Source organism: Phyllobates terribilis, unplaced genomic scaffold, assembly GCF_046119375.1.
Source record: "Phyllobates terribilis strain yellow unplaced genomic scaffold, ASM4611937v1 Scaffold_185__1_contigs__length_3729836, whole genome shotgun sequence".
Taxonomy (NCBI): Eukaryota; Metazoa; Chordata; class Amphibia; order Anura; family Dendrobatidae; genus Phyllobates; species Phyllobates terribilis.
Window position 1 is genome coordinate 1322627 of NW_027362945.1, and position 72089 is coordinate 1394715.

The window sequence follows — 72089 nt, forward strand, 5'->3', positions numbered from 1 at the left end:
TTAAAATAAACAAATCACCAGGACCTGATGGCATACACCCACGGGTACTAAGGGAACTAAGTAATGTGATAGACAGACCGTTATATCTTATATTTAAGGACTCTGTTGAGACTGGGTCTGTGCCACTTGATTGGCGACAGGCGAATGTAGTGCCAATATTCAAAAAGGGAGCGAAAAGTGACGCCGGAAACTATCGGCCGGTGAGTCTGACGTCCGTTGTGGGCAAAATTTTTGAAAGCTTCATTAAAGAGGCAATTATGGAGCATCTTGATGCTAATAATCTTTTAATCCCGAACCAACATGGATTCATGAGGAATCGCTCCTGCCAAACAAACCTGATTGACTTCTACGAGGAGGTTAGCTCTCGAGTAGATCAGGGGGAACCAGTGGATGTCGTGTATCTCGACTTCTCAAAAGCTTTCGATAGCGTGCCACATAATAGGTTGGTATACAAAATGAGAATGATGGGGCTGGGGGAAAATGTCTGCAAGTGGGTAGCTAACTGGCTAAGGGATAGAAGGCAGAGGGTGGTTATAAATGGAATATACTCAGATTGGGTAAGCGTCACTAGTGGGGTACCACAGGGGTCTGTACTAGGCCCAATGCTATTTAATATCTTTATTAACGACATAGTCAACGGGATAAATAGTAAAATATCAATATTTGCAGATGACACAAAGTTATGTAAAACAATTAATACAAAAGAGGACAGTGCAAACCTACAGAGGGATTTGGATAAGCTGGGTAGGTGGAGCATTAAATGGCAAATGAGGTTTAACGAGGAGAAATGTAAGGTCATACATATGGGAAGGAAAAATGGAAGTCACCAGTACTCACTGAATGGGAAATCATTGGGGAATTCAGAGATGGAGAAGGACTTGGGCATCTTGATTGATGGCAAACTAAATTGGAGTGCCCAAAGTCAGGCCGCTGCTGTAAGGGCAAACAGGGTAATGGGATGTATCAGAAGAGGTATAGCTGCAAAGGAGGAGAACATTGTTCTTCCACTGTACAAAGCACTGGTCAGACCACACTTGGAATACTGTGCTCAGTTATGGGCCCCAATATATAGAAAGGATATAAATGAGCTTGAAAAGGTACAAAGGAGGGCAACAAAATTAATAAAGGGAATGGAGGGACTGCAATACCCAGAGAGGTTGGCAAAACTAGGACTATTCAGCCTGGAAAAGAGAAGGTTGAGGGGGGACATAATAAATGTGTACAAATATGTTAGGGGACAGTATAGAGACCTTGCCAGGGATTTGTTCAAAAGGAGGGATATTACGGTAACAAGAGGGCATTCACTAAGACTGGAAGAGAAAAGGTTTCAGCACCAGCATAGGAAGGGGTTCTTTACGGTAAGAGCAGTGAGAATATGGAATTCACTGAGTGAGGAGACGGTAATGTCGGATTCACTACACCAGTTCAAGCGGGGACTGGATGCATTTCTAGATACCAGGCAGATTTCAGCATATACTTAAAAATAAAATAAAATAGTAAGTTGATACAGGGATTTATTCTGACTGCTGGTTTCAGAGTCAGGAGGGAATTTTTCCTCAGGTGAAGATTGGCCAAATTATTTGGGGTTTTTGCCCTCCTCTGGATCAACTTTAGCAATTACAGAACTAACAGGTCGAACTTGATGGACGCAAGTCTTTATTCGGCTTTACTAACTATGTTTACAAACTATGTTACTATGTTTTGGAAGAATGTTCTCTGGTCAGATGAGACAAAAGTCGAGCTTTTTGGGAAAAACCATCAACATAGAGTGTACAGGAAAAAAAAAGAGGCATTCAAAGAAAAGAACATGGTCCCTACAGTCAAACATGGCGGAGGTTCCCTGATGTTTTGGGGTTGCTTTGCTGCCTCTGGCACTGGACTGCTTGACCGTGTGCATGGCATTATGAAGTCTGAAGACTACCAACAAATTTTGCAGCATAATGTAGGGCCCAGTGTGAGAAAGCTGGGTCGCCCTTAGAGGTCATGGGTCTTCCAGCAGGACAATGACCCAAAACACACTTCCAAAAGCACTATAAAATGGTTTTAGAGAAAGCACTGGAGACTTCTAAGGTGGCCAGCAATGAGTCCAGACCTGAATCCCATAGAACACCTGTGGAGAGATCACAAAATGGCAGTTTGGAGAAGGCACCCTTCAAATATCAGGGACCTGGAGCAGTTTGCCAAAGAAGAATGGTCTACGATTCCAGCAGAGCATTGTAAGAAACTCATTGATGGTTACCGGAAGCGGTTGTTCGCAGTTATTTTGGCTAAAGGTTGTGCAACCAAGTATTAGGCTGAGGGTGCCAATACTTTTGTCTGGCCCATTTTTGGAGTTTTGTGTGAAATGATCAAGGTTTTGATTTTTGCTTCATTCTCTTTTGTATTTTTTCCCTGCAAGCAAATTAAATGAAGATAATAATACCAAAGAATTTGTGATTGCAATCATTTTCAGGAAGAAACTGAGTATTATCTGTCAGAATTGCAGGGGTGCCAATACTTTTGGCCACCACTGTAATAAGTGAGCTGTCATTTATTCATAAGACGTTCTATTCTTCAGAGCTGAGACTGTAAAATAAAAAGTGAACAATAAAATATCTGATGACTGTTCTTTCACTGTGAGTAAGAAACAGATAATAAAATTAAAGGAAAAAATAACTGAGGGGAGAACCCTGCAGGTTTATTGTCCTTCTATAGCTGTATGGTGGCAGGATGGTGACACTGCTGGAGTCCTGGTGAGGATCTGCATGATATTCATTTCTGTTGACTTTTTATTGCCAACATATTCTGCAGTGATGTACATATAGTCCCTGCCCACAATGCGGTACACATGAGGGACAATTTCATATTAAGCCAAGTAACCTGTGATGTCAAGGTCTCATATTTACAAGGTGCTTATTGGCAATCTGAGCCGGCGAATGGCTCTGTGTCCGTATATTCGCTATATACTGCCCGCAATATCTTGTAGAAAGCTCACAGTGACTAAAATGTATAAATAGTTCTCTTTGGAGAATTTAATTAGATCCATTCATACCTTACCTTATAATGAGGACTTAAAGGGCTTTTATAACTAGGTAAAACAAGCTTAACGGGACTGTCCAGGACTTATATATTAATGACCGATTTTAGGATAAGTCATCAACAGGGTGGGACTGGGCTGGCGGGGTACCCTTCTGCAGAGGAGAGGGGGAGAAGAGAATGAAAAAATAAAAAAACCTGCGGTTTTAAGGGGCACGGGCCCTTTAAAAGCGCAGGCACAGTGTATGCAGGGACGCGCGCACGCGGCGTTCATTACCTGAACCGCCGCGACACACGTCCCAGTGAAGCAGCTGAAGCTGCGCGTCTCCCTTCCCCGGCCGGCGTACGACGTCATCGTCATGCGCCTGCAGTGAAGGAGGCGCGCAACTCAGCCGCGGAGAAGGAGGACACCGCACGGGAGAGCAGGAAGGTAAGAGGTGTCTGTGTGTGTGTCTGTGTGTATATGAGTGGATGCAGAATGGGGTGGGCCCCTGGCTGGACACACAAGGGGGGGCCCGGCTAGACACACAAGGGGGGACCCTGGCTGGACACACAAGGGGGGGACCGGATGGACACACAAGGGGGGCCTTGCTGGACACACAAGGGGGAGCCCTGGCTGGACACACAAGGGGGAACCCTGGCTGGACACACAAGGGGGAGCCCTGGCTGTACACACAAGGAGAAGCCCTGGCTGGACACACAAGGGGGAGCCCTGACTGGACACACAAGTGGGAGCCCTGGCTGGACACACAAGGGGGGAGCTGGATGGACACACAAGGGGGAACCCTGGCTGGACCCACAAGGGGAAGCCCTGACTGGACACACAAGAGGGAACCCTGGCTGGACACACAAGGGGGAACCCTGGCTGGACACACAAGGGGGAACACTGGCTGGACACACAAGGGTGAGAGCCTGGCTGGACACACAAGGGGGAACCCTGGCTGGACACACAAGGGGGGGAGCCTGGCTGGACACATAAGGGGGAGCCTGGCTGGACACATGGGAAAGGGTGGGCAGGATGGCTATATGGTGGGGCAGGCTGGACACATGGAGGCCAGGATGGATATGTGAGGGGGATGGATATATGGGGGGCCGGATATATGGGGGGCGGGGCAGGCTGGACACATGATGGCCAGGATGGATATGTGGGGGGCAGGCTGGACACATGGGGGGCTAGGATAGGTATGTGGGGGGGCAGGCTCGATACACGTGGGCTAGGATAAATATATGGAGGGGCCACGCTGGACATATGGGGGCCAGTATGGATATATGGGGGGGTGTCAGGATGGATATATGCAGGGGGGAAGGGCAGGATGGATATATGAGGGGGCAGGCTGGACACATGGAGGCCAGGATGGATATATGGGGGGCAGGCTGGAAACATGGAGGCCAGGATGGATATATTGGGGGGGCAGGCTGGACACATGGAGGCCAGGATGGATATGTAGGGGGGGCATGCTGGACACATGGAGGCCAGGATGGATATATGGGGGGGCAGGCTTGACACATGGGGCTTTAGGACAGATATATGGGAGGGGGCAGGCTGGACACATGGAGGCCAGGACAGATATATGGGGGGGCAGGCTGGAAACATGGAGGCCAGGATGGATATGTGGGGGGGCAGGATGGACACATGGAGGCCAGGATGAATATATGGGGGGAACAGGAGGGCCACATGGGGGACTAGGATGGGTATATGGGAGGGGGCAGGCTCGATACACGTGGGCTAGGATAAATATATGGAGGGGTCACACTGGACATATGGGGGCCAGAAGGGATATATGGGGGGTGTCAGGATGGATATATGCAGGGAAGGGGGGGCCAGGATGGATATATGGGGGTGCCAGGCTGAACAAGGGACTTAATTACTGTTTGGTGCCAGATTGAGGAACATACTTTATTAGTTTATGGTGGCCAGTGAGGAACATTATTATTTTAGAGTCCAATTAGAGACATTATTGCTTCTGTAATATAACTTACTTTTTAGGAAATTGTTTTCCATGGGATAGGACAAAAGCGGGCTCCTGTTACTGTGCAGGGCGGCACTATATTGCTTTTTTTCTTCAACTGGTGTAGTGTAGAAGTCGGGGGGTGGAGTGGGAATATTCCCTAGAAGAGATCAGTTATTGATAACTGTGTGTTATTTTCTGCAGAGATGATTCCTGGCTGGAAGAAGTGATGGCCGTCTGTGCCAGATGAAGAAGAAAAGCGAAGATGAAGGACTTCACCTAGAGACGTCACTGGTGAGTCAGTGTATTACATGTGACTCGCCCCCTGGGCCGTGGGGCACTCGGATCCGTGCAATAGGGAGACGATGGGGGTAGTAGTGGCGACCCGGTTCTGTGGCTCAGGGTGGTCAGGCCAATGGTAGTCTGCTATGTTCTGCTGATAATGTCCGACTACGCCACCCGTGGATTGCGGTTATTAGGAACCGCCGCTGCATGCAGACCGCTGGGGCTGATGAGGTGTGCAGCTAGGGTAGTGTAACTCTCCACGGGAAGAGTGCGGCCCCAGGGCAGTATAATGGATGTTGGGAGTGATGGTAGTGGGAGTCCCAGTGCTGATTGTGCTGGAGGAGCAAGGAGCACACAGACAACAGGTTGCAGTCCAGGGTCTTTACTAAACAGGTAAACTGACCCACAAACAGTCCCGGCTAGGAGGGGACCTGGATGTCTGAGAGCAACGGGGAAATTGGCCCTGGTCAGGGTGAGGGTGTAGGCCTACCGTGCTTTCTGCACTCCTTCTGGCTATCTCCTCCTGATAGGGTAACAGCCCACGTTTCTGAGCTTTCCGTGTTTTCTCGCCTGTATGGCCTGCGACGTGGGTTCCTTTCTGCTCCCAGCCTTGTATGGCTTTACTGGTCCCTTCTGTTGTGGCAGGGCCTCCAGGCTTCTTAGGCCAAGGAATATACAGTCCCTTGCGGACTGGTTCTCTGCTGGGGGATGTGGAATCCTTCCAGCCTCAGACACCAAAGTCTGGTAGATTAAGTCTGTTATCTGCCAAGACAGGCTTGCTTCGCCTCTTGTCTCTGGCTTGTGGCTCTCCTCCTGCCACACTTCCTCTTAGGTGCAGTGCAACTGTCTGTCCCTGCTCTGCTGAGACACGTCTCAGTCCTGAGACAGGTCATCTGGGTTCTCTCTAACCCTGCCCCCAGCACCAGCTTTTATAGGGGCAGCCTGCTCCCCCTACTGGCCTGAGACAGGAGGCATTGCATGCTAATGTTCCCCTGACTAGAGAACCTCCCCCCTGCTCTCAGACACAGCTTTAATTACACTTGTGGCATCCAGGCCAGGGTGACACATTCCCCCCTAGTGAAATTTAGTACTCCGGGACTAAACAGTAAACAAAGACAATATGCATAACAATAAAACATTAATAGACAGACGACGCACAAATTGAGTTCTTAAGGTCACAGTGTGGCCTGTGACCGGGTGTCCATATCACCAGCACAACGGGGAGCCTTAACCAGGTGGTGGTCTGTCCTACCCCAAGTCCTTCACAGTCTTAGTTCATTCCTGGGTTAGGCTCTGAACGCAGTCCATACAAGGTCCCGGTTATAAAAAGTCCATAACCTGTGAGTCCTTACGGTAGCTGCAAGAAACTGAAACAGAGTATTACCAAACATGCATGTAACTTTGCAAACAATTCAACATTTGGCAACAGGGTTATTTACAATTTTAGTACACTCTATATTCTCCAGCGAGCGGGTATCTGTCCCTTTGTGCTCCTGGTTGACCTACGTAGCCCACTGTCTGGTGGTGGACTGACTTGGCTTTCCCCACTAGCGTTAGGGGTGCAGCTACCAGCTGGGTGTACAGGTAGGGCAGGCAGCTGTCTGCGGGTCCTTTGGCTTACCGCAGGCATGGCAGGCTCACTGTCAGCAGATTGTTGACTCTCCTGGGCTGCTGGTACAGGCTCTTCTGCCTCTGGAACTGCTTGCTCCTCTTCACCTTCCGGCTCTGGTGTTGGTTGTTGCTGTGCCGGTTGCAGGAAATGCAGGACAGGTACCACTATGGCATCATTTATGCGAGTCCAGGACTGAGGGAACTCTCCGAGAACGGTGCTGATCATTTCTTCTTTGTCCTCTGCGGGTTCAAGGTCACTCTGATCCTCTTCTGCACTACGGAGTTGCTCAGGGCACCTTTTGAGATGGTCTCTGGAGACGACACTAGTGGTTTCTCCTCCGTCCTTGGTGATTACGCACACCTTTGGGTTGTCGTGGTCAGACTGCAGTACGGTGTAGGGTTCCCTTTCCCACTGGTCGTCCAACTTATGTAGCCTTCTTTTTCGCTTTAGGACTTGCTCACCAGGTTCTAGGGGACTAGCCGGGGCGTGTTGATTGAAGAGTCTTTCTTGCTTCTCTCTCACCTGGGCCAGGCTCTTCTCCACACTCTCCTGTACCTTTTTGTACTGCAGTTGCCTTTCCGTATCCCAGTCCGCATCCGGGGAGGTGTCCTCAGGTATTAGGACTCCCATCTCCAGGTCTACGGGCAGCTTTCCTGGTCTAGATCGCATCAGGTAAGCCGGGGTGCAGTTTGTAGCATTCACCGGGATATTGTTGTATAGGTCTATCAGGTCCGGCAGTTTTTCTGGCCACAGGCTGCGTTCCTCCAGGGGCAACGTCTTCAGGAGATCAATGACTATATTGTTCATCTTCTCACACATCCCGTTGGTTTGGGGGTGGTAAGGCGTTGTACGAATCTTCTTACAGCCATAGAGGTTGCAGAACTCCTGTAAGATTTCAGCCTCGAAAGCTGGACGCTGGTCTGTCAGGACCTGTTCCGGATACCCGTGTGGACGGCAGAAATATTGCTGGAAGGCTCTGGCCGCTGTTTGGGCTGTCAAGTCCTTTACCGGGACCACCACTAGAAAACGGGAATAGTGGTCCACGATTGTCAGGGCATAGATGTATCCTGACCGGCTGGGAGCCAATTTGACATGGTCCAGAGCTACCAGCTCAAGAGGCTGCGTGGTGACGATGGGCCTCAAGGGTGTCTTCTGGCTGGCACGGTCCTTCCTCCTTAGGTGACAAGGGCCACAGTCTCTGCACCATTTTTCTACAGCTCCTCTCATGCCGACCCAAAAGAATCTTCCTCTTAGTAGGAACTCCAGTTTCTTCCAACCGAAGTGTCCCGCTCTGTCATGGTAAGCCCCCAGGACCATAGCTGCATCCCTCCTTGGGACCACGACTTGCCAGGTCAGCTCGTGCGTCCGGTGGTTGACAATCCTTCTGCACAACTTGCCTTCGTAGAGGAACAGCTTGCTCTTCTCCTTCCATAGCTGCTTGGCTTCCTCTGGGGCATCTGGATCTAAGCGGGCGTCTTCCCGGGTCAGCAGATCTTTCACCAGGCGGACTGCAGGGTCACTATCTTGGGTCTCGGCCCAGCTGTGGTGAGGTAGGGGATTCATCATCACAGTTGTTAGATCCTCCTCCTTCACGCGGTGAGAGTGTTGAGCTCTTCTGGGTCTTCGTCACCTTCAGGTAAGTGAGGCATCCTTGATAGGGCGTCCGCGTTGGAGTTGGTTTTGCCTGCCCGGTACTTGATCACGAAGTCATAGTTGGAGAGACGGGCCATCCACCGCTGTTCCAGGGCACCCAGTCTTGCATTGTCCAGGTGTGTCAACGGGTTGTTGTCCGTGTACACGGTGAACTTTGCGGAGGCCAGGTAATGCTTGAAGCGTTCCGTCACGGCCCACACCACCGCCAAGAATTCTAGCTTGAAGGAGCTGTAATTCTCCGGGTTCCTTTCGGTGGGCCTCAGCTTCCGGCTGGCGTATGCGATCACCTGTTATCTGCCCTGTTGGTTTTGGGACAATACGGCTCCCAGTCCCACATTGCTGGCATCTGTGTGGAGAATGAAAGGCTGGCCATAATCAGGGTAGGCCAGGATCTCATCCCCTGTGAGGGCCATCTTTAGCTGGTGGAAGGACTCCTCTTCCGGTTTATCCCACTTGAAGGGCGGCTTTTGGCTCCTGGACTTAGACTGTCCGATCAGGAGGTCCTGCATAGGAGCTGCCATCTTGGTGAACCCGGGGATGAATCTTCGGTAGTAGCCTACCAACCCGAGAAACTGTCTCACCTCTTTGATGTTCGAGGGGCTTGGCCAGCTCTTGATTGCCGTGACCTTGTCAGGGTCGGGGGCCACTCCTTCCGCGCTTACCACGTGCCCTAGGTACTGGACCTTTGGTTTCAGCAGGTGACACTTCGATGGTTTCACCTTCAGGCCATAGCCTGCCAGGGCTTCGAACACCTCGGCCAGGTGCTTCAGATGGTCCTCGTAGGTCTTCGAATAGACGATCACGTCGTCCAGGTAAAGGAGGACCGTCTCGAAGTTTCGGTGCCCTAGACAGCATTCCATCAGCCGCTGGAAGGTCCTTGGTGCGTTGCAGAGCCCGAAAGGCATGCAGTTGAATTCGCTCAGTCCCATCGGGGTGGTGAAGGCGGTCTTCTCCTTGTCAGCCTCTGCCACAGGAACGTAAGGTCCAAAGTAGAAAAGAAGTTAGCTGATTTTAGTGCGGCTAAAGACTCCTCTATTCTAGGCAGCGGATATGCGTCTTTGTGAGTGATACGGTTGATTTGTCTATAGTCGACGCACATTCTCATGGTGCCGTCTTTCTTTTTGACCAGAACCAAGGGGGCTGCCCAGGGGCTACAGCTGTCTCTAATAACCCCAGCTTCTTTCATCTCTCTTAGCATGCCCCTTGCGCTCTGATAATGTGCAGGGGGTACAGGTCTGTGCCTTTCTTTTATCGGTGGGTGGCTCCCTGTGGGGATGTGGTGTTCTATCCCCTTTACTCTGCCGAAGTCTAGCGGGTGCTTACTAAAGACTCTCTCGTACTCCTGTACCACCCGGTAGACTCCTTGTTTTTGGTGCAGGGGAGTGGAGTCAGCACCCACGTGGAGTTTCTGGCACCAGTCCTCCTTTTGTTTCTGGGAGCCATTACTCTCCGCCTGTGGAGAGGGAGGCAAAGGTTCCACGGCCCTGATAGCTTTGTGTTCGACCACAAACAGCTTGGCAAGTGTAGCGTACCTGGGTAAGTGTACCTCCCTCTCCCCAATGTTGAGGATGCGGACGGGCACCCTCCCATGACGGACATCAACCACCCCCCGGGCTGTCAAAATGGTGGGCCTGCTGTCTGAGTACACGGGTTCTACCATGTCTTGGTAGTCTCTACCTCTCAACACGATTGCAGTCCGACAACAGATCATCATTTCACTTTTGGGAGGCATGGAAATGGGGAATGGGTCACTCAGTCTTACGCTACCGATCTCACCACCAGACAGTTCTACCTGCTGCCGTCTCATCAGGGCCTTTATCTCCTTGTTGAGGATTCTCTGTTGGCTGGAACTAGCATTCACCGCCACCTGTTGTAAGATTACAATTACCTCTGAAAGACAATTTTCAATTACGTTAGTACCCACAGTTATTTTAGGGTGACTTTCATGACGGTCAATGTCCACAATAATCACTCCCTGTGCCGGTAGTTCAACTTTACCAATCTTAATGGTCATCTCCTTGAACCCCATCTGCGGCACGGGTAAGCCATTACTGGCGATGATGCTCAAGTTACCGTCTGGATACCGTGTGATATCAGCATCAGTCCAATACTGCTTAAAAAGTACATAAGGGATAGTGGTTACTTGTGACCCAGTATCCAGCAAGGCGCTCATGGGGATACCGTCCAGCACCACGGGTAAAACCGGGCGCCCCCCAACGTACTTATTACGCCAATTGTAATGGCCTGGTGATCTTATGCCTGGGGGTTGGCCCTCTGCCCCAGGTTGGACCCGTTTAAATTACAGTACCTGGAAATGTGTCCGGGCTGGTTGCATCGACGGCAAATGGGCTGTCCATCCTCTGCGTAGCGGTCTGTGGGCCTCCCTCGGAACGACGGGATCCTCCTCTGTCGACGCCATGGGACATTCTCCGGACTTGAAGCCAGCTCGATGGGTCTTGACGGGTCCACTTGCAACGCCTGGACGGTCCTGGTCAACGCCGCAACGCTCCTGGTCAGCTCCTGGAGTTGGTGGTGCAGATCTTTCGACGGGGCTTGGTTCAGGGCCTGTGCATCAGCCTCCACGGAGTCCATAGAGGAGGGCGCCGCCTCCTGGTGGTAAGTGATAGCAGGGCGCCGGGGATTTATAGCGCTACTGGTTGCAGATTCACGGAGCACCCTTATGGCCCTGTCCTTAAATTGGGCAAAGGTCAGGTCGGGGTTCTGAAAGAACATGAGGCGCAGTTGGGCCCTGTGGGCGCTAGACAGCAGACCTTCTATGAATTGTTCTGTTAGCAGCTTATCCGTTTCCTGCACACTGCCAGGGTCAGTTTGTTGAATAGCCCTCAAGGCTTCCTGCAGATTTAGGGCATAGTCTCTGATGCTGTCCTGTGCCCGCTGCTTACATCCATAGAACCTCATTTTAATCTCAGCGGAGGTACGTGTGTCAAAGGTACCCCGCAGCCAGGCCAGAATACCCTTCACAGTCCTTTTCTCCTCAGTGGGCCATGATTTTACCTCCCGCTGGGCTGCGCCAGTTAACTGCCCTGTTAATATGCTGACCTTCTGTTCCTCTGTCAGGGGGTAAGCGTGGAACAAACTGTATAGCCTTTCCTTGAAGTCAGTTAGGGCATGGGGCTCCCCTGAGTATTTGGGCAGCCAGGCCGCTCCAGGGATGTAGGGCAAGGAAAAGGGCATCACCGCTGCTGCAGCTGCGTTGGTGGTAGTGGGCGCCTCTGTGTCCGTCATCTTCCTCCCCCCCTAGTTACGCGTGGCCTACCTTCCGACGATCCTCTTCTGTAGTCCGCGGCTCCGCTGCTGCTGCTATGGACGAGGACCTGGCGTCGCGTCCTGATGACGTCAGCGTCGCTCTCTCTCCCTTCCAGGACCTTGCGCAGCGTCGGTGCGTGGGGCGGAGCTTCGGATCTCGCTCGGTTTTGACGTCCACGCCCATCTTCTTCCCGCGCGGCGTCCTGAAGATGGCGTCCGATGGCGGGAAGCAGCTGCGGATGTTGGGAAGGCGGCAGAAGACGGCGGGAAACGGTCCAAGATGGCGTCCGATGGCGGGAATCGGCTCCGGATGGCGGGAAACGACTCCGGACGGCGGGAAACTTTGCCACAGGTAAGTTACAAAAGTCTTTTTCAGGCACGCAGTACCTGGTGGTTGCGGGCACGAAATCCTGCCGACTACGCCAAAGCTGACTCGCCCCCTGGGCCGTGCGGCACTCGGATCCGGGCAATAGGGAGACGATGGGGGTAGTAGTGGCGACCCGGTTCCGTGGCTCAGGGTGGTCAGGCCAATGGTAGTCTGCTATGTTCTGCTGATAATGTCCGACTACGCCACCCGTGGATTGCGGTTATTAGGAACCGCCACTGCATGCAGACCGCTGGGGCTGATGAGGTGTGCAGCTAGGGTAGTGTGACTCTCCACGGGAAGAGTGCGGCCCCAGGGCAGTATAATGGATGTTGGGAGTGATGGTAGTGGGAGTCCCAGTGCTGATAGTGCTGGAGGAGCAAGGAGCACACAGACAACAGGTTGCAGTCCAGGGTCTTTACTAAACAGGTAAACTGACCCACAAACAGTCCCGGCTAGGAGGGGACCTGGATGTCTGAGAGCAACGGGGAAATTGGCCCTGGTCAGGGTGAGGGTGTAGGCCTACCGTGCTTTCTGCGCTCCTTCTGGCTATCTCCTCCTGATAGGGTAACAGCCCACGTTTCCGAGCTTTCCGTGTTTTCTCGCCTGTATGGCCTGCGACGTGGGTTCCTTTCTGCTCCCAGCCTTGTATGGCTTTACTGGTCCCTTCTGTTGTTGCAGAGCCTCCAGGCTTCTTAGGCCAAGGAATATACAGTCCCTTGCGGACTGGTTCTCTGCTGGGGGATGTGGAATCCTTCCAGCCTCAGACACCAAAGTCTGGTAGATTAAGTCTGTTATCTGCCAAGACAGGCTCTCTTCGCCTCTTGTCTCTGGCTTGTGGCTCTCCTCCTGCCACACTTCCTCTTAGGTGCAGTGCAACTGTCTGTCCCTACTCTGCTGAGACACGTCTCAGTCCTGAGACAGGTCATCTGGGTTCTCTCTAACTCTGCCCTCAGCACCAGCTTTTATAGGGGCAGCCTGCTCCCCCTACTGGCCTGAGACAGGAGGCATTGCATGCTAATGTTCCCCTGACTAGAGAACCTCCCCCCTGCTCTCAGACACAGCTTTAATTACACTTGTGGCATCCAGGCCAGGGTGACACACATGTACACTTACACTACACACGTGGTCAAAACTGTTGGTACCCCTCGTTTAATGAAAGAAAAACCCACAATGGTCACAGAAATAACTTGAATCTGACAAAAGTAATAATAAATTAAAAATCTATGAAAATGAACAAATGAAAGTCAGACATTGCTTTTCTGCTTCCACAGAATAAAAAAAATAAAATAAACTGATGAAACAGGCCTGGACAGAAATGATGGTTCTTCTTAACTTTATATTTTGCTGAACAACCTTTTGACGCAATCACTGCAATCAAACGACTCCTGTAACTGTCAATGAGACTTCTGCACCTCTCCACAGGTATTTTGGCCACTCCTCATGAGCAAACTGCTCCAGTTGTCTCATGGTTGAAGGTTGCCTTTTCCAGACGTCATGTTTCAGCTCTTTCCAAAGATGCTCAATAGGATTTAGGTCAGGGCTCATAGAAGGTCACTTCAGAATAGTCAAATGTTTTCCTCTTAGCCATTGTTGGGTGTTTTTAGCTGTGTGTTTTGGGTCATAATACTGTTGCAAGACCCATGACCTGCGACTGAGACCAAGCTTTCTGACACTGGGCAGCACATTTCTCTCTAGAATCCCTTGATAGTCTTGAGATTTCATTGTACCCTGCACAGATTCAAGACACCCTGTGCCAGATGCGGCAGACCAGCCCCAAAGCATAAAAGAGACTCCTCCATGTTTCACAGTAGGGACAGTGTTCTTATCTTGATATGCTTCATTTTTCCATCTGTGAACATAGATCTGATGTGCCTTGCCAAAAACTTCCATTTTTGTCTCATCTGTCCATAGGGCATTCTCCTAAAAGCTTTGTGACTTGTGAACATGTAGTTTGGCAAATTCCAGTCTGGCTTTTTTATGATTTTTTTTCAACAATGGTGTACTCCTTGGTCGTCTCCCATGAAGTCCACTTTAGATCAAACAACGACGGATGGTGCGATCTGACACTGATGTTCCTTGAGCTTGAAGTTCACCTTTAATCTCTTTAGAAGTTTTCCTGGGCTCTTTTGTTACCATTCATATTATTCGTCTCTTTGATTTGTTATCAATTTTCCTCCTGCGGCCACGTCCAGGGAGGTTGGCTACAGTCCCATGGATCTTAAATTTCTGAATAATATGTGCAACTGTAGTTACAGGAACATCAAGCTGCTTGGAGATGGTCTTATAACCTTTACCTTTAACATGCTTGTCTATAATTTTCTTTCTAATCTCCTGAGACAACTCTTTCCTTTGCTTCCTTTGGTCCATGTTGAGTGTGGTACACACCATGTCACCAAACAGCACAGTGAGTATCTGTAGCCCTATATACAGGCCCACTGACTGATTACAAGATTGTAGACACCTGTGATGCTAATTAGTGGACACAACTTGATTTAACATGTCCCTTTTGTCACATTATTTTCAGGGGTACCATCATTTCTGTCCAGGCCTATTTCAAGAGTTTAATTTTTTTTAAATTCTGTGGAAGCAGGGTTGAAAAGCAATGTCTGTCTTTCATTTGTTCATTTTCATCGATTTTTAATTTATTATTACTTTTGTCAGATTCAAGTTTTTTCTGTGACCATTGTGGGTTTTTCTTTCATTAAACGAGGGGTACCAACAATTTTGACCACGTGTGTATATAGTATATACAGAGCTCCTGTGTATGTCACTGGTGATCACTGTATTACCTATACACTATATACAGAGCTCCTGTCTATAATGTCACTGGTGATCACTGTGTTACCTGTACACTGACACTATATACAGAGCTCCTGTGTATAATGTCGCTGGTGGTAATAACAGTGTTGTTAGTTTTGTGGTTTTGTATTCATGATCAGTACTGTAGTATTTGGTCACCTTGGGGTGGTAATATATGGTCTGGTCATAGTTTGGCCATATTTGTTCCTTGTATGTGGTATTATTCAGTCACTATGTAGTGGTAATATGTGATCTAGTCAAGGTGTGGCGATATTTGTCCCTTTTGTATGTGGTATTATTGGTGTTGATATAGTGGACTGTGCTGTGTATGGCGGTCATTTTGTTCTCGCTGATCTTAACTAGGAAAAGATTTTTTTCCATTAGGCCACAGCCCCACCATCAGTATTTGGTCAGTATTTTTCTCAGGAGTGGGTGCCGAAACCAGGAATGGTTGATAAATGCAGAATTGGTGACTTGTTTCTATTATACCTTTTCTCTGATTGTTCATCACCTGTTTTGGCTCCCACTCCTGAGAAAAAATACTGACTGGATACTGACCGAATACTGATAGTAGGGCCGTGGCCTTAGCGATTAAATACTTGGACCAGAGCGGCAGAGATGCACTTACAGGGGTTCTCCGGTGAAAACAAGTAATCACCTCTCCACAGGATCAGTGATAATATTGATTGGTGGGGGTCTGACTGCTTGCACACACCGGCAGAATGTGGAGCTTTTCTCCCCATTAGACTGGAGCGGCATGTGAGATGCGACCACTGATCCATTCATTCTCTCAGTGGCTGTGAGCGCTGCTCTTTTTTGCAAGTCTCTAAGAGAATGAATAGAGCTGCGGTCAGACGTCCCACCTGCCGCAGCATTTTAAAATAGGGATAAGTGTTCTGTCAGGGATAAAACTTCCCCATTCTTCCGATAGGTGCGTTTTCCAATGTTCGGACACAAATGCTCAATAAGTGATCACCTATCCTGTAGAGCCCATGGATCGGTGATAACTTGTTTTAACTAGTGTTGAGCGAGTATGTTCTGTCCGAGTATGCTCGGCCCGAGCTCCGAGTATTTACAGCTGCTCGGTGATATGGTTGAATCGCTCCCGTGTGCATGATTTGCAACTGCTTGACAGCTTTAACCCCTTAACGACATTTCACGTATTAGTACGCGCATGTCGTTATCCTCCGGTTCAGTGAGGGCTCCGGCGCTGAGCCCGCACTGAACCAAGCACATGTCAGCTGATTATTACAGCTGACATGTGCCCGCAACAGGCGCGGGTGGAATCGCGATCCACCAGCGGCTGTTAACATATTAAATGCCGCTGTCAATCTCCGACAGCGGCATTTAATGCGCGCTTCCTGGAAGCGCGTCACTTACCCCGCCCATCGGCGACCCCGTCACATGATCGCGGGTCGGCAATGTGTGGTCATGACAACCCTGGGTCTGCAGCAGACACCAGTGGTTGTAATGATCCTGTCGCTATGAGCGCCATCTAGTGGTCGGCGCTCATAGGACAGGACCATTTCTGCTGCATACAGGGGAACTGCTGGTCCCCTGTATGTAGCAGAGGCGATCGGACAGTTGCTGCTTCAAGTCTCCTATGGAGACTACAGAAGCAAGCAAAAAGTGAAAAAAAAAAGTTTTAAAAAATATGAAAAAAAATAAAAAAATGTAAAAGTTTAAATCACCCCCTAAAATCATAAAATAAACCCCACATACACATATTTGGCATTGCCGCGTTCAGAATCGCCTGATCTATCAATATAAAAATAGAATTAATGTGATCGGTAAATGGCGTAATGAGAAAAAAATTCTAAACGCCAGAATTACGTTTTTTGGTCACCGTAAAATTGCAATAAAATGCAATAACGGGCGATCAAAACATCGGATCTACCCCAAAATAGCATCTATAAAAACTTCAGCTCGGTTCACAAAAAATAAGCCCTCACCCTGCCCCAGATCCCGAAAAATGGAGACGCTACGGGTCTCGGAAAATGGCACCATTTTTTTTTTTTTTACCAAACTTTGGAATTTTTTTTCATCACTTAAATAAAAAAGAACCTATACATGTTTGGTGTCTACGAACTCTTAATGACCTGGAGAATAATAATGGCAGGTCAGTTTTAGCATTCAGTGAACGTGGTAAAAAAAATAAAAAAAACCCTCAGTGGTATTGCACTTTTTATGCAATTTCACGGCGCTTGGAATTTTTTTCCCGTACACGGCATGGTAAAACTAGTAATGGCGTTAAAAAGTACAACTCGTCCCGCAAAAAATAAGCCCTAACATGGCCATATTGACTAAAAAATAAAAACGCTATGGCTCTGGGAACAAGTGGAGCAAAAAGCGAAAATGCAAAAACGGAAAATGCTCCGCGGCTTAAGGGGTTAATACATGTGAGGAATGTCTATTTCTTACACATTCCTCACATGTATTAAAACCGTCAAACAGTCGCAAATCATGCACACGGGAGCGATTCAACCATATCACCGAGCAGCTATAAATACTCGGAGCTCGGCCCGAGCATACTCGCCGAAAGGGTTAACAGAACATACTCGCTCAACACTAGTTTTAACCAAAGAAGCCCTTTAATGCAAACATGTCCATCCCAGTTAGAGTGTCGCCCAGTAGATGTGCAGGAGCCGCCAGTCAATGCTCCACTATAACAGCGAGAGCGGATAACAGATATTTGCATCTTGCTGTAGGTGGGCCCCTAGAGTTAATTTCCCCTGTGGGCCCCAGACACCGCAGTCCGACCCTGGTCATCAATATCAGATCAGTGAGGTTCCAACACACGGCCCCCTCACCAATAAGACAGCAGCTGGAAATACTCAGCGTAGAGACCAAACAGCACAGCGCTGTACACTGTGTAGTGGCCGATCTTGGTACTGCAGCTCCTATTGAAATGATTGTGATCTGAGCTGTAGTACCTGAAACCAGCCATTGCACAGTGTGCGGAGCTGTGCTATTCCAGCTCGTAACACTGTGTACATCATCTTGCAGAAGTAGCTGATGTCTGGGGATTTCAGGTGTCAGACCCCCACTAATCACTGTATGAGTTCTGCTCTACTCCTTTATTAAAGGGGTGGTCTTGTGTTCCTCTCATCAGAAGCTGAAGATTTACAGTTCTGGCCGGTGGCTTGGCTGAGCCGCTTGTCTGAATTGTGCCCTCTTGCATTCTGCGGGCAGAGGCGGCTTTGCCTCTGCAGAATGGGACAGGCACAGGGGCGCTGAAGTCCACCAGTCTGCAAGTGAGCGCTTCTTGCCAAGGAGACCGGCCACTTCTCAGGTGGTCAGTAACCATAGCAATGAGCTGTACACTGCAGAATTAAAAATCTTTTCCTTCTTGAGAACAGAGAAGATTTTGAATAAGAAGGAAATTGCAAAGTTTCTTGTTTTTACAAGCTCTTTGCAATCTTAGCCTTTTAATACATTCATTTTATTTAGTTATATATTTATTTTACTCTCTTATATAGCGCCGTTAGATTTCGTAGCACCTTACAGACATTATCATCACTGTCCCCATTGGGGCTCACAATATGAATTCCCTATCAGTATGTCTTTGGAGTGTGGGAGGAAACCGGAGAACCCGGAGGAAACCCACACAAACACGGGGAGAACATACAAACTCCTTGCAGATGTTGTCCTTGCTATTATATGAACCCAGCCCCACAGCGTTAATCATTGACCCACCATGTTGCCCACATTCCTCGGCTTTTTTAAGATTTTCTGCAATGAATAAGAACACTGAAGAAAATCTAGATTGATCAACATTTCCTATCACAAATGCAGTTGCTGCAAAACTTGTCCATAGTCCTGTTCCCAGCTGAAAATTGGATACAATTGTATCTTGTGTAGACAATGCTCTGTGAGCTAAATAGCCGGGATCCACTGCTACAAGGCAGGAAACAGACAGATTCTGCTGATGGGTTCTGCTCCCAGAGCATTATTCAGCCCGGACATCTCAGCTCAGAGCAAAACCAGCTATAAGGCTGTGTGCACACCTAGCAGATTTGATGCAGATTTACATGCGTTTTTTCTGCCAGAGAGAAGCGTTTTCACATGCGTTTTTTCAAGCACTTTTCCAAGCAATTTTGAGCATCACTTGGAAAAGTGCTTGACAAGTTGATCACACAATATAAATCCATGCAACCGACATGGATCTATAATGTGTGAACAACTTAGATGCTTTAAATGCAGCATCTATAGTAAAAAAAAGAAAACGTTAATAAATAAAAAAAAACAACGGTATATTCACCTCTCCGGCGGCCCCCGGTCTGCTCTCCGGTCTCCTCCGGTCTGCTCCCGGCCGCGTCTTCTCTCTTCAGCGTCCCGCAGTGTACGGTCAGGACCTGCGGTGACGTCATTTAGTCAGCTGATGGTCACGCGACCATCACCTGATGCCGACGTCAGCGGTCATGCGACCATCACCTGACTAAATGACGTCACCGCAGGTCCTGACAGTACAGACAGCAGACCGGAGGAGACCGGAGAGCAGACCGGGGGCCGCCGGAGAGGTGAATATACAGGTTTTGTTTGTTTTTAACTTTTTTATTTCTTTTTTTCACCGCGTGGTAGCCGGGATGAAGAGGAGTTGTAGTCTCGTCTTCCTCCCAGATACCACACGCATTGCGAATAAGCTTCAGCGTAATCGCAGTAGAAATGGTCATGCTGCGTTTTGCAAAGTAATGCGAATTCGGCGCGCAAATTAGCGCATCATGTGCACAGCACATCCGAATTCACATGGCTTTGCATGGCAGACTGTTCTACAAACGTTTTCGCGGCCGTAAAAATGCCGCAAAAATGCTACAAAAACGCTACGTGGGCACATGGCCTAAGGCTGTGTGCCCACAATGCGTTTTTTAAGCGTTTCGGCATGGCAAAAACGCTGCAGAAACGCTTAAAAACGCATGTTAGAAGGTCTGCCATGTTCCCCAATGATAGTCCGCATGTGCTGTGCACATGCTGCGGAAATTTCCACTGCGGATTATCATTGCGGAAAAAAACGCAGCACTACCAATTATTTCACGTAAGCGCTGCTTTTTCGCCGCCATTGACTTGCATTGGAACAAATGGATTCCGCTTCACTAGATAAGCACATGCGAAATACATGCGTTCAATGTGCGGATGGTACCCGCGTGTGGAGGATGGGAGACTCTCCTCCGGACCCGGGTACCATAGAACCTGTCAAAAAAAAGAATAAAATATAAAATAAATGTTATATTTACCTTCTGACGGCCCCCGCTGCGCTCGTCCTCCCATGCCGGCAGCTCGCGATGGACTGAAGGACCTGCGCTGACGTCATAGTCATGTGACAGCAGGTCCTTCAGTGTACCGCGATCTGCCGGCAGCCAGGACGGAGCGAAGCAAGACTGCGGGGGCCATCGGAAGTTAAGTATAGATTTATAGATGGTGGCCTGATTCTAACGCATCGGGTATTCTAGAATATGTATGCGGCAGACCGGGCGCAATCAGCAGAGCGGTGTTTAAATTTGGCGCCAAAATCGCTGATTGGTCGCGGCCAACAACCGCGACCAATCAGCAAAGCGGTGTTGAAATTTGGCGGCTATATCGCTGATTGGTAACGGCCAGCAGTCGCGACTAATCAGCAGGGCGGGGTTTAAATTTTGCGCCAATAATGCTGATTGGTCGCGGCCAGCGAACGTGACCAATCAGCAGAGCGGGGTTTAAATTTTGCGCCAATAATGCTGATTTGTTGCAGCCGCCGGTCGCGACCAATCAGCAAAGCGGTGTTTAAATTTGGCGCCAATAGTGGTGACTGGTCACGGCCACGACCATTCAGCAGAGCGGTGTTTAAATTTGGCGGCAATAATGCTGATTAGTCGCGGCCGGCAATTTGGCGCCAACAATACTGATTAGTCGCGGCCGGCAACCGCGACCAATCAGCAGAGGGGGGTTTAAGTTTGGCGCCAAAATTGCGGATTGGTGGCGGCCGGCTGTCTCGACCAATCAGCAGAGCGGGGTTTAAATTTGGCGCCAATAATGCTGATTGGTCGCAATCGCCGCCCGCGACCAATCAGCAGAGCGGTGTTTAAATTTGGCGCCAAAATCGCTGATTGGTCGCGGCTGGCCACCGCGACCAATCAGCAGAGCGGTGTTTAAATTTGGCGCCAATACTGCTGATTGGTCGGGGCCGGCAACCGCGACCAATCAGCATAGCGGGGTTTAAATTTGGCGCCAATACTGCTGATTGGTCGCGGACGGCGACCGCGACCAATCAGCAGAGCGGTGTTTAAATTTTGCGCCAATATTGCTGATTGGTCGCGGACGGCGACCGCGACTAATCAGCAGAGCGGTGTTTAAATTTGGCGCCAATACTGCTGATTGATCCCGGCCAGCGACCGCGATCAATCAGCAGAGCGGTGTTTAAATTTGGCGCCAGTAATGCTGATTAGTCGCGGCCGGCATCCGCGACCAACTAGCGGAGCAGGTTTAAATTTGGCGCCAAAATCGCTGATTGGTCGCGTCTGGCGTCCGCGACCAATCAGCACAGCAGTGTTTAAATGTGGCGGCAAGATCGGTGATTGGTCGCGGCCGCTATTTAAATGTGGCGCCCAAATCGGTGATTGGTCACGGGCAGCGGCCGCGACCAATCAGCAGAGCGGTGTTTAACTTTAGCGCCAAGATCACTGATTGGTCGCGTGTGGAGAGCGAGACCAATCAGCGAATCGTATTGGTGAGGACCGGGGAGCGGAATCGTATTAGTGAGGACCGGGGAGCGCCGCTGCCTGTGCGGCTACTTCCGCTGCGAGAAGCCGGGAGATGAGCGACTGCTCGCAGCAGAAGTATCCGGACCCGCAGCGCCGCTCCCCGGTCCTCCCTTGACACCCTAGCCGCTGATGTCCCCACAGTATCCGCATGGTGTTACAAAGGTCCGGACATTTGTGTTAAAAATCGGTGATTGGTCGCTGGTGCTGCCCGCGACCAATCACCGATTTGGGCGCCAAATTTAAATATCGGCCGCGACCAATCACCGATCTTGGCTCCACATTTAAACACCGCTGTGCTGATTGGTCGCCGACGCTTGGCGCGACCAATCACCGATTTTGGCGCCACATTTAAATAGCGTCCGCGACCAGTCAGTACAGCGGTGTTTAAATGTGGAGCCAAGATCGGTGATTGGTCGCGGCCGATATTTAAATTTGGCGCCCAAATCGGTGATTGGTCGCGGGCAGCGTCCGCGACCAATCAGCACAGTAGTGTTTAACTTTTGCGGCAAGATCAGTGATTGGTCGCGGGCCAAGACCGCGACCAATCACCGATTTGTGCGGCACATTTAAATAGCGGCTGCGACCAATCACCGATTTGTGCGGCACATTTAAATAGCGGCTGCGACCAATTGGATGTCAGCGCCGCTCCCCGGTCCTCCCTTCACACCCTAGCCGCTGATGTCCCCACAGTATCCGCATGGTGTTACAAAGGTCCGGACAATTGTGTTAAAAATCGCTGATTGGTCGCCGACGCTGGGCGCGACCAATCACCGATTTTGGCGCCACATTTAAATAGCGTCGGCGACCAATCAGCGATTTTTAACACAAATGTCCGGACCTTTGTAACACCATGCAGATACTGTGGGGACATCAGCGGCTAGGGTGTGAAGGGAGGACCGGGGAGCGGCGCTGACATCCATGCGGCTAGGGGGTGAAGGGAGGACCGGGGAGCGGCGCTGACATCCAATTGGTCGCGGCCGCTATTTAAATGTGCCGCACAAATCGGTGATTGGTCGCGGTCTTGGCCCGCGACCAATCACTGATCTTGCCGCAAAAGTTAAACACTACTGTACTGATTGGTCGCGGACGCTGCCCGCGACCAATCACCGATTTGGGCGCCAAATTTAAATATCGGCCGCGACCAATCACCGATCTTGGCTGCACGATTTTGGCTCCCGGCTGCATCTCCGTCCCGCAGATGGGTCCGGCGGTCGATGTCCTTCTGCTGGTACCGGCCGGGAGATGAGCGCCTCGCGGCGCTCATCTCCCGGCTGCATCGCCGCTGAGCTCCGTCCCGCAGATGAGCCGCTGACGGCCGCCATCTTTTTTCAGAAATCCCGCGGCGCTGATTGGCCGCTGCCGGACCAATGAGCGACGCGGGATTTCCAGGACAGACGGACAAACAGACAGACAGACAGATGGGAAAAGACAATTATACAGTAGATTTTTTTATTTTTAACCAGTCTTTGGGGTCACACTATATAAATCCATGCCGTTTTCATGGATTTCTATAGTGTGACCAAATTGACAAGCACTTTCCAAGTGATGCTAAAATCGCTTGTAAAGCGCTTGTCAACCCGCATGTGGAAATGCATGTGAAGAGCGCTTCACTTCTGCATGTCCCTGGCAGGAAAAACGCATGTACAATCCGCATGTACAATCCGCTTGTACAATCCGCATGTACAATCCGCATGTACAATCCGCATGTACAATCCGCATGCACAATCCGCATGTACAATCCGCATGTACAATCCGCATATACAATCCGCATGTACAATCTGCATGTACAATCCGCATGTACAATCCGCATGCGTTTTTTCTGCCAGGGAGATGCAGAAACGCTCAGGAAAAATCCGGAGCTTTTGTGCATCGTGGGCACATAGCCTAAGTCTCTGCATTTGTCTGCTTACACATCTGTACATTTCTGAACACATTCAGCAAAAATTGCAGTACATTTGTTAAAATTGGGCATATAGCATACTATAGGTGCTTCTCACAAAATTAGAATATCATCAAAAAGTTAATTTATTTCAGTTCTTCAATACAAAAAGGAAAACTCATATTATATAGAGTCATTACAGACAGAGTGATCTATTTTAAGTGTTTATTTCTGTTAATGCTATTATCTCAGTAAATTAGAATACTTTATAACACCAGCTTGAAAAATGTTTTTAAAATCTGAAATGTTGTCCTACTGAAATGTATGTTCAGTAAATGCCCTCAATACTTGGCCAGGCTCCTTTTGCATCAATTACTGTGACGCGCCCCTGGGCCTGTGTCGCGCTGCGTTGCGCACGCGGGAGCCTACCCGGAGCCGGATCAGTGGAGGGTTGTAGTCTCGTGGCGGTGACCCGGTCCGTGCCCAGGGAGTCAAACTAGACGGCAGTCTATTAGTAGTAAATAGTTGAGGACTACGCCACCCGTTGAGTGCAGCCAGGGAGCTGCTGCTGCAGGGCAGACCGCTGAGGCCGGTGGTAGGATTGTGCAGCGTGATAGTATAACCCCCAACGGGAGGGGTATGGCCTCAGGGCAGCCGACGTGGATGATGGGGGTAGCAGGAACCACTCAGAGACGGTACGGTGTAGTTCAGGGTCTTTACTGGTAACAACGACAGACCCTCCCGGAGTACTTGCTAGCAAACGGGGCCTGGTCAGTCTTTGAGCAGATGGGATCTCCCCTGGCCAGGCGTAGTTGTAGGCCTCCCAAACTGACTGTACTCTTCTGGCTACCTTGCTAGAAGCTGATGTAAGTAGCCCACGTCCCTGAGTGTACCGTGTGGTGCTCACCCGTATGGCCGGTGACTCGGGGCCTTCTAATGGCTTCCGCTCCACTATGGCGGTGCTGGTCCCACGCGTGTGACCGTGCCTTCGGGCTTCTGGGCCAGAGGACCTGAAATCCCCTGCCTGACGGATTCTGCTGCTGGGTAGGAGTTAGTCCCCACAGCCTCGGACTCCGGGTCCGGTAAAGAATCTTCTTAGTCAGGGCGAACTCTGCAGCTGCCAGCCCCTGACTCCTTGTAACTCTGCTGTTTCCTATGCTGCTTCTTGTCTCCACTCTCCTTGTCTGACTCACCCTGCCTCAGCCCCGGGTTTTTACAGGGGAAGTTCTTCCCCTCCCAAGACTGGGCAGGAGGTGTGGCATGCACAGGATCCCTGACCAAAGGACCTCCCACCTGCTCTCAGACATAACATTACATTACTGTGGAAAACCAGACCCCTGGGGTGCCACATTCCCCCCTAGTGAAATTTAGTACTCCGGGACTAAACACATTTAGAAAAACATAACAAAGTATAACAATAACAATACTATAAGAAAAACACATAAGATGGTTACGGCGTGTCCGCAACCGGATGCAGTCTTTGAAGAAAAGCAAAGGTGTCCATTTCACCAACACAGGGAGACGTAACCAGGTAGGGGTCTGTCCTACCCCGAGTCCTTAACAGTCTCTAGTCCATCCTGGGTTACGCTCCAACTATATACAAGGATTCCCGGTAAATCCACCAAGGTTTCCTAAAAACAACTGGAAACACAAAATTATACACAAGCAACAATACACAGATAAACATAAATAAAACTATTTTTTACACTTCAAATTCTCCAACGTGCGGGTAACTGGCCTCTAGTGGCCCTAGTGGACCTACGGAGCTGACTGTCTGGCCCTGAACTACAGGGTGTAGGAGCTGTCAAGGGTAAACTGGGCAGCTGTCTACCGGCTCTTTGTCTCACTAGGGGTACGGCAGGCTCACTATAAGCAGAGGGTTGATTCTCCTGTTCTACTCGTGTGGAGTCTTCTGCCTCCTGGACCGGCTGTTCTTCCAGCTCTACCCGTTGCTCCGTAGGTTCTTGGGATGATGGTTGGAGGAAGGTGAGTACGGGTACCACAACTGCACCATTGACTTGAGTCCAAGACCGAGGGAAGTCCCCGAGCACGGTACTAACCATATCTTCCCTTTCTCCCACGGGTCGATGGTCTTCTTGTTCCTCTTCAGGGTTCCTCAGTTGTTCGGGACACTTCTTCAGGTGGTCCCGGGATACAATGGCTGTGGTTTCCCCTCCGTCTTTACTGATGGTACAGACCTTCGGGTTCTCGTGGCTTGAGGGCAGTACGGTGTACGGGTCCTTCTCCCACTGGTCATCCAACTTGTGGAGCCGTCTTTTCCTCTTCAAGACCTGCTCTCCGGGTACCAGGGGAACAGCGGGAGCATACTGGTTGTAAGTCTTCTCTTGTCTTTCCCTAGCCTGACAGAGACTTCGCTCCACGCTCTCTTGTACTCTCCGGTACTGCTGCTGCCTCTCTGTGTCCCAGTCTGTTTCTGGTGAAGTGTCCTCAGGTGTCAGGACTCCCATTTCCAGGTCAACAGGTAACTTACCAGGTCTCGCCCTCATTAGGTAAGCCGGGGTACAGTTGGTGGAACCTACCGGGATGTGGTTGTATAGGTCCACCAGATCGGGCAACTTCTCAGGCCACAGACTGCGTTCTTCCAGGGGCAATGTTTTTAGAAGATCCATTACCACCTGGTTCATTTTTTCACAAACTCCATTAGTTTGCGGATGGTAGGGTGTCGTCCTTATCTTCCGGCAGCCATACAGATTGCAGAATTCCTGGAAGACCTCCGCTTCAAAGGCAGGTCCCTGGTCCGTCAGCACTTGGTCCGGGTACCCGTGTGGACGGCAGAAGTGCTGCTGGAAGGCTCTAGCTGCTGTTTGAGCCGTTAAGTCCTTGACGGGGACGACAACCAAGAACCGGGAGTAATGATCCACGATGGTTAACGCGTAGACGTAGCCACTTCTGCTTGGGGTCAGTTTTACATGATCCAAGGCTACCAGTTCCAACGGTTGCCGGGTGACGATGGACTGCAGGGGAGTCTTCTGGCTGGCCCGGTCCTTCCTTCTCAGATTGCACGGGCCACAGTCTCTGCACCACTTCTCGATGGTTCCCCTCATGCCTACCCAGTGGAACCGCTCGCGCAGCAGGAACTCCAGCTTTTTCCACCCGAAGTGTCCAGCTCCGTCGTGGTATGCCTCCATCACCATGGCTGCGTCTCTTCGTGGCACCACTACTTGCCAGAGTAGTTCATGCGTCCGGGAGTTAACCATTCTGCGGCACAACTTCCCTTTGTAAAGGAACAGTCGACTCTTCTCTGCCCATAGTTGTTTGGCTTCCTCCGGAGCGTCTGGTTCAAGGCGAGCCTCCGGCCGAGTCAGCATCTCCTTCACCAGTCGGATGGCAGGGTCGCTGTCTTGCGTTTCCGCCCAGTTGTAGTGGGGTAAGGGGTTCAACGTAGCAGCCTGCTTACTCCTTACCCGGTGGGAATACTGAATAGTCCCATGACGGTGGAACGCAGGGAGTTCAACTTCTTCCAGTCCCTCCGGATCGTCTCCTCCGTCCGGCAGGTTGGGCATCCTGGACAGGGCGTCCGCGTTGGTATTGGAGCGTCCTGCCCGGTATTTAATTGTGAACTCGTAGTTGGACAGACGGGCCATCCACCTCTGCTCCAGGGCACCGAGTCTTGCCGTGTCCAGGTGTGTCAACGGGTTGTTATCCGTGTATACGGTGAACCGGGAAGAAGCGAGGTAATGCCTAAAGCGCTCGGTGACTGCCCATACCACGGCCAGGAACTCTAGCTTAAATGAGCTGTAATTCTCGGGGTTCCTTTCGGTGGGTCGCAGTTTTCGGCTGGCATAGGAGATTACTCGTTCTCTCCCCTGCTGAATCTGGGACAATACGGCTCCTAGCCCGATGTTACTGGCGTCGGTGTAGAGGATGAAGGGCTGGCTATAGTCCGGGTACGCCAAGATTTCATCCCCCGTGAGGGCCATCTTCAGCTGGCGGAAGGACTCTTCTTCTAGCTCTTCCCATTTGAAGGGCGGCTTCTGGTTCTTGGCCTTTCGGGACTGGCCTATCAGGAGGTCCTGCATAGGCGCTGCCTTTTTTGTGAAACCGGGAATAAACCTTCGGTAGTAGCCTACCAACCCTAGGAACTGCCGCACTTCTTTTACGCTGGAGGGGCTTGGCCATCCCTTAATTGCGGTGATCTTATCTGGGTCGGGAGCCACTCCGTCAGCGCTCACCACGTGTCCCAGGTATTGCACTTTTGGTTTCAGGAGGTGACACTTGGAGGGTTTCACCTTTAGGCCGTAACTCGCCAGAGCTTCGAACACCTCCGCCAGGTGTTTCAGGTGGTCCTCATAAGTTTTGGAGTATACGATGACATCGTCCAGGTACAACAGGACCGTCTCGAAGTTTCTGTGGCCCAGACAGCACTCCATTAATCGTTGGAAGGTTCCTGGGGCGTTGCAGAGTCCGAACGGCATGCAGGTGAACTCGCTAAGTCCCATCGGGGTGGTGAATGCGGTCTTCTCCCGGTCCGCCTCTGCTACAGGAACCTGCCAGTACCCGCTAGTGAGATCCAAGGTAGAGAAGAAGTTAGCAGATCTTAAAGCAGCCAATGACTCCTCTATCCTTGGTAAGGGGTACGCATCCTTGTGTGTGATACGGTTGATTTTCCGGTAATCTACACACATCCTCATGGTGTTGTCTTTCTTTTTGACTAAAACTAGTGGGGCTGCCCAGGGGCTACAGCTATCCCGGATTACCCCAGCCTCCTTCATGTCTCTAAGCATCCCCTTGGCGTGTTGGTAATGTGCAGGGGGTACGGGTCGATACCTCTCTTTTATGGGAGGATGATCTCCCGTGGGGATGCGGTGTTCTACCCCCTTGACTCGCCCGAAGTCTAACGGGTGTTTACTAAACACTCTCTCATACTCTTGAACCACCCGATAGACTCCTTGTTTCTGATGTGAGGGAGTGGAATCAGTACCCAAATGTAGTTGCTGACACCAGTCCTCCATGTCTTTCTTAGAGCCGTTACCTTCCTCCGGGTGAGATGGAGGCAAGGGTTCCACAGATTGTATAGAATTTTGATTAGTGGTATATAATTTGGCTAGCGTGGCATACCGGGGCAGGTACACTTCCCTCTCCCCGATATTTATTATGCGAATGGGCACCCTCCCATGGCGTACATTGACCACCCCCCGTGCTGTCAAAATGGTGGGCCTACTGTCTGAGTAAACTGGTTCTACCATTGCCTGGTAATCTCTACCTCTCAGACCAATAGCTGCCCGGCACCAAATCATCATTTCACTTTTTGGGGGCATGGCAATAGGAAAAGGGTCACACATTCTTACGCTACCAATCTCACCGCCGGAGAGTTCCACTTGTTGCCGTTGCATCAGTGCCCGGATCTCTTTCTGGAGCACCCGCTGCTCGCCGGAGCTGGCGTTCTTGGCAACCTGCTGTAAAAGGAAAATCACCTCTGCAAGACAATTTTCAATTACGTTAGTTCCCAGAGTTATTTTTGGGTGACTCTCATGTTTATCAATATCTACAATGATCAGTCCCTGTGCGGCCAGTTCGACTCTACCGATTTTGAGGGCCACCTCTTTAAATCCGATCTGTGGCACGGGCTGGCCATTGCTGGCGATGATACTCAAGTCGTCGTCAGGGTAGTGGGTAATATCCGAGTCATTCCAGTACTGCTTGAAGAGCACGTACGGGATGGTGGTGACCTGTGACCCGGTATCCAGTAGGGCACTCATGGGAATGCCATCCAGTACCACAGGCAAGACTGGACGTCCTCCCACATATCTGTCGCGCCAGTTCGATGGGCCTGGTGATCTTTTTCCTGGGGGTTGGCCCTCTACCCCAGGTTGTGCCCGTTTAAAGAACAGTACCTTTCCATATGTCCGGATTGATTGCAGCGGCGGCAGATGGGTCGTCCGTCCTCGCTGTATCGGTCACTGGGTCTTCCTCTGGCCGGTGGGGTCCTCCTTGGTCGACGCCACGGGATGTCCTCCGGTCCGGATGCCAGCTGGATCTTCCCTGGGGTGGAAACCTGTAAAGACTGCACAGTTCGGGTTAGCGCAGCAACGCTCTTAGCTAGCTCTTGGACCTGATGGTGTAGGTCTGGAGCCGGGTCATTGTCCAAAGCCTGCGCATCAGCTCCCACAGGCCCTGCTGACAAGGGCGCCGCCTCCTGGTAGTAAGTGGTAGTGGGGCGTCTGTGGGTCACAACGCCACCTGGTGCCGGTTCTCGGAGCACCCGGATGGCTCTGTCCTTGAACTGTGCAAAGTCCAGATGGGGATCCTGTAAGGCCATTGCCCGCAACTGGGTTCGGTGGGCATTGCAATATAAACCCTCTATAAATTGTTCAGTCAACAGCCTGTCCTCGTTTCCCACCCCATCAGGGTCGGTCTGCTTTATGGCCCTCAGGGCCTCTTGTAGGTTTAGTGCATAGTCCCTTATACTCTCATGCGCTCGCTGCTTGCACCCGTAGAATCTAAGCTTAATCTCGGCTGAGGTGCGGGTATCAAAGGTGTCCTTCAGCCGGGTTAGTATCCCTGCGACAGTCTTCCTCCCAGGTGGCCAGGATTTTACTTCCCTTTTGGCTGCCCCGGTTAGTTGGGCCACCAGGATGCTCACTTTTTGCTCTTCTGTGAGGGGGTACACCTGGAAGAGGCTATCCAGCTTTTCTCTAAAGTCATGCAGGGTATGTGACTCCCCTGAGTACTGGGGTAGCCAGGCTGCTCCCGGGATATAGGGCATGGTGAAGGGCATAACTGCAGCAGCGGTAGCGCTGGCGGGGGTTGGGGCAGTGAAGCTCTCCTCCGTATCCGACATCTTCCTCCCCCCTAGTGGACCGTGGCCTACCTTGCGATGATCCTCTTCCGTAGGCCGCGGCTCCGCAGTGGATCGTCAGGGTTGAGGACCTTCCGTCGCGCTCCTGTGACGTCGGCGTCTGCTGGGCTCCTTCCAGGACCTTACGCAACGTCCGGACGTGAGGCGGGGCTTCAGTTCTCGCGCGCTTTCAGAGTCCACGCCCCTCTTCTTCCTGCGCGGCGTCCCCAAGATGGCGTCCAACGGCGGGAAAACTCCACGGATGGCGGGAAGAAGGCCGAAGATGGCGCCGGATGGCGGGAAACTTCACCGATGGCGGGAAGAAGGTAGAAGATGGCGCCGGATGGCGGGAAACCTCCACGGATAGCGGGAATCTTCACCACTGGTAAGTTAGAACAGTCTTTGCTTTTCAGGCACGCAGTACCCGGTGGTTGCGGGCACGAGATCCTGCCGACTACGCCAAAGTTGACGCGCCCCTGGGCCTGTGTCGCGCTGCGTTGCGCACGCGGGAGCCTACCCGGAGCCGGATCAGTGGAGGGTTGTAGTCTCGTGGCGGTGACCCGGTCCGTGCCCAGGGAGTCAAACTAGACGGCAGTCTATTAGTAGTAAATAGTTGAGGACTACGCCACCCGTTGAGTGCAGCCAGGGAGCTGCTGCTGTAGGGCAGACCGCTGAGGCCGGTGGTAGGATTGTGCAGCGTGATAGTATAACCCCCAACGGGAGGGGTATGGCCTCAGGGCAGCCGACGTGGATGATGGGGGTAGCAGGAACCACTCAGAGACGGTACGGTGTAGTTCAGGGTCTTTACTGGTAACAACGACAGACCCTCCCGGAGTACTTGCTAGCAAACGGGGCCTGGTCAGTCTTTGAGCAGATGGGATCTCCCCTGGCCAGGCGTAGTTGTAGGCCTCCCAAACTGACTGTACTCTTCTGGCTACCTTGCTAGAAGCTGATGTAAGTAGCCCACGTCCCTGAGTGTACCGTGTGGTGCTCACCCGTATGGCCGGTGACTCGGGGCCTTCTAATGGCTTCCGCTCCACTATGGCGGTGCTGGTCCCACGCGTGTGACCGTGCCTTCGGGCTTCTGGGCCAGAGGACCTGAAATCCCCTGCCTGACGGATTCTGCTGCTGGGTAGGAGTTAGTCCCCACAGCCTCGGACTCCGGGTCCGGTAAAGAATCTTCTTAGTCAGGGCGAACTCTGCAGCTGCCAGCCCCTGACTCCTTGTAACTCTGCTGTTTCCTATGCTGCTTCTTGTCTCCACTCTCCTTGTCTGACTCACCCAGCCTCAGCCCCGGGTTTTTACAGGGGAAGTTCTTCCCCTCCCAAGACTGGGCAGGAGGTGTGGCATGCACAGGATCCCTGACCAAAGGACCTCCCACCTGCTCTCAGACATAACATTACATTACTGTGGAAAACCAGACCCCTGGGGTGCCACATTTGCATCAATGCGGCAATGTGGCATGGAGGCGATCAGCCTGTGACACTGCTGAGGTGTTATGGAAGCCCAGGTGGCTTTGATAGAAGCCTTCAGCTCGTCTGCATTGTTGGGTTTGGTGTCTCTCATCTTTCTCTTGACAATACCCCATAGATTCTCTATAATAGATTCTCTATGGGGTTAAGGTCAGGTGAGTTTACTGCCAATCAAGCACAGTGATACTGTTGTGTAAACCAGGTATTGGTACTTTTGGCCGTGTGGACAGGTGCCAAGTCCTGCTGGAAAATGACATTTCCATCTCCATAAAGCTTGTCGGCAGAGGGAAGCATGAAGTGCTCTACAATGTCCTGGTAGACGGGTGCGCTGACTTTGGTCTTGATAAAACACAGTGGACCTACACCAGCAGATGACATGGCTCCCCAAACCATCACCGATTGTGGAAACTTCACACGAGACCTCCAGCAGCTTGGATTGTGGCCTCTCCACTCTTCCTCCAGACTCTGGGACCTTGATTTCCAAATTAAATGCAAAATTTACTTTCATCGGAAAACAACACCTTGGACCACTGAGCAACAGTCCAGGTGTTTTTCTCCTTGGCCCAGGTAAGATGCTTCTGGTGTTGTCTATTGGTGATGAGTGGCTCGACACAAGGAATGTGACACTTGTAGCCCATGTCCTGGATACGTCTGTGTGTGATGGCTCTTGAAGCAATGACTCCAGCAGCAGTCCACTCCTTGTGAATCTTCCCCAAATGTTTGAATGGCCTTTCCTTAACAATCTTTTCAAGGCTGCGGTTATCCCGGTTGCTTGTGCACCTCTTCCTACCACACTTTTTCTTTCCACTCAACTTTCCATAAATATGCTTGGATACAGCACTCTGTTAACAGCCAGCTTCTTTAGCAATGACCTTTTGTGGTTTACACTCCTTGTGGAGTGTGTCAATGACTGCCTTCTGGACATCTGTCAAGTCAGCAGTCTTCCCCATGATTGTGGAGCCTACTGAAACAGACAAAGGGACCTTTTTAAATGCGTAAGAAGCCTTTGCAGGTGATTTTTGTTAATTAATCTAATTTACTGAGATAATGACTTTGTGTTTTCATTGGCTGTAAGCCATCATTATCAACATTAACAGAAATAAACACTTGAAATAGATCACTCTGTAATGACTCTGTATAATATATGAGTTTCACTTTTTGGATTGAAGAACTGAAATAAATTAACTTTTTGATGATATTCTAATTTTGTGAGAAGCACCTGTATGTTTGATGCATCTCATTAGCTAAGCTCAACCTCTTCCTTGCTTCACCTCAATTTGAGCCATAAATTGTGATATTTCATTTTGGTGCATTTTATGACTCCTTTTTGTCACACTTTTCTCATAACTATTTTTTTTATAACTGAGGGAAAATAACAAAATCTTATTTGTTGTACTCAAGTTTTCACAGAAACATCTGATAAAGTGTTGACTTATTTTTCTGAGTTAAACTCTTCCTTTTGGCCCTCTATATATTTGAGTTTGACAGCCCTGATGTAGATGGATGATGATGTGGCAAGAAGGGGCAGAGGGGCAGAGCCTCCTGGCTCTCAGCTTCGCTCTCCACTGCTCACAGGAGACAGCAGTTACTTCACAAATGTAACTGATAGAAAAGATGTCACGTAAGAGGGGGTCAGGGGAGCGATGTGCTGCAGGAGGGGGAAGATTAGCCAGGGGAGTGGTGTGCTGCAGGGAGAGGAGGATTATGCAGGGGAGTGATGTAATGCAGGATAGGGAGAATCATGCAGGGAGCGATGTGCTGCAGGAAGAGGAGGATTAGGCAGGGAGCGCTGTGCTGCAGGAAGAGGAGGATTAGGCAGGGGAGTGATGTAATGCAGGAGGGGGAGGCTTAGGCAGGGAAGCGATGTGCTGCAGGAAGAGGTGGCTTATGCAGGGGAGTGATGTAATGCAATAGGAGAGGATTAGGCAGGGAGCGATATGCTGCAGGAAGTGCAGGATTTGGCAGTGGGCGATGTGGTGCAAGAGGGGATTTGGCAGTGGGTGATGTGGTGCAGGAAGGGGGAGATTTAGAAAGGGCACAATGTGCTGCAAGGAGGGGAGGATTAGACGGGAGCAATGTGCCGCAAGAGGGGGAGGTTTAGACAGGGGAGTGATGTGCTGCAGGAGTGGGAGAATTAAGCGGTGAGAAACATGCTGCAGGACGGGGAGGGTTAGGCAGGGGAGCAATGTGCTGCAGGTGGAAGGAGAATCTGTGACTACAGCCCAGTGTTTAAGGTTTATTGGAGCCTGTCTTTTATATATTTTATTGTTTTTTTTTCTGACAAAACTGCATAACATCTGACATGAAGTCCGCTTAGCAGTCACTGTCCCTGTAGATTGTTACTGTCCAGGTTCACCGCGGTCTCTTTTTGTTTTTAGTGCCAATCTGACAGCAGTGAAGGTTCCGCTGATAATGGCGGTCGGGTTCCGAATAGAATGTTCATGTCTGTTCTCATTGTAGTAACATCACGGAATATGCTAATTTCTTCTGACCACACCCGATGACTGAATAAAGGCGCCTCACCCACTTGTCTATGTCATCACTTTGTGGTGTCACAATGATCTAAGGGGATAAAAAAACGCTCCTGGCAGCTTTACAGTCATTCGTCCCTTCGTGTTAAAGGAGCAGGATGATAGAGCCGCACCATGCCAGCCAGAAGAAAAGAAAGTGGAGCCCTTCAAGATGATGAAGCAAGAAAGCAGACTGTGGAAGGCCATCCAGGACCAAGAGCATCATGAGGGCCTGGTAACGTATACTACACAACTGTTCTGTATATGCTCATGCCATGTAAACCTATGGTGGCCGATTCATCAAGGCTGGTGGATTTCTATACCAGCATTCATGAAGCGCCTATTGGAGGAACGTGCACCAAATTCATTAAAAAGACTAAACCTCTTAATGAATTTGACTCATCCTTAAAGGGGTTGTTCCCTTTCAATAAATGAATGTCCCTAGCTGCAGGTCATTTAATTAAAAAAAAGAGGTTCCACCATCTCAGAGCTGCAGCAGCTCAGTGCGCTCAGCTGGGCAGTCCGTCTGATTACATTTGTTGGTTGCGGCAGTATTGAGGTGATGTCAGTGCCATACACAATCCCAGGAATGGGTCAGGACAGCACAGTTTGATTCTTTATACCTGCAGCCAGGGTCATTCATTTATTGAAATATCCCCTTAAAGCTGACGTACTACACCTCAAGAAATGTACTCCAGTCAAAAGATGGAGTCAATTTCAGTCCTATTTTACACCACTTTTCCAGCCTAATTTGTAATAAGTTTTCAGGTAAAGCTAAGCCACAAGCGGTCCAGATAAGCTCTGTTCACTATTTAAGAAGTTAAAAGAGTGGGTGTAAAAAGGTCAGAGTATTTAAATGTAAGTTGCGCAGGAATTTACTGAGATTCAAACAGTTGTGCAACACATTTCCGGTGAAAACTGCTTGATGAAAAATGTTCCTTGAATAATATAACATTTCAGGTTAGTGGTAATAGATTTTATTATGGGACGTTGATCCAGGGAACTAGTCTGATTGCCATATGTGGAGTCGGGAAGGAATTTTTCCCCTAAAATGGGGCAATTAGCATCTGCCTCATGGGGTTTTTGCCTTCCTCTGGATCAACACATTAGCTTTTAGGTTGAACTTGATGGACTTGTGTCTTTCAACCTTAAAACTATGAAACTGTCCCTGTATTGAGGTTCAAGGGTGAAGCCCAGGGTTCATTTGGAACCATCAGAAATGGTGTGTTTTGCGCCCAGTCTGTCCAAGGAAGCCTGTTTGAGCCAACGGCCTCAGAAATATCCTAACATTTCAGAAAGTAGCAATAGTTAGGGTGGCTGAACCATTCTAGCCTTAAGTTTGCCCCTCCAGTCAGCATCTACTATGTAGATGCAATCAAGGCCATGTAATAAGTCTTTATCGCTGTACAGGGCTGTAAGAGTGAAGGCCAGAGTTCCTTTGGAACCTGTAGGATAGACTGGCTTTTGCCAAGTCTTTCCAAAGAAGCTTTTTTTGAGCCATAGGCCTCAGACAGGTCCTAACAAGAAAGTGGCATTAGATAGGTTTTTCTTTAGTTAGGATTGATTCAACTACTCAAGCCTCAAGCGCACTCCTCCGGCCAGCAGCTACTCTGTAGATGCAACCCTGGGCCTATGGTAAGTATCTATCCCTGTACAGGGGTGTAATGGTAAAAACCTGGGTTCCCTTGGGACCTGCAGAATGGAGTAGCTTGCGCCAAGTCTGTCCGAGGAAGTCTGTTTGAGCCAACAGCCTTAAACAGATCCCAGTATTTAGGAAAAAAAAAGCTTCAGTTAGAGTTGAATCAACCACTATAGCCTCAAGCTCGCTCCTCCGGCCAGCAGCTACTCTGTAGATGCAGCCCTGGGCCTATGGTAAGTATCTATCCATGTACAGGCATGTAATGGTAAAGGCCAGGGTTCTCTTGGGATCTGCAGAATGGAGTAGCTTGCGCCAAGTCTGTCCGAGAAAGCCTTTTTGAGCTGATGGATTTAAACAAATTTCAACATTTAGGAAAAAAGCATTAATCTATTTCAGTTAGAGTTAATTCAATTACTCTAGCATAAAGATCCTAATTCACTTTGTGTAAAGGAAGTTAGTTGGCAAATTTTTATTGTGTGAGCAATGAGGTTATGGAACTCTCTACCACATGAACTTGAAATACTTAATTTTCTAAAAAAAATTCAAGGAGGGCATATGTGTGCCTTTCTTGAATAATATAAAATTGCAGGTTATCCGTACTAGATTTTGTTATGGGACGTTGATCCAGGGAACTAGTCTGATTGCCATATGTGGAGTCGGGAAGGAATTTTTCCTCTAATATGGGGCAATTAGCATCTGCCTCATGGGGTTTTTGCCTTCCTCTGGATCAACACATTAGCTTTTAGGTTGAACTTGATGGACTTGTGTCTTTCAACCTTAAAACTATGAAACTGTCCATGTATTGAGGTTCAAGGGTGAAGCCCAGGGTTCATTTGGAAACATCAGAAATGGTGTGTTTTGCGCCCAGTCTGTCCAAGGAAGCCTGTTTGAGCCAACGGCCTCAGAAATATCCTAACATTTAAGAAAGTAGCAATAGTTAGGGTTGGCTGAACCATTCTAGCCTTAAGTTTGCCCCTCCAGTCAGTATCTACTATGTAGATGCAATCAAGGCCCTGCAATAAGTCTTTATCGCTGTACAGAGCTGAAAGAGTGAAGGCCAGAGTTCCTTTGGAACCTGTAGGATAGACTGGCTTTTGCCAAGTCTTTCCAAAGAAGCTTTTTTGAGCCATAGGCCTCAGACAGGTCCTAACAAGAAAGTGGCATTAGATAGGTTTTTCTTTAGTTAGGATTGATTCAACTACTCAAGCCTCAAGCGCACTCCTCCGGCCAGCAGCTACTCTGTAGATGCAACCCTGGGCCTATGGTAAGTATCTATCCCTGTACAGGGGTGTAATGGTAAAAAACAGGGTTCCCTTGGGATCTGCAGAATGGAGTAGCTTGCGCCAAGTCTGTCCGAGGAAGTCTGTTTGAGCCAACAGCCTTAAACAGATCCCAGTATTTAGGAAAAAAAAGCTTTAGTTAGAGTTGAATCAACCACTATAGCCTCAAGCTCGCTCCTCCGGCCAGCAGCTACTCTGTAGATGCAGCCCTGGGCCTATGGTAAGTATCTATCCCTGTACAGGGGTGTAATGGTAAAGGCCAGGGTTCCCTTGGGATCTGCAGAATGGAGTAGCTTGCGCCAAGTCTGTCCGAGAAAGCCTTTTTGAGCTGATGGATTTAAACAAATTTCAACATTTAGGAAAAAAGCATTAATCTATTTCAGTTAGAGTTAATTCAATTACTCTAGCATAAAGATCCTAATTCAATTTGTCTAAAGAAAGTTAGTTGGCAAATTTTTATTGTGTGAGCAATGAGGTTATGAAACTCTCTACCACATGAAATTGAAATACTTAATTTTCTAAAAAAAATTCAAGGAGGGCATGTGTGTGCCTTTTTTGAATAATATAAAATTGCAGGTTATCCGTACTAGATTTTGTTATGGGACGTTGATCCAGGGAACTAGTCTGATTGCCATATGTGGAGTCGGGAAGGAATTTTTCCCCTAATATGGGGCAATTAGCATCTGCCTCATGGGATTTTTGCCTTCCTCTGGATCAACACATTAGCTTTTAGGTTGAACTTGACAGACTTGTGTCTTTCAACCTTAAAACTATGAAACGGTCCCTGTATAGAGGTTCAAGGGTGAAGCCCAGGGTTCATTTGGAAACATCAGAAATGGTGTGTTTTGCGCCAAGTCTGTCCAAGGAAGCCTGTTTGAGCCAATGGCCTCAGAAATATCCTAACATTTAAGAAAGTAGCAATAGTTAGGGTTGGCTGAACCATTCTAACTTTAAGTTTGCCCCTCCAGTCAGCATCTACTATGTAGATGCAATCAAGGCCCTGTAATAAGTCTTTATCACTGTACATGGCTGTAAGAGTGAAGGCCAGAGTTCCTTTGGAACCTGTAGGATAGACTGGGTTTTGCCAAGTCTTTCCAAAGAAGCTTTTTTGAGCCATAGGCCTCAGACAGGTCCTAACAAGAAAGTGGCATTAGATAGGTTTTTCTTTAGTTAGGATTGATTCAACTACTCAAGCCTCAAGCGCACTCCTCCGGCCAGCAGCTACTCTGTAGATGCAACCCTGGGCCTATGGTAAGTATCTATCCCTGTACAGGTGTGTAATGGTAAAAACCAGGGTTCCCTTGGGATCTGCAGAATGGAGTAGCTTGCGCCAAGTCTGTCCGAGGAAGTCTGTTTGAGCCAACAGCCTTAAACAGATCCCAGTATTTAGGAAAAAAAAGCTTTAGTTAGAGTTGAATCAACCACTATAGCCTCAAGCTCGCTCCTCCGGCCAGCAGCTACTCTGTAGATGCAGCCCTGGGCCTATGGTAAGTATCTATCCCTGTACAGGGGTGTAATGGTAAAGGCCAGGGTTCCCTTGGGATCTGCAGAATGGAGTAGCTTGCGCCAAGTCTGTCCGAGAAAGCCTTTTTGAGCTGATGGATTTAAACAAATTTCAACATTTACGAAAAAAGCATTAATCTATTTCAGTTAGAGTTAATTCAATTACTCTAGCATAAAGATCCTAATTCACTTTGTCTAAAGGAAGTTAGTTGGCAAATTTTTATTGTGTGAGCAATGAGGTTATGAAACTCTCTACCACATGAAATTGAAATACTTAATTTTCTAAAAAAAATTCAAGGAGGGCATGTGTGTGCCTTTCTTGAATAATATAAAATTGCAGGTTATCCGTACTAGATTTTGTTATGGGACATTGATCCAGGGAACTAGTCTGATTGCCATATGTGGAGTCGGGAAGGAATTTTTCCCCTAATATGGGGCAATTAGCATCTGCCTCATGGGGTTTTTGCCTTCCTCTGGATCAACACATTAGCTTTTAGGTTGAACTTGATGGACTTGTGTCTTTCAACCTTAAAACTATGAAACGGTCCCTGTATAGAGGTTTAAAGGTGAAGCCCAGGGTTCATTTGGAAACATCAGAAATGGTGTGTTTTGCGCCAAGTCTGTCCAAGGAAGCCTGTTTGAGCCAACGGCCTCAGAAATATCCTAACATTTAAGAAAGTAGCAATAGTTAGGGTTGGCTGAACCATTCTAACCTTAAGTTTGCCCCTCCAGTCAGCATCTACTATGTAGATGCAATCAAGGCCCTGTAATAAGTCTTTATCACTGAACAGGGATGTAAGAGTGAAGGTCAGAGTTCCTTTGGAACCTGTAGGATAGACTGGCTTTTGCCAAGTTTTTCCAAAGAAGCTTTTTTGAGCCTTAGGCCTCAGACAGGTCCTAACAAGAAAGTGTCATTAGATAGGTTTTTCTTTAGTTAGTATTGACTCAACTACTCAAGCCTCAAGCGCACTCCTCCGGCCAGCAGCTACTCTGTAGATGCAACCCTGGGCCTATGGTAAGTATCTATCCCTGTACAGGGGTGTAATGGTAAAAACCAGGGTTCCCTTGGGATCTGCAGAATGGAGTAGCTTGCGCCAAGTCTGTCCGAGGAAGTCTGTTTGAGCCAACAGCCTTAAACAGATCCCAGTATTTAGGAAAAAAAAGCTTTAGTTAGAGTTGAATCAACTACTATAGCCTCAAGCTCGCTCCTCCGGCCAGCAGCTACTCTGTAGATGCAACCCTGGGCCTATGGTAAGTATCTATCCCTGTACAGGGGTGTAATGGTAAAGGCCAGGGTTCCCTTGGGATCTGCAGAATGGAGTAGCTTGCGCCAAGTCTGTCCGAGGAAGCCTTTTTGAGCCAATGGCCTTAGACAGAACCCATCATTTAGTAATAAAAAAGCTTTAGTTAGAGTTATAGCCTCAAGCTCGCTCCTCTGGCCAGCAGCTACTCTGTAGTTGCAACCCTGAGCATGTGGTAAGTCTCCATTCCTGTAAAGGGGTGTAATGGTAAAGATCAGGGTTCCTTTTGACCTGCTTATGCCAAGTCTGTCAAAGGAAGCCTTTTTGAGCTGATGGCTCTACACAGATCCTAATGTTTAGGAAAAAAGCTTATGTGTATTTCAGTTAGATTAAAAGTATAGCCAACAAAAGAGAATTTAACTTTCCTCAAAAAATCAATTATTAATATAGCATTTACCTGCCCAGATCTCAGAACTAATGCACTATTAGGATGTAGCAATCCCATATAATTTTGTGTGCAGTTTTAATACTATGTAATCACCCCCCTCCATTAATTGGTAATATGTGAGTGGTTGTCGCATCAGTATTTTGCACCTGTATTGCTGTCATCGTTATTATATGGTATGATTAGTACTGAGACATAGGCAGGTAAACACTGTTGCCCTTTTTTCCTGTGTTAATTCTTGAATTTTGGTGGGAATTTAAATTTGTCTTTGCTTTTAATGTTAGTGTAGGGACTCGCAAGTATGAGGACCCTTGACGCGGGTTGCGAGCTTGTGTATTTTGGCCAAAATATTTACTAATGCCTCATATATATCATATATATTTTTTGCACGTTATTTTTATTCAGGGTGCAGCCAGACCCATCAATGTTTGCCTTGTAAACTAGGGTGTCTGTCTTCATGGGGTGCACTTAAAAAGTGCTGGGCAGCCCGCCTAATCTAATAGTTTGGGCTTCACTAATAGGCTGTAAGCCAGACATTGTGCACTACCTATGTGTGACCAGTGCCCTATACAAGGCTTATTTGTGTGCAGTTTTAATACTAAGCAATCACCCCCTCCATGAATTGGTAGGTTGTGAGTGGTTGTCTCATCAATATTTTGCACCTGTGTTGCTGACTTCTTCATTATATGGGTTTGCTGCATCCTTGTAATTATTGTTGCTGTATTTGCTGTGTTAATTCTTGAATTTTGGTGGGAACTTTAATTCCTTGTTTTTGTGACTTTGCTTTTAATGTTAGTGTAGGGACTCGCAAGTATGAGGACCCTTGAGCAGGTTGCGAGCTTGTATATTTTGGCCAAAATATCGACCAATACCTCATATATATCATATATATTTTTTACATGCTATTTTTATTCAGGGTGCAGCCAAGCCCATCTACAGGTGCATCTCACAAAATTAGAATATCACCAGAAAAGTTAATTTATTTCAGTTCTTCAATACAAAACGTGAAACTCATATATTATATAGAGCCATTACACACAGAGTGATCTATTTCACGTGTTTATTTCTGTTAATATTGATGATTATGGCTTACAGCCAATGAAAACTCAAAAGTCATTATTTCAATTAATTCGAATACCTTATAACAACAGCTTGAAAAATGTTTTCAAAATCCGAAATGTTATCCTACTGAAATGTATGTTCAATAAATGCCCTCAATACTTGGTCGGGGCTCCTTTTACATCAATTACTGCATCAATGCGGCAATGTGGCATGGAGGGATCAGCCTGTGGCACTGCTGAGGGGTTATGGAAGCCCAGGTGGCTTTGATAGAAGCCTTCAGCTCGTCTGCATTGTTGGGTCTGGTGTCTCTCATTTTCCTCTTGACAATACCCCATAGATTCTTTATGGGGTTAAGGTCAGGTGAGTTTGCTGCCAATCAAGCACAGTGATACTGTTGTTTTAAACCAGGTATTAGTACTTTTGTCAGTGTGGACAGGGGCCAAGTCCTGCTGGAGAATGAAATTTCCATCTCCAAAAAGCTTGGCGTAGCTAAGGTTTTGGTTCAGGGGGCCGAAACTTCTGAGTAGGCCTCTAACCAGGTAACCCTGATTCCAACTATAGCGGCGCACCCAGATAGTTGATGTAGGAAAACCTCAGCAGATGACCGCGCTGTTACTAAAAATAATCTCTATACAAAGACCAGCACTGATATTACCACCATATGGTGACATATATTGATAGATGCCAGTCCTGCAAAACATATAAGAGATCACAGCTCAGTTATATATAGTACCTTACAGCTGACGTTCTTTCTGATTAAATTGTTCACTTTTCCCGTCTTTTCCATCTGGCCCAGACCGACACGACAACTTCTCCAGCCAGGGCTCAGAGTCTCAGGTATGCAGAGATCACAACAAAGACACATTTGACTCCTTACATTTCAGGCACTGACCACATCTATCCCCAACCTGCACAAACTTCTCATCCTGCTGATACCCCAATACTGAGCCTCTGCTGCAAAATGTGTCCCTATTACTGCACCTACTGTGTGCCCTCTAGATGGTAAAACAAACCTCTAAAATAAAGTAATGCCGTGTGCAAGTGTCCTAGAAAACAGTGCCCACATTGTGCCCCCTAGAAAGTAATAGTGCCCCTTCGACAGTCACGATAACCTGAGTTCCCCTATAACAATAAGTGCCCACCTAAGATTTAATAATGTCCTGAGTCTCCCCCCATGTAGAGCTCCGCTCTAACCAGTATGATGTTCTCCTATTCACGATATAATTCCCCCTCACTGTATAGTACCCCCACAAAGTATACTGACCCCTTAGTAGCCCCCAAGCTGATGGCTCCAACACTGTATGATGGCCTCCACACTATACAAAGACCCCACATTATCTCCCACACTGTATGATGGCCCCCACGCTGTTCAAAGAATCCACATTATCTCCCACACTGTATAAATAGCCTACATATAGTATAATGCACCAGATAGTCCTCAATATAGTATAATGCACTCCCCATAGTCCTTCGTATAGTATAATGCGCCCCTATAGGCAGAGTCTGTAGTAAAATGCTCCCCCCATTGACAGAGTCTGTAGTATAAAGCTCCCCCCCATAGGCAGAGTCTGTAGTATAATGCTCCCCCCCTCCTCATAGGCAGAGTCTGTGGTATAATGCCCCCCCATAGGCAGAGTCTGCAGTATAATGCCCCCCCCATAGGCAGAGTCTGTAGTATAATGCTCCCCCCTCCTCATAGGCAGAGTCTGTAGTATAATGCCCCCCCCTCCTCATAGGCAGAATCTGTAGTATAATGCCCCCCCCCCATCTCATAGGCAGAGTCTGTAGTGTAATGTGCCCCCCCTCCTCATAGGCAGAGTCTGTGGTATAATGCCCCCCCATCTCATAGGCAGCGCCTGTAGTATAATGCCCCACCTATAGGCAGAGTCTGTAGTAAAATTCACCCCCCATAGGCAGAGTCTGTAGTATAATGCTCCCCCTCTTATAGGCAGAGTCTGTAGTACAATGTCCCCCCCATAGGCAGAGTCTGTAGTATAATGCTCCCCCCCTCCTTATAGGCAGAGTCTGTAGTATAATGCCCCCCCATAGGCAGAGTCTGCAGTATAATGCCCCCCCATAGGCAGAGTCTGTAGTATAATGCTCCCCCCTCCTCATAGTCAGAGTCTGTAGTATAATCCCCCCCCTCCTCATAGGCAGAATCTTTAGTATAATGCCCCCCCATCTCATAGGCAGAGTCTGTAGTATAATGTGCCCCCCCTCCTCATAGGCAGAGTCTGTGATATAATGCCCCCCCCATCTCATAGGCAGCATCTGTAGTATAATGCCCCACCTATAGGCAGATTCTGTAGTAAAATGCACCCCCCATAGGCAGAGTCTGTAGTATAATGCTCCCCCTCTTATAGGCAGAGTCTGTAGTACAATGTCCCCCCATAGGCAGAGTCTGTAGTATACTGCTCTCCCCTGCTCATAAACAGAGTCTGTAGTATAATGCGCCCCCATAGGCAGAGTCTGTAGTATAATGTGCCCCCCCTCCTCATAGGCAGAGTCTGTGATATAATGCCCCCCCCATCTCATAGGCAGCGTCTGTAGTATAATGCCCCACCTATAGGCAGAGTCTGTAGTAAAATGCACCCCCCATAGGCAGAGTCTGTAGTATAATGCTCCCCCTCTTATAGGCAGAGTCTGTAGTACAATGTCCCCCCATAGGCAGAGTCTGTAGTCTACTGCTCTCCCCTGCTCATAAACAGAGTCTGTAGTATAATGCCCCCCATAGGCAGAGTCTGTAGTAGAATGCCCCCCATAGACAGAGGCTTTAGTATAATGCTCCCCCCCTCCTCATAGACAGTCTGTAGTATAATGCCCCCCCTCCCCATAGGCAGAGTCTTTAGTATAATGCCCCCCCTCTCTGTGGGCAGAGTCTTTAGGATAATGCTCCCCCATAGGCAGAGTCTGTAGTATAATGCACCTCCCCCTTCCCATAGGCAGAGTCTGTAATATAATGCCGCCCCCCACCCGGCAAAAAATAAATAAACAGTACTCATCTCTCCTCCTGGTTCCCTCGCTGCTCAGAGCACCCAGCACGCACACATCTTCAGCACAGCGGGCTGGGCGCCAAGTGATGATGTCAGAGACGTCAGTCACAGAAGGGACTAATGGGAGAGAGATCCGCGCTCCCTCTCTCATCAGTAAACTTGCGGCGGTGGCGGGCAGTGGGGCCCGATGCTGGCACCAGGGGCATGCTAGATACAGTTACACTGGCGTAGCCCTGGATGGGCCCCCTAAGAGCGAGGGGCCCGGGGCCACCGCCCCCTTTGCCCCCCTGGTAGCTTGATACTGTGGCAGAGGGAAGCATGAAGTGCTCTAAAATTTCCTGGTAGACGGCTGCGCTGACTTTGGTGTTGAAAAACACAGTGGACCTACACCAGCAGATGACACGGCTCCCCAAACCATCACTGATTGTGGAAACTTCACACTAGACCTCAAGCAGCTTGGATTGTGGCCTCTCCACTCTTCTTCCAGACTCTGGGACCTTGATTTCAAATGAAAATTGGAACTCTGGACATCTGTCAAGTCAGCAGTCTTCACCATGATTGTCATGATTGTGGAGCCTACTAAAACAGACTAAGGGACCTTTTTAAATGCTTAGGAAGTCTTTGCAGGTGTTTTTTGTTAATTATTTTAATTTACTAAGTTAATGACTTTTGTGTTTTCATTGGCTATAAGCCATAATCATCAACATTAACAGAAATAAACACTTGAAATAGATCACTGTGTTTGTAATGACTCTATATAATATATGAGGTTCACTTTTTGCATTGAAGAACTGAAATAAATTAACTTTTTGATGATATTCTAATTTTGTGAGATGCACCTATATGTTATGGCCTTGTAAATTAGAGTGTCTATCTTCATGGGGTGCACTTAAATAGTGCTGGGCAGCCCGTGTTCTTGCCTCAGCAGCGAATTTAGCTATCCAGGGAATCTAGTCACTTTATGTGTATATCAGTTCTGACATTATGTTGCTTGCATTTGAATCCTGTCTCTTTTTTATTGTTTGATAACTGCACTGTCTGCTAGTGATTTAATGTATTTGCTCTAGTTTCAATTTGCAATGCATTATGGGAAAGTTCCAAGAGCATTGTGAGACAGTTCTTGTTGCATTGTGGTCCTGTTCTTGTCACAGTTTGGGCAGCGACCATTATTTCCTCGTCTCTTCTGATGGAGAAGTTCCCTTATCACTCATCTTGTAAAGTGGCACAGAGCGGTAGTCGTGACTGAACGTCGGTCTGATTTCGCTCTGGCACTTTACAGACAATGGGTGTCCCAGTCCCAGTGTGCTCTAGGGTGTGGGGTGCAGCACACTCTCTTGTAGGCCGCAGGCCTCCACTGCCTTCAGGCTTCTGTCCTCAGAAGCCGCCGCTCACAATTTAGGGAACACGAAGTTCTTTGTAACAGTCAAACATATACTTGACAGTTCAAGTTCATCAGGTGGGTACAGATGGGATAAGGCACAGCAATTCACATTATCCTCCTTCTTAGCATAACTCCTCTTCAGCCCTGTTGCTAGCTCATCCTGTATTTCTCGTCCACCTCTGCAGTGCACCCGGGACTGGCCTTCAACTTCCATCTATGCAGGTCCCTGTCCATCTTCCTTTGTACTTCAGAGCACACAAAGTGTCCGGCAGCTCCTATGCCAGACCTTAGGCTCTGGACGTGACTGGAGCGACTGCTCTGGATCCCAGTAATGCCTCCCACTGCCTGGAACATTGAGTACTATATACAGTGGGTACGGAAAGCATTCAGACCCCTTTACATCTTTCACTCTTTGTTTCATTGCAGCCATTTGGTAAATTCTAAAAAGTTCTTTTTTTTTCTCATTAAAGTACACTGTGCACCCCATCTTGACTGAAAAAAAAACAGAAATGTAGAAATTTTTGCAAATTTATTAAAAAAGGAAAACTGAAATATCACATGGTCATAAGTATTCAGACCCTTTGCTCATATTTAAGTCACATGCTGTCCATTTCTTGTGATCCTCTTTGAGATGGTTCTACTCTTTCATTGGAGTCCAGCTGTGTTTAATTAAACTGATAGGACTTGATTTGGAAAGGCACACACCTGTCTATATGACCTCACAGCTCACAGTGCATGTCAGACCAAATGAGAATCATGAGCTCAAAGGAACTGCCTGTTACGATGTTAGTAGATACCCTGAAGTCCAATGGCGTGGGCCAAAAGCAGAGACTGAGACAAGAGTAGTGTGAAAGTCTATTTTAAACTCAAGTGCAAAAGATCACAGCAAACAGTTTATGAAGGTAAGTTCATTCCAAACAATACTTCTTAGAACCTAATCTGTAAGGCACGGCCTTCAATACTATTAGGGTATGTAAACGTTAACGATAGTCCAAGTTTACTTAGGTACACTAATATGCAAACAGAAATAAGGATAGTAAGCAGACGTAGGCATTCCTCAGTTGATTGTGGACTCACGTAGTGCAGAAGAGAAGACAAACTGGAATATGGATCTGGATATTGAAGAATGCAGGAGGTGCAGCGGAGGAAACAGCGATGTCTTAAGCAGAGCTGGAGCCGGGTATTTAAACACAGAGCAAGATGGTGACTATACCAGAGGTGTAGAGATCCAGGAGAAGTTTTCTTCAGGAAGACAAAAGTTCAGAGATCCCAGCGTGAGTGAACAACAGCCAGCGGTTCCTTTCAGCAGAAGTCCCCTTAGCAGAGGATTCAGGCAGCAATCCTTTCAGCAGATGACTAGGAGTAAACACAAGGTCAGCAAGACTCTATTCAGAGGGCTAGCACAGGTGAGTAGAAAGCTAAAAGCACACAATACTCAGGCAAGGCATGATTGCAACACATGCAGTTTAAGTAGGTCCACAGGCAGGAAACACATGACCCCAGTGAGGCAATGGAAGCCATCTTGGCTAAGGGAAAAACTACTGGCAAAGTAAAATTAAACCTGGCATCCTGACACTGCCCAAGGAGCTTAGAGACAGAATTGTGGCAAGGCACAGATCTGGCCAAGTTTACAAAAGAATTTCTGCATTAGTCAAGGGTCCTAAGAACACAGTGGCCTCCATAATCCTTAAGTGGAAGAAGTTTGGGACCACCAGAAGTCTTCCTAGACCTGGCCGTCCAGCTAAACTGAGCAATCGTGGGAGAAGAGCCTTGGTGAGAGAGGTAAAGATGAACCCCAAGATCACTGTGGCTCAGCTCCAAAGATGCAGTAGGGAGATGGGAGAAAGTTGCATAAAGTCAACTATCACTGCAGCCCTCCACAAGTCGAGCCTTTATGGCAGAGTGGCCCAACGGAAGCCTCTCCTCATTGCAAGACATATGAAAGCCTGCACAGAGTTTGCTTAAAAACACATGAAGGACTCCCAGTCTATGAGAAATAAGATTCTTTGGTCTGATGAGACTAAGATAGAACTTTTTGGTGATAATTCTAAGGGGTATGTGTGGAAAAAACCAGGCACTGCTCATCACCTGCCCAATACAATCCCAACAGTGAAACATGGTGGTGGCAGCATCATGGGGGTGTTTTTCAGCTGCAGGGACAGGACGACTGGTTGGAATTGAAAGAAACATGAATGCGGCCAAGTACACAGATATCCTGGATGAAAACCTCTTCCAGAGTGCTCTGGACCTCAGACTTGGCCGAAGGTTCACCTTCCAACAAGAAAATGACCCTAAGCACACAGTTAAAATAACAAAGGAGTGGCTTCAGAACAACTCTGTGACCATTCTAGACTGGCCCAGCCAGAGCCCTGACCTAAACCCAATTGAACATCTCTGGAGAGACCTGAAAATGGCTGTCCACCAACGTTCACCATCCAACCTGACAGAACTGGAGAGGATCTGCAAGGAAGAATGGCAGAGGAACCCCAAATCCAGGTGTGAAAAACTTGTTGCATCATTCCCAAGAAGACTCATGGATGCACTAGCTCAAAAGGGGGCTTCTACTCAATACTGGTCATTTGGTCTGACATGCACTGTGAGCTGTGAGGTCTTATATAGACAGGTGTGTGCCTTTCCAAATCAAGTCCTATCAGTTTAATTAAACACAGCTGGACTCCAATGAAAGAGTAGAACCATCTCAAGGAGGATCACAAGGAAATGGACAGCATGTGACTTAAATATGAGCAAAGGGTCTGAATACTTATGACCATGTGATATTTCAGTTTTCCTTTTTTAATAAATTTGCAAAAATTTCTACATTTCTGTTTTTTTTTCAGTCAAGATGGGGTGCACAGTGTACTTTAATGAGAAAAAAAATGAACTTTTTAGAATTTACCAAATGGCTGCAATGAAACAAAGAGTGAAAAATTTAAAGGGGTCTGAATGCTTTCCGTACCCACTGTACTTCAATAAAACTCACCCTATAGATACCCTAGCCTGAACCTGCATGTCAACGGAGATGGGCATCCTACATATAGATGACAATGGCACCCTTGCTGAACGGCAGCTGCCCCTAGACCCTAAAAGTCCCTTATTCGTATTTACATAGACCAAAGATCTGACAGTCTACCAGAAACTGGTACAGATATCACATCAAACAATCAATCCTCAGTGTGTACTAAATGATTAAAGTGACAACAGTGAATAAAGTGACAATGTGCAAATTTATAAAAACACCCAAGAACGTTCCTAATATCTTTGGACCTCCAAGCCAAAGGATACATTCGGGCATCCAAACAAAAGCTACAATCAGCCCTGTTCAACACCCTAGATGCTGATTACCTGCCTTATAGTGGAGGGTGACACCCTAGTTAATGTTGACACTGTGGCGCCCCCGCTCCACGGCGGCTATCCCTGGATAACCCTAGCCAGCCCTGGAATTAATCACCCATAGAGGTATCAATGACATAAATGATCACAAGACTAAACAATAAAAGGAACTTATCTTGATAAAGTGCAATACTGATGCGGATCATCTTTATGCCGCATGTCCCGATTTTAAAGAGATTTAATAAAATTTGTATTTTAGGGTTTATGTTATACTTATGTCTTATGGTATCCTAAGCTTATCTTATGCTATACTCACATTATGCATTAACACCTCACATGCTGTTACATCACCATTATACATTACATAACACACATATCACTTTTACATATAAAACCGCAAGACAGTATTCACATGACGCGTTTGTTGTCTTCAGGGACAGTCCACATTCCTACAGTTTTGTATCTTGGGCTCTGTGCACACAGCCTGCTCCAAGCTTAGCCGGTAAGAGCCCTATCTATGTGGTACAATACTGGGGTTCATCGTATGTTTTCCGCATCTACTGTATGGAGGTTTCTCTACTATCAATAAAGAGAAGGTTTTTCGCAGCCTTATTCTTAAGAAGACAGGGGGTTTAGCTCCATGTCACACTACACACCGTGGTAAGGTGTATGAGGGGAGCATAGCCCGCCTAATCTAATAGTATGGGCGTCACTAATAGGCTGTAAACCAGACACTGTGCGTGACCAGCGCCAAAATATCTACCAGTACCTCATATATAGATTTTGCACGTTATTTTTATTCAGGGTTCAGACAAGCCCATCAATGCTGGATTTGTAAACTAGGGGGTCTGTCCTCATGGGGTGCACTTAGATAGTGCTTTGCAGCCTGCCTAATCTAACAGTATGAGGGTCACTAATAGGCTGTAAGCCCTATATTGAGCACTATCTGTGTTAGGCGTCAGGTGTTTTCTGGATCCGAAATGGGTTCAGAATCATCAGTGGATTCTGTGGTCTCCCATTCCGGTCCAGATGCTTCTCAGCATCGTCATTGGTCCCAACGCCTAGCTGGTGCACGAGATGTACAAGCTGTCTCTCGGGTCTTTGTTCCTAGCAACATGAAGGATAGGTTGCGGAGGGAAACAGGGCTGTTACAGCCTAAGTCCAGGATACACTGCACTGAGCATGCCCGTGACATGGCGGACCGTGATTGGTGGTTTGGGAGTCAGCTGATCCGGTGACCTGGCACCGCCTGATTGGTCGCGGGTGACGTCACCAATAATGTGACGATGGGCAGGGCTTAATATTTAAATAGCACGCCCACAAACATGGCGGCGCACTCTGATCATTGAGCTGAGTTGGTGTTATTGTGTGGACGCTTGGTCGTTTCGGCTCCACGTGTGCTTTTGCTGTTATAGCTTCTGACAGGCAGGTTTAGCAGGGGATAGACAGCCTTAGATGGAGGGAGGCAGGTAGCTTCGTCTGACAGTCTGGCTCCAACAAGGGGGTCGCTATACACCCCAAGCAGACTGCGGACTCCGTATTCCCGGCACCGCCTGTTAGCCACGTGGAGAGATACTCCTCAGTCCGGTAGCAAGCCGGCTGGGAGCACGTATAAGCCGGCGTGAATCACACACGCATCCGAGCGCCTGCTGCGTAGCCTCTGTGCAGTTAACAGGGCTACGGCTCCATTATTTGTCGCACATCTCTCGTGCAGTTAACGGAGATAGTGCGAATCCCTATTCCCGTTCCGGTGTGCAGTAACACGGGGGGGATTGTTATTTCAGTTGGTTGTTTTACCTTCTTACCCGGAAGGTGTTCGTCCGCAGTCCTCCAGGCTGCATCACGGACCCCGGGTTCGTTTGCTTTCCATTATTTAATAAAGTTGTTTGCAACCATTCCCCTAACAATCTGTGTGTGACCAGTGACCTATACAAGCCATTTTTTGTGTGCAGTTTTAATACTAAGCAATGACCCCCTCCAAGAATTGGTAGGTTATGAGTTGGTTGTCTCATCAGTATTTTGCACCTGTGCTGCCCCTGCCTTAATTATATGGTTTGCTTCATCCTGATTAGTGCATTAGTTTTGAGACCTGGGCTGGAGAATAAATACTGTTCCTCTTTTTTGCTGTGTTAATAATTTTTTTCAGTTTTAATTCAACTACTCTAGCATCAAGCTCCTAATTCGCTTTGTCTAAAGGAAGTTAGATGGCAATGTTTTATTGTGTGAGGTATGGAACTCTCTACCACATGACCTTGTAATACTTAATTCTCTAAAAAAAAGTTCAAGGAGGTCCTGTGTGACTTTCTTGAATAACATTACAGGTTATTCATACTAGATTTTGTTATGGGACGTTGATCCAAGCAACTAGTCTGATTGCCATACGTGGAGTCGGGAAGGAATTTTTCCCCTAATTTTGGGCAAGCAGCATCTGCCTCATGTTTTTTTTTGACTTCCTCTGGATCAACACATAAGCTTTTCACAGGTCTCTATATATAGTGTGATGGCTCCCACAGCTCTTTATATACAGTACTAGATGGTGGCCCGATTCTAACGCATCAGGTATTCTAGAATCTGTATGCGGCCGACCAGGCGCAATCAACAGAGTGGTGTTTAAATGTGGCGCCAAAATCGCTGATTGGTCGCGGCCGCCGGCCACGACCAATCAGCAGAGCGGTGTTTAAATTTGGCGCCAGTATCGCTGATTGGTCGCGGCGCCAATATCGCTGATTCCGACCAATCAGCGAATCGTATTACTGAGGACCGGGCAGCGACGCTACCTGTGCGGGTACTTCCGCTGCAAGGAACCGGGAGATGGCCGGCTGCTCACAGCCGAAGTATCCCGACTGGCGGCGCCGCTCCCCGGTCCTCGCTTCACACTTGCCGTCGGGAGATCAGCGGCCCTAGCCATTGATCTCCCGACGGTAGCCGCATGGAGGTCAGCGGCGCCGCCGGTCGCGGTACTTCTGCTGCGAGCAGCCGGGAGATGAGCGGCTAGCGCCGGTCATCTCCCGGCTCCATCGCCGCTGACCTCCGTGCGGCAGATGAGCTGCTAACGGCCGCCATCTTTTTCTGAAATCCCGCGTCGCTGATTGGCCGCGGCTGGACCAATCAGCGACGCAGGATTTCCTGGACAGAAGGACAGACAGACAGACGGGATAAGACGATTATATACAGTACAGACCAAAAGTTTGGACACACCTTCTCATTTCAAGATTTTTCTGTATTTTCATGACTGAAAATTGTACATTCACACTGAAGGCATCAAAACTATGAATTAACACATGTGGAATTATATACTTAACAAAAAAGTGTGAAACAACTGAAAATATGTCTTATATTCTAGGTTCTTCAAAGTAGCCACCTTTTGCTTTGATGACTGCTTTGCACACTCTTGGCATTCTCTTGATGAGCTTCAAGAGGTAGTCAATGGAAATGGTCTTCCAACAATCTTGAAGGAGTTCCCAGAGATGCTTAGCACTTGTTGGCCCTTTTGCCTTCACTCTGCGGTCCAGCTCACCCCAAATCATCTCGATTGGGTTCAGGTCTGGTGACTGTGGAGGCCAGGTCATCTGGCGTAGCACCCCATCATTCTCCTTCTTGGTCAAATAGCCCTTACACAGCCTGGAGGTGTGTTTGGGGTCATTGTCCTGTTGAAAAATAAATGATGGTCCAACTAAACGCAAACCGGATGGAATAGCATGCCGCTGCAAGATGCTGTTGTAGCCATGCTGGTTCAGTATGCCTTCAATTTTGAATAAATCCCCAACAGTGTCACCAGCAAAGCACCCCCACACCATCACACCTCCTCCTCCATGCTTCTCGGTGGGAACCAGACATGTAGAGTCCATCCGTTCACCTTTTCTGCATCGCACAAAGACACGGTGGTTGGAACCAAAGATCTCAAATTTAGACTCATCAGACCAAAGCACAGATTTCCACTGGTCTAATGTCCATTCCTTGTGTTCTTTAGCCCAAATAAGTCTCTTCTGCTTGTTGCCTGTCCTTAGCAGTGGTTTCCTAGCAGCTATTTTACCATGAAGGCCTGCTGCACAAAGTCTCCTCTTAACAGTTGTTGAAGAGATGTGTCTGCTGCTAGAACTCTGTGTGGCATTGACCTGGTCTCTAATCTGAGCTGCTGTTAACCTGCGATTTCAGAGGCTGGTGACTCGGATAAACTTATCCTCAGAAGCAGAGGTGACTCTTGGTCTTCCTTTCCTGGGGCAGTCCTCATGTGAGCCAGTTTCTTGCAGCGCTTGATGGTTTTTGCATCTGCACTTGGGGACACTTTCAAAGTTTTACCAATTTTTTGCATTGACTGACCTTCATTTCTTAAAGTAATGATGGCCACTCATTTTTCTTTACTTAGCTGCTTTTTTCTTGCCATAATACAAATTCTAACAGTCTATTTAGTAGGACTATCAGCTGTGTATCCACCAGACTTCTGCACAACACAGCTGATGATCCGAACCCCATTTATAAGGCAAGAACTCCCACTTATTAAACCTGACAGGGCACACCTGTGAAGTGAAAACCATTTTCGGTGACTACCTCTTGAAGCTCATCAAGAGAATGCCAAGAGTGTGCAAAGCAGTCATCAAAGCAAAAGGTGGCTACTTTGAAGAACCTAGAATATAAGACATATTTTCAGTTGTTTCACACTTTTTTTAAGTATATAATTCCACATGTGTTAATTCATAGTTTTGATGCCTTCAGTGTGAATGTACAATTTTCATAGTCATGAAAATACAGAAAATTCTTGAAATGAGAAGGTGTGTCCAAACTTTTGGTCTGTACTGTATATTAGATGATGACCCCACAGACCCTTTACACAGCATTATGTTTCCACAGCTCCTTGTATACAGTATGATTCCCTCATTGTTCCCTAAATACAGTATGATGTGCTCACAGCTCCATATACACCGTATGATGTCCCCACACATGCAGATACACAATATGATACCTATACACAATATGATGCCCCTACATCTCCCTATACACAATATGATGCCCCTACATCTCCCTCCATCTGAACAAGTCTCTCCAGCTTCAGAAAGATTATGGACGCATCACATTTTTTTTTACGGACAGGGAAAAAAGTGCCCTATTTTTATGGACTGTCCAAGAATTTCTGGACAGTTGGCAACCCTGCTATTAGTTCCACTGGGGTGGCAGCCTAGGTGGATGCTGGAAGCACAACCGTCTCTCCCTAAGATTCGGAGAGGGAAGGCCACCGATTCCTGACCCTTGCTGTGGCCTTTTCGTTGAGAGGGATGGTTTATTGAGGGCCCATATATACACACAGTCATGGCCGGAAGTGTTTAGCAACCTTGAGATTGTTCCAGAAAGTGAAGTATTTCTCCCAGAAAATTATTACAATTACACATGTTTTGTTATACATTTGTTATAATATTTATTTCCTTTGTGTGTATTGAAACAGCACAAAAAAATGGGAAAAAAAGGCAAATTGGACATAATTTCACACAAAACTCCAAAAATGGGCCGGACAAAATTGTTGGCACTTTTCCAAAATTGTGGAAAAACAACTTTGCTTCAAGCATGTGATGCTCGTTAAAACTCACCTGTGGCAAGTAACAGTCGTGGGTAATATGAAAGTCATACCTGAGACCAGATAAAAAGTGGAGAAGATAGATAGATATGAGATTGATAGATAGATAGATATGAGATAGATAGATGGATATGTGGCACCCCAGGGTCTGGTTACCACTGTAATAGAAATATTATGTCTGAGAGCAAGTGGGAGGTTTCCTGGTTCGGAGCCCTTAAACATGCAACACCTCCTGTCCCAGACCAGATAGGGGAGGAACCTGCCCTATATAAACTGGATCTGGGGCGGGGTTAGTGAAGTCAGAGCCTGGAGTTAGTTCCAGACACAGGGAAAGTAACAGCGAGGAGCTCTGTAGGAGCAGGAGCTGAAGACCAGGGACTTGAGCTAAGCGGAGTTCGTCCTGGCAGAAGACTCTGAGAACCGGACACAGGAGTCCGAGGTTGCGGGGACTTATATATACCCAGCAGCAGAAACCCGCCGGCAGGGGATTTCAAGTCCTCTGGCCATAGAAGCCCGGAGGCTCAGTCACGAGCAAGGGACCAGCACTGCAATCGAGGAGCGGGGGCTATCAGAAGGCCCCAAGTCACCAGCCATACAGGTGAGCACCACACGGAACACTCAGGGACGTGGGCTACTTCCACTCGCTTACAGCAAGGTAGCCAGGAAGAGTGCAGATAGTCAGGGAGGCCTACAACTCCACCTGGCCAGGGGAACTCCAGTTTGCTCACAGACTGACCAGGCCTCTTATGCTAGCCAGTACTCCCGGGAGGGTCTGCCTTATCACCATCAGTAAAGACCCTGAACTGCACTGCAAAGCCTCTGAGTCGTTCCTGCTGCGCTCGTGCACCATCACTCCTATCAGCCACACTCACTAGCCTGAGGCTATACTCCTCCCGTGGGGAGTTATACTACACTCTGCTGCCCTCACAACATCAGCCTCAGAGGTCTGCTCAGCAGCGGCGGTTCTTATTGACCGCAATCCACGGGTGGCGTAGTCGGACATTGCATTATACTGATACAGAGACTGCCACAATATTGGTCTGGCCACCCTGAGCCACGGGACCGGGTCGCCACTACTACTCCCAGCATTGCCCTGAAGTCCGGTCCCGGGTCCCCCATGGCCCAGGGGGCGCGTCATATAGATAATAGATAGATGATAGATAGTCCTATGATATGAGATAGAGGTCGTTATGTAGCACCCTGAGGATTCGGCTGCTACAGGGGTATTGCACCTCAACCCAGAGGTGTGATATTCCACTCCCGGGTAAGGATGGAGTGTGGAACTGAGCCCAGTAAGCTGCATGCACTACACACATCCCATTTCCGAGGAGCAGACCAACGGTACTCCCACTTAGAAATGTGCAGGTACGACCGAGTCTGTTCCTGGCTGGAGTGGGAGGGGGGTGGTACATCCCAAGTAGTGTAGGGGCAGATAGGGGGAGCAGCCTGGGTAAAGATAGGAGCTCATTGGGTGCTGGTCACCTGAGCTCACACATAGAGGGAGTATTTAAGGTGGGCACCATCAAAGATCAGGGTCAGTCTGAGAGAAGTCAGAGGAAGAGGAGCAGAGCAGCCCCAGAGAGAGAGTGAGAGAGGAGAGTCAGAAGGACCCAGAGAAAACAAGCAGGAACTCTGAGAACCCATATACAAACCAAGGGTGAAGAGTTGGCAAAAGGGTACCGGATCCCAAACTGGTGGGGGCTCAAGCACACCTCAGCCAGAGACCGGAGGCCGTGGGCAGGATCTGCCACGGCCACCCACCACATCCACCCTGAAGGCAAACCACATGTAGGGTCAGGGAACCCAAGGCCAAGGGTTTCCCAACAGAAGGCCCGAGGGAGCTGGACCTAGGTGGATCCCTGGTGGGGACGGCCAGAAGACAGGACAGGAAGGAGGGCTCAGGGTCACGCTCCGGACTTGCTTGGGGGTTGGCTGAATCCAGGACCTGGTGGACGCAGCACGGCTCGGGTGGTCACTTGAAGCTGGAGTGACCGGAACATCGGCAGTAAGTAAATACCCTAAACTGCACAACCCGACTCTGTCTTTAATTACCATCTATGCTGCACCACCACAACCCCCATCCTCTGCACCTGACCCCCTGAGGCTATACCCCACCCGTTGGGGGTTATACTATCAAAAGCTGCACCAACACCATCAGCCTCAGCGGACCCTGCTGCAGCGGCGGCCGTAGTGACCGCAATACAACGGGTGGCGTAGTCGACATTAAGAACTTTATAACATCTGTAGGACTGCCACATACTCTGAGCTTGACACCCTGGGCACGGACCGGGTCACAGCCACTCGGAGACTACAACCCCCATCTGATCCGGCTCCGGGTATTCCCCTAAAGAATATGGCCCAGGGGGTGCGTCAACTTTAGCGTAGTCGGCAGGATTACGTGCCCGCAACACCCGGGTACTGCGTGCCTGAAGAAAAGAACAAGTTTACCTCAAAAAGAAGTCTCCTGCCGGTTCCGGAGGGTCCCCGCCATCGGACTCCATCACAGATCGATTCCCGCCGGTTGTCCGCCATTAACAGCTTTTTCCCGCCATTTGCAGAGTTTCCCGCCACTGGGAAGCGATTCCCGCCATTTCCAAAGGTTTCCCGCCTTGTCAGAGCGGACGCCATTATGGGCGTGCCAGAGGGTGGCAAGAGGCCACCTCCCATCGTGGGCCAGGACCGAAAATGGCGCCAAAAGTGGAAACCGCCCCCACCAACAGAGACTGTGATGCTAGAGGTGTCTGTCAGCGTGAAAGAACTGCCCCTGGAGCTGACAATCACCAAGTGGCCCCGGGACCGCCCTCGAAGTGGGAGGACTGAGAAGAAGAGAGCAAAGATGGGTGTCGCTTGGAGCAGTCTGGAGAGAGCGCACCCGGAGACAAGAAGCCTAGAGCTGGGTCCAGAAGAAGCTTACCCGGAGATGGGAGAAGAGCAGAGCAGCACCGGCCCGCTGGCCAGGAGCCTGCTGGAGACAACAGAAGGAGAGCAGAGCAGCACCGACCCGTTGGTCAGGAGCCTGCTAGAAGCAACGACCCCACTAGGCCTAGTGGAGGTCTTGGCACAGCTCCCCCGAGATCGGGAGTGTGCGCAGACTGCGCTGGAGGGCCTCGCACGGAGGATGGCCCGGGTGCAACGAGAGACGTTGGCGGAGTGGAGCCGAGAGATGGCCCAGCAGACAAGAACCAGTCAGCGGAGCACGCCACCCGAGACGAGGAGACAGACCGCCTCTGAGGATGGCGCAGGAGGACTGAAGGCCGGAGACGGCGCCGAGAAGGGAGCCGAACGAAAGGAGGCAGGTAAAGGGGACGTCTCTACCCCAAACCGGGAAACCGCGCACCTGCCCCAGCTCCCCGTCGCAGAGCCCGAAGTACCCCCTGCCGTGCCCGTAACCGCAACGTCACCGCCACAGACTAGGCCTCAACCGGAAACGGGAGCCGCGACCCCTGTGACGTCATACGCCTCGACCCCGAGCGTGACCAAGCAGGAAGTACCACCAGCCTGGTCGCAAGGCCTAGTACCCCCGGGTGCCGCAATACCAACAGCGCCCCCTACCTCCGCGGAGCCACCGGCCTGGTCGCAGGGCCAAGTAGCCCAGGGCGCCGCCGTCCTTACGGTGCCCTTCACTTTCCAGGTGCCCCAGGCCTGGCCGCAAGGCCTGGGCAACCCGGGCGCCACCACCACCGGGCCCATAAAACCAAGAGTGCCGCATCTGGGAGAAGATCTGTTTGCCCAACATACGTGCCTGGATGGGCAGCCCTTTATTTGGCCACCGGAGTTTCACCATCTCCGACTCCGGAAAGAGAGACCCCTAGATGAACCCCTGATCCCGGCTCCAAAGCCCGTAAAGAGGATCTCGCCCCCGCTAGCAGAAGCGCAGTTTGAGTGGGACCCCACCGGAGAAGACCTCATGGGGTTCACTCAGGAGACCCGGGCAGCCGCAGCGGAGCGTGCAGAGTGCTGCCGCCAGCAGCTCGAGGTCTTTGAGAGGGAGCGGAGAGAGAGGCGGGTCCGGGAACAACAAGCCCAGATAAGGAGCGCGGAGCAGAAGAGCCGGGCCAGGAGGAATCCCCGTGCAGCTCATGGTCCCCCTTCCACCGGGACTGTGATCAAGTTCAATATGCAGCACGGGTGGGGCTTCATCCGAGATCACCGCACCCCAGGCGACGTCTTCGTGACAAGAAGAGACGTTGAGTCCCACCTACCGGAGGGACACAGAGGACGTGACCTGTATGTAGGGGACGAGGTCACCTTCACCCGGCACAAGTGTGCCAAAGGACCCTACGCCCTCCATGTGCATCGCCTGACGGAGGAAGAGCTGCGGTGTGAGGAGGAAGAACAAGAGGACCCGGACGGGTCTGAAGCTAAAGGTAACCACAAAGAAAGAGCAGGAGGACGTCGTCGTTGAGTACGGCAGAGTAGAAGCTGTATATAGTTACCCGTAGGGGTACCAAAGAAACTGTTGCTGATAATATAGTCCCCGTTGGGACCAGCAAGTGTGAACTGTTTACCCGTTTATCCCTTAAATCCCACTGACCGAGGACTGAGAGCGGTCATTCCTCCCTAATACCTGGCCGAGGACTGAGAGCGGCCATATCCCTTGTAAATAGTTGCGCGTCCTAAAGCGCCCCCTACTGGCTTTATAGGAAAGCCACGAGTTCCAAAGACTGTCGCACTTTACCCGGTCACACGTTGCACAGTGACCGGAGGAGGAGCCAGAGGCGACGAGAATGTTATTAATATGAAAAGTTTTATGATGATGCTGATATATATATGATATTTTATATGTTTTTATTATGTTGTTTATATGAAAAAAAAAAATGTATGTTTGTGGATGTTTTATATCTTACAGCCCGAGGACGTGCTGTGATTTACCAGGGGGGAATGTAGCACCCTGAGGATTCGGCTGCTACAGGGGTATTGCACCTCAACCCAGAGGTGTGATATTCCACTCCCGGGTAAGGATGGAGTGTGGAACTGAGCCCAGTAAGCTGCATGCACTACACACATCCCATTTCCGAGGAGCAGACCAACGGTACTCCCACTTAGAAATGTGCAGGTACGACCGAGTCTGTTCCTGGCTGGAGTGGGAGGGGGGTGGTACATCCCAAGTAGTGTAGGGGCAGATAGGGGGAGCAGCCTGGGTAAAGATAGGAGCTCATTGGGTGCTGGTCACCTGAGCTCACACATAGAGGGAGTATTTAAGGTGGGCACCATCAAAGATCAGGGTCAGTCTGAGAGAAGTCAGAGGAAGAGGAGCAGAGCAGCCCCAGAGAGAGAGTGAGAGAGGAGAGTCAGAAGGACCCAGAGAAAACAAGCAGGAACTCTGAGAACCCATATACAAACCAAGGGTGAAGAGTTGGCAAAAGGGTACCGGATCCCAAACTGGTGGGGGCTCAAGCACACCTCAGCCAGAGACCGGAGGCCGTGGGCAGGATCTGCCACGGCCACCCACCACATCCACCCTGAAGGCAAACCACATGTAGGGTCAGGGAACCCAAGGCCAAGGGTTTCCCAACAGAAGGCCCGAGGGAGCTGGACCTAGGTGGATCCCTGGTGGGGACGGCCAGAAGACAGGACAGGAAGGAGGGCTCAGGGTCACGCTCCGGACTTGCTTGGGGGTTGGCTGAATCCAGGACCTGGTGGACGCAGCACGGCTCGGGTGGTCACTTGAAGCTGGAGTGACCGGAACATCGGCAGTAAGTAAATACCCTAAACTGCACAACCCGACTCTGTCTTTAATTACCATCTATGCTGCACCACCACAACCCCCATCCTCTGCACCTGACCCCCTGAGGCTATACCCCACCCGTTGGGGGTTATACTATCAAAAGCTGCACCAACACCATCAGCCTCAGCGGACCCTGCTGCAGCGGCGGCCGTAGTGACCGCAATACAACGGGTGGCGTAGTCGACATTAAGAACTTTATAACATCTGTAGGACTGCCACATACTCTGAGCTTGACACCCTGGGCACGGACCGGGTCACAGCCACTCGGAGACTACAACCCCCATCTGATCCGGCTCCGGGTATTCCCCTAAAGAATATGGCCCAGGGGGTGCGTCAGTTATAGACAGGTTTATACACTCTCTCCCGAAGTCGGTAAAATCCTGGGTTGCCCAGGGAGATCCCTATAATGCTGATGACTTGGTGGGGTTGGTGGAAAGATACCAGGCGGTTGAGAGTCCGTTGGGAAAACAAGGGGTCGTAGCCTCTCAATACTGGGGTTCCCAAAAGGTGGCGGACACCCAAAAGAAGCGAGCTAGCGCCACACCTGGGGGGCATCCTAGAGTTCAGGAGGGGTCTGAGTTGCTGCCCAAGGTCCCACCCCATAATATAGTGTGTTGGAGATGTCATACCCCTGGCCATATTGCCTCCCGGTGTCCCATAACCTCTGAACCAATGGACTGTAACATGGGCCGGCGTTGCTCTTATTTTGCCTACCCCGCCTGCAGCGCGGTTCGTCAACATGGCGAGGGCCCTCAGGCATGCTCAGTGTCAGTTAACGGGGCACAAGTCTCTGGACTATTGGTCTCAGGAAGTTTGGTGACCCTGATAAGGGCCACACTCCCTCATCGGCCGGTTTCTGGGAAGGTGGTGGATGTCCGGTGTATCCATGGGGACGCTAAGAACTATCCTGTGGCCCAGGTGGATGTAAACACAGACTGTGGCACCACATCTCATGAAGTGGCGGTCGTTAAGGACCTATTGCATCCCATAATAATTGGACGTTACTTTGCATTATTCTGGGAAATGTGGGGGAAAGCGGGGACACCTGGTTGCTTGGACGACAGCCAGATCGCCCCTAAGGAAACTTACCCGCAGAACATAGTAGATGAGTTTCCCATGTGTGTGCTGGTGGGCAATGAGGATGAAGTAGCATCCCCTGAGTCCAATATCCCTGAGCTGGAGGTGTCCAAGGGAAACTTTGGAACTGCCCAACTCAGGGATTTAACTCTGAAAGGGGCCTTTGAAAATGTTACTGTGTTAAATGGGGTGCCTCAGGAACCGGGGGCTGACACTCGGTTCCCTCATTTTGCTGTGAATGGGGATTTGCTGTACAGAATAACCAAGCCAAGGGGTGAGGTAATAGAACAGTTGCTGGTGCCAGGGCCCTATAGACGCAGGGTGTTAGACATGGCTCATTCTCATGTGTTGGGTGGTCACCTGGGTGCAGACAAGATTCAAGAACGGATCCTCCAAAGATTCTACTGGCCAGGTTGCTATAGAGAAATATAGAGTTATTGTCGTTCCTGCCCCACATGCCAGATAACCTCCCCAGTGGCCCACTTCCGCAGTCCCCTAGTGCCACTACCAGTCATCGAGGTTCCATTCGAACGCATAGCAATGGATCTAGTGGGGCCTCTGGTCAAGTCCGCCCAAGGGCATCAGTATATCCTGGTGGTATTAGATTATGCTACATGGTATCTGGAGGCCGTACCACTACGAAACTCCTCCACCAGGTGTATAGCCCGGGAGTTAGTCCACATGTTTTCAAGAACCGGGTTGCCTAACGAGATCCTAACAGACCAAGGAACTCCATTTATGTCGAAGGTCATGAGAGAATTGTGCAAGACACTGCAGATTGCACAACTGAGAACCTCCGTGTACTCTCCCCAGACGGACGGACTGGTAGAGAGGTTTAACAAAACCTTGAAAGCAATGTTGAGGAAAGCAGTGGAAAAGGATGGCCGAGACTGGGACTATATGTTGTTCGCCATGAGGGAAGTTCCCAAAGCTTCCACAGGTTTCTCCCCGTTTGAACCACTCTATGGACGACACCCTCAGGACTCCTGGAGGTGGAGAAAGAGTCCTGGGAAGCTGAGACCACTCCCTATAGGAGAGTGGTGGAGCACGTTGCCCAGATGCAAGAGAGGATTGCCCATGTGATGCCCATTGTGAGGGAGCACCTCCTCAAGGCACAAGAGGCACAGTCCAGGGTGTATAATAGGTCGGCCAGGGTGAGATCGTTCAACCCAGGAGATCGAGTGCTTGTGCTAGTCCCACAGTGGAGAGCAAGTTCATGGCCAAGTGGCAGGGCCCCTATGAGGTGGTAGAGAAAGTGGGGGAAGTCAACTTTAAGATCCACCAACCAGGGAAGAGGAAGCCCTACCAAATTTACCATGTTAACTTGATTAAGCCATGGCAAGATAGAGAGCCTGCGGAAGCTCCCTGTTTAGTGGCTGAGGCTGAGGCCGATGTGAAAGAGGTCAAGGTGGCAGAGTCACTGTCACATGCCCAAAAGCAACAGTGCAAAGAGTTGTTACAGCGAAATAAAGACATGTTTTCGGAGTTGCCAGGACTCACTCAGGTCATAGAGCATGAGGTTCTCACAGAGCCTCATGTTCGCGTCAATCTAAAACCATACCGGATCCCCGAAGCCCGCAGAGAGGTGATCTCTAAAGAAGTAAGGCGGATGCTAAACCTGGGAGTCATTGAAGAGTCCAAAAGTGGATGGTCCAGTCCTATAGTCTTAGTGCCGAAACCAGATGGGGAATGGCGGTTTTGCAACGACTATAGGAAGCTGAAGGAGGTCTCAAAGTTCGACGCCTACCCAATGCCTAGGGTAGATGAGCTTATCGAAAGGCTAGGACCCGCTCGGTACATCACCACTCTGGACCTCACCAAAGGATATTGGCAAATTCCCCTGTCCAAAGAGGCTAAGGAGAAGACAGCCTTCTCGACGCCAATACGTCAGGATGCCGTTTGGGTTGAAGGGAGCTCCGGCCACCTTCCAGAGAGCCATGGACCGGATCTTAGCACCCCACAAACAGTATGCAGCGGCCTACCTAGATGCTATCGTCATATTTAGCCAGGACTGGGAAAGTCATCTGGACAAAGTTCAAGCCATACTTGATGCCCTAAGGAAGGCGGGCTTTACTATCAACCCGAAGAAATGTGCCATGGGGATGGAGGAAGCCAAGTACCTAGGGTACGTGGTTGGTAGAGGGGAAATAAAACCACAAATAAATAAGGTCGAGGCGATCTTGAACTGGCCACAGCCCCTCTCGAAGAAGCAGGTCAGGGCGTTTCTAGGCATTGTGGGCTACTATCGAAGATTTGTCCCTAACTTTGCCCTGATAGCAGCCCCACTCATGGATCTTCTGAAAGGGATGAAGTCAGCTATGGCCAAGTGGTCCCCGGAAGCAGAAGCGACCTGCCAGGAATTGAAACTGGTCCTCTGTAAACAACCAGTCTTGGTGGCACCCAGCTTCTCCAAGGAGTTTGTGGTCCAGATGGATGCATCGGATGTCGGGCTGGGAGCAGTCTTGTCCCAGGAGATTAACGGAGAAGAACACCCTGTAAAATACCTCAGTCTGAAGCTCTCCGCTTGTGAGAAGGACTACTCCATTGTAGAAAAAGAATGTTTGGCCATTAAGTGGGCGTTAGACACTCTGAGGTATTACCTATTAGGTAGAAGGTTCAGGTTAGTGTCAGACCATGCCCCATTGAGGTGGATGCGAGAAAAGAAGGGAAACAATGCCAGAGTGACTAGGTGGTTCCTGGCTCTACAAGATTTTAGTTTCCGGGTAGAGCATAGGCCTGGGAAACAACATGGGAATGCCGCTGCCTTGTCAAGGATTTATTGTATGGTGACAGAAGGTGCCAAGCCCTACGGCTTTGGACAGAGGGGGGGTGTATGTAAGGTTGCTGCCGGACAGATCGTGGACGGGAGGTATGTGTCCTCGAAGTGCTATGCTTCAGTGATGTAGGATCCGGAGAAGCAGGCTCCAGCACACATAGTGCTGAGAGGAATTTAATGGGTCCGGATTACAGGGCCGGGTTTTATGAGCAGCTGAAAGAGCTGGGGGGAACAGCTGCTCACTTACCTCCAGTCCAGGTCTTGGAAGGCTAATTTAAGACAGCTGCGCCTGTCTCTGTCTGTCTGTGTTTGCTGGGCAAGGTGAGCAGACCTTGCAGGTGCTTCTTAGACTCTGCAGGAGGCAGAGAAAAGCACCTTGTTTAAACGGCTGAAGCCGTGCTGCATGGACTTGTTATTTTGAGCTTTGTTCTGTTATTCCTTTTTGTGCCAGGAAAAGGCTGTAACTTTTGTTTCTTAACTGGTGTATGGACACTAAAATAAGCCACCAGTTTGTTTGAACCCGTGGACTGCATCACTGTGTGAACCTGTGCCTACCTCCAACGCGGCTCAGTGAGTACAAATCCCTACACTATCTATCTATCTATTTATCTATCTATCCATCTATCTATCCATCTATTTATTCATCTATCCATCTATCTATCCATCCATCATACATGGATAGATAGAAAGATAGATAGATACATATATGGATAGATAGATGGATAGATAGATATGAAATAGAGTATATAAGGATAGATAGATGATAGATAATCCTATGATATGATAGGTTTGATCGTGCATTTCCAATGTCTCTTACCACTGCTGCCATGATAGAGCATTTTCTATACTTTCTCGGTTCCCTCTTCCATTGCTGGAGTCTAACTTCTGCCGCATGAAATACAGTGGTGGCCAAAAGTATTGGCACCCCGGCAATTCTGTCAGATAATACTCAGTTTCTTCCTGAAAATGACTGCAATCACAAATTCTTTGGTATTATTATCTTCATTTAATTTGTCTTCAATGAAAAAACACAAATAGAATTGTCCTAAAGCCAAATTGGATATAATTCCACATCAAACCTAAAAAAGGGGATGGACAAAAGTATTGGCACTGTTTGAAAAATCATGTGATGCTTCTCTAATTCGTGTAATTAACAGCACCTGTAACTTACCTGTGGCACCTAACAGGTGTTGGCAATAACTAAATCACACTTGCAGCCAGTTAACATGGATTAAAGTTGACTCAACCTCTGTCCTGTGTCCTTGTGTGTACCACATTGAGCATGGAGAAAAGAAAGAAGACCAAAGAATTGTCTGAGGACTTGTGAAACCAAATTGTGAGGAAGCATGAGCAATCTGAAGGCTACAAGTCCGTCTCCAAAGACCTGAATGTTCCTGTGTCTTCCGTGCGCAGTGTCATCAAGAAATTTAAAGCCCATGGCACTGTGCCTAACCTCCCTAGATGTGGACGGAAAAGAAAAATTGACGAGAGATTTCAACGCAAGATTGTGCGGATGGTGGATAAAGAACCTCGACTAACATCCAAACAAGTTCAAGCTGCCCTGCAGTCTGAGTGTACAACAGTGTCAACCCGTACTATCCGTCGGCGTCTGAATGAAAAGGGACTGTATGGTAGGATACCCAGGAAGACCCCACTTCTTACCCCGAGACATAAAAAAGCCAGGCTGGAGTTTGCCAAAACTTACCTGATAAAGCCTAGAACTGGAAGTGCATTGAGGTGAAGGTGAAGAGGTATTGGGAATCCTGCAGAAAATACCTGTGTGAATTGCGTGAAGAGGTATTGGGAATCCTGCAGAAAATACCTGTGTGAATTGCGTGAAGAGGTATTGGGAATCCTGCAGAAAATACCTGTGTGAATTGCGGTGAGTGCTGCATTGTGATCTGCTGAGTGCTTTTCTACCTGTTTAGATTTATTGGGCTTTTTAAAATCTATTTTCTCACTACAGTTTTAGTTTCTTAGTTTACTACCTGTGTATTTAAAGGTTAACTACATTGCACTAAAATCCTGAGGTGTAGATTTACTCACAAGGGGTTAATTAAGGGGAAGGGGTCATAATTAAGGGTTTATAAGGGGCAGCTGGTTGGGCATAAAGTCCTTTGGAAGTGCATTGAGGTGAAGGGTACATTGCTGGAAAAGGAAAAAAAAAAAAAAAAAAAAACACTTTAAATCTCTTAGTTTGCGAGTGTGAACGAGCTGCGTGTGTCCGGAGCGTAAGTGCGAACGAAAGTAAGTGTGTGACTTGTTTTTCAGTGACTTTGGATTCAGGGAGTTTGGAAGGGAGGACTTAGGACTGAATTGCTGACTGTATTTCATTCTTTCTTTACTTTACTTTTTACTTAATTAATCCACCTGACCTACTTAGCTGATTCCCCCGTCCATACTTGATACTTAATTGATCCCCCGTCCATACTTAACTGATCCCCTGCCAATATCTAATTGATACACTTGCACATCCCTAATTGATCCCCGTCCATACACCTATATATAAATAATTGTGTTTTGTACTTGTATATATATACTGACTGTATCCCCATATTTAGAATGACGTCCATGTTGGACGGAGCCGTGCAGTGTACATCTTGCGCAATGTATGCATTCCGTGAGCACCCACTCGAGGATCCATACTGCTGCGAGAGATGTGAGCATATCGTGCACTTGGAAGCCCAAATTCTGGATCTAAGTGCTCAGATAGCGGTACTGAGGAGCATCGACAACATAGAACGGAGTTTGCTGCTCACCGAGCAGACACTCAATGGGTCAATACTGGGGGTGGAGCATAGAGGGGAAGTGCAGGCTGAACAGGCAGGGAGCTGGATAACAGTAAGGAGGGATAGAGGGAAGAAGTATAGGAAGGCTGGTTCAGAACCGGCATTATTGGAGCATGACAGATCCTCTGACCGCCGGGGGAGTGTATGCTCCAGTAATGAGGGGGAGGGGGGAAGTGTAGGGCAGGCAAGACAGGTTCTGGTAGTGGGTGACTCTATTATTAGGGGGACAGACAGGGCAATCTGTCACAAAGATCGGGATCGCCGAACGGTGTGCTGCCTCCCTGGCGCTCGAGTCCGGCACATCGCGGATCGGGTTGACAGGTTACTGGGTGGGGCTGGCGAAGACCCAGCGGTCATGGTCCACATCGGCACCAATGACAAAGTGAGTGGTAGATGGAGGGTCCTTAAAAATGATTTCAGGGACCTAGGTAGGAAGCTTAGGGCAAGGACCTCCAAGGTAGTTTTCTCAGAAATACTACCAATCCCGCGAGCCACACAGGAGCGCCAACAGGAAGTTAGGGAGCTGAATAAGTGGCTAAAGAGTTGGTGCAAGGCAGAAGGGTTTGGGTTCATGGAGAACTGGGCCGACTTCGCGGTCATATACAGGCTGTACCGTAGGGACGGGCTGCACCTCAATGGGGAGGGTGCAGCGGTGCTGGGGACGAAGATAGCTAATAGGTTGGAGGAGTTTTTAAACTAGAGACGGGGGGGGAACCAAGGAAATAGGTGGGATGTGAGGCAAGCAAGGGGGAAGGGGAGAAGTGAATATAATGAGGGTGGAGAGGGGGGTGGGGATAGTACAGTTAGATCGTTAGAGAAGAATAGGATGCTAAATAACCCCAAAGTTTTATCTTGCATGCTGACCAACGCAAGAAGCCTGACCAATAAGGCGGATGAGCTGTGGGCGCTTATATGGGAGGAGAGGTATGACATCGTAGGTATAACAGAGACTTGGCTAGACGATAGCTACGACTGGGCGGTAAATTTATTAGATTATAGTTTATTTGGAAGGGACCGGAAACAGGGGAAAGGCAGAGGAGTCTGCTTATATGTAAAGTCATGTCTAAAACCCAGACTAAGGGAAGATATAGGAGAGGGAGAAGAGGGGGTCGAGTCCATGTGGGTAGAGATAGAGGGAACTAAAAATAATAATAAAATATTACTGGGGGTCTGCTATAAGCCACCCAATATAACAGAGGAGAATGAGAATCTGCTATTAGGACAAATAGACAAAGTAGCAAAACATAATGAAGTGATTGTAATGGGGGATTTCAACTACCCGGATATTGACTGGGAAACAGAAACCTGTAGATCTCAGAAAGGAAAAAGGTTCTTGACAAATATTAAGGATAATTATCTCTCCCAACTAGTGCAGGAACCAACGAGAGGGAAGGCCGTGTTGGACTTAATATTGACTAATAGGCCTGATAGAATAACTGAGGTACAGATAGGGGGGCACCTAGGTAATAGCGACCATAATATTATCGACTTCAAAATGCCCTTCAGTAGGGTTATCAATAAGGGAACAACAAAAACATTAAACTTTAGGAGGGCGAAGTTTGATCAGCTGAAAGAAAGCCTTCAACTTATTGACTGGGACAAAGTTCTTAATCAAAGGAATACGAATAGTAAATGGGAAACCTTCAAAAGAATTCTGAATACTCAGTGCGAGAGGTATATACCGTATGGGAATAAAAGGGCCAGAAATAAGAGGAAACCAATATGGTTGAACAAGAACGTAAAAGGGGCGTTAAATAGCAAAAAAGAGGCATTCAAGAGATTAAAACAGGAAAACAGTAAGGAGGCACTAATGTGTTACAAGGAAAAAACGAGAACCTGTAAAAAACAAATAAAAATAGCGAAGGAGGAAACAGAGAGACGTATTGCTAGGGAAAGTAGATCAAATCCCAAACTGTTCTTTACGTATATAAATAGTAAAAGGATTAAATCGGATAATATTGGACCAATAAAAAGTGAGGAAGGCAAAATCATAGAGAAAGATGAGGATAAAGCTAATCTATTAAATAATTTTTTTTCGACAACTTTCACAAAGGAAATCGAACTAACAGGAGAAATGAGAAGTGACAAGCTTAATCCTCCACTAAGTATGACAAATCTAACCCAAGCTGGGGTACAGAAACGCCTCAGTAACATTAAAATAAACAAATCACCAGAACCTGATGGCATACACCCACGGGTACTAAGGGAACTAAGTAATGTGATAGACAGACCGTTATATCTTATATTTAAGGACTCTGTTGAGACTGGGTCTGTGCCACTTGATTGGCGACAGGCGAATGTAGTGCCAATATTCAAAAAGGGAGCGAAAAGTGACGCCGGAAACTATCGGCCGGTGAGTCTGACGTCCGTTGTGGGCAAAATTTTTGAAAGCTTCATTAAAGAGGCAATTATGGAGCATCTTGATGCTAATAATCTTTTAATCCCGAACCAACATGGATTCATGAGGAATCGCTCCTGCCAAACAAACCTGATTGACTTCTACGAGGAGATTAGCTCTCGAGTAGATCAGGGGGAACCAGTGGATGTCGTGTATCTCCACTTCTCAAAAGCTTTCGATAGCGTGCCACATAATAGGTTGGTATACAAAATGAGAATGATGGGGCTGGGGGAAAATGTCTGCAAGTGGGTAGCTAACTGGCTAAGGGATAGAAGGCAGAGGGTGGTTATAAATGGAATATACTCAGATTGGGTAAGCGTCACTAGAGGGGTTCTTTACGGTAAGAGCAGTGAGAATATGGAATTCACAGAGTGAGGAGACGGTGATGTCAGATTCACTACACCAGTTCAAGCGGGGACTGGATGCATTTCTAGATACCAGGCAGATTTCAGCATATACTTAAAAATAAAATAAAATAGTAAGTTGATACAGGGATTTATTCTGACTGCTGGTTTCAGAGTCAGGAGGGAATTTTTCCTCAGGTGAAGATTGGCCAAATCATTTGGGGTTTTTGCCCTCCTCTGGATCAACTTTACCAATTACAGAACTAACAGGTCGAACTTGATGGACGCAAGTCTTTATTCGGCTTTACTAACTATGTTTACAAACTATGTTACTATGTTTTGGAAGAATGTTCTCTGGTCAGATGAGACAAAAGTCGAGCTTTTTGGGAAAAACCATCAACATAGAGTGTACAGGAAAAAAAAAGAGGCATTCAAAGAAAAGAACATGGTCCCTACAGTCAAACATGGCGGAGGTTCCCTGATGTTTTGGGGTTGCTTTGCTGCCTCTGGCACTGGACTGCTTGACAGTGTGCATGGCATTATGAAGTCTGAAGACTACCAACAAATTTTGCAGCATAATGTAGGGCCCAGTGTGAGAAAGCTGGGTCGCCCTTAGAGGTCATGGGTCTTCCAGCAGGACAATGACCCAAAACACACTTCCAAAAGCACTATAAAATGGTTTTAGAGAAAGCACTGGAGACTTCTAAGGTGGCCAGCAATGAGTCCAGACCTGAATCCCATAGAACACCTGTGGAGAGATCACAAAATGGCAGTTTGGAGAAGGCACCCTTCAAATATCAGGGACCTGGAGCAGTTTGCCAAAGAAGAATGGTCTACAATTCCAGCAGAGCATTGTAAGAAACTCATTGATGGTTACCGGAAGTGGCTGTTCGCAGTTATTTTGGCTAAAGGTTGTGCAACCAAGTATTAGGCTGAGGGTGCCAATACTTTTGTCTGGCCCATTTTTGGAGTTTTGTGTGAAATGATCAATGATTTGATTTTTGCTTCATTCTCTTTTGTGTTTTTTCCTTGCAAGCAAATTAAATGAAGATAATAATACCAAAGAATTTGTGATTGCAATCATTTTCAGGAAGAAACTGAGTATTATCTGATAGAATTGCAGGGGTGCCAATACTTTTGGCCACCACTGTAATAAGTGAGCTGTCATTTATTCATAAGACGTTCTATTCTTCAGAGCTGAGACTGTAAAATAAAAAGTGAACAATAAAATATCTGATGACTGTTCTTTCACTGTGAGTAAGAAACAGATAATAAAATTAAAGGAAAAATAACTGAGGGGAGAACCCTGCAGGTTTATTGTCCTTCTATAGCTGTATGGTGGCAGGATGGTGACACTGCTGGAGTCCTGGTGAGGATCTGCATGATATTCATTTCTGTTGACTTTTTATTGCCAACATATTCTGCAGTGATGTACATATAGTCCCTGCCCACAATGCGGTACACATGAGGGACAATTTCATATTAAGCCAAGTAACCTATGATGTCAAGGTCTCATATTTACAAGGTGCTTATTGGCAATCTGAGCCGGCGAATGGCTCTGTGTCCGTATATTCGCTATATACTGCCCGCAATATCTTGTAGAAAGCTCACAGTGACTAAAATGTATAAATAGTTCTCTTTGGAGAATTTAATTAGATCCATTCATACCTTACCTTATAATGAGGACTTAAAGGGCTTTTATAACTAGGTAAAACAAGCTTAACGGGACTGTCCAGGACTTATATATTAATGACCGATTTTAGGATAAGTCATCAACAGGGTGGGACTGGGCTGGCGGGGTACCCTTCTGCAGAGGAGAGGGGGAGAAGAGAATGAAAAAATAAAAAAACCTGCGGTTTTAAGGGGCACGGGCCCTTTAAAAGCGCAGGCACAGTGTATGCAGGGACGCGCTCACGCGGCGTTCATTACCTGAACCGCCGCGACACACGTCCCAGTGAAGCAGCTGAAGCTGCGCGTCTCCCTTCCCCGGCCGGCGTATGACGTCACCGGAGAAGGAGGACACCGCACGGGAGAGCAGGAAGGTAAGAGGTGTCTGTGTGTATATGAGTGGATGCAGAATGGGATGGGCCCCTGGCTGGACACACAAGGGGGGCCCCGGCTAGACACACAAGGGGGGACCCTGGCTGGACACACAAGGGGGGGCCCGGATGGACACACAAGGGGGGCCTTGCTGGA